This window comes from Triturus cristatus, chromosome 7 (genome assembly GCF_964204655.1).
Source record: "Triturus cristatus chromosome 7, aTriCri1.1, whole genome shotgun sequence".
NCBI classification, from domain to species: Eukaryota; Metazoa; Chordata; class Amphibia; order Caudata; family Salamandridae; genus Triturus; species Triturus cristatus.
In genome coordinates, this window is record NC_140590.1 from 244,169,558 (window position 1) to 244,241,646 (window position 72,089).

Sequence of the window (72,089 nt, forward strand, 5' to 3'; positions counted from 1 at the left end):
TTCTTAAAAAATAGTGTGACTGCACCACCTTGTGGTGGACCTTCATAAATAGGTAAAGGTGCCACGAAATAAGTGCCAGTGCAGAGCACCGGCAAAAACTGCACAAATTAAGCACTGGCACATTGTCCTCTTGGATGTCGCCCATGGTGCCCATTGAGCATAGAATGCAAGTAAACCCCTCTCTGTCACCGTGCACAAAGTACCAGCAAATCGTTTGTGTTCTTATATGAAAACTATTCTAGAACTCTTGTAGAAGTAGAGATTCCATTCAGAGTCTGTATTAAAACATATGGAACTTGCAGAAGGAAGAAGGACTCCTTTTTAGGTAAAGACAAACTTCTATTTGGGGGCCTTACCCTATTGTCCAGCCTTGATAGTTTGTATATAATGAGTAACAAGCATTTGCAATGCAATAGGTGTCGCATTTACGCGGGTTTGAGCTATTGACATTGCAAATAATTATGCCTTTCATTTATGGTTTTGTTTCTAAAACAAAGAAAAGGCATTGTCATGTATAATGCCAATAGCTTAAACTCGCATAAGTGCGAGACCTATTGCATTGCAAATGCTTGTTAGTTTGGTTAGTGAGGTGCCCACAATTTGCGCAACCACACCATGACCAACAGGGTCAGAGGCCTAACTTACTTTTGGCCATAGGGTCTGCCTCTTGTGCCAAATACAGTGCTGCCATGAAGGCTGGCAGACAGCAGAGGCTACAGACAGCTGTCAGAATCGAGAACCACACCCTAAGTTCTCCACTGACAAGTGGCTGAGCTGCTTTAGGGGCAACTGTGGGTTCCGGGAACCTCTCTTGCTCTTAGAGTGGGGGGGGGGGGAGGGTACCACCTCCTGTGGAAGACATCTTTTTTCCTCTCTCCTTTTTGTCAGTGCAGGGTGGCACCCTGCTGTTTGACAGCTGCCTGAATGCTCAGGACTTCCTTGTGGTCAAGTGAAGCCTCACCAGGGCCAATTTTGGGCTTCTCTCTTACTGGGACAGAAGACCCTTGGCTCAGGGGAACTCTTTTTAAGAGTGGCTTACTTTCCTCTTCTTTTTCCCTTTCTTTTCAGACCTCACTCTCCCAACTGTAGGGACTGGCTCCCCAGGATCTTTGCGTTTGGGGGCGCCATTGGTGACCGCCCCTCTTGGGATTAGACCAACCTCTGGGAGGTCATTGCCCAGGATATAATCTAAGGGGAGGCCACCTTTTGCCAATCAGACATACCCTCCCTCTCTAGGGGAACTAAGGCTACAGGTCTGGTTGTGACCTCACCTATGGCTACCATGACTCTTTTTGTCTCTGCTGGCACATACAGGTCTGTTGACAACAACCTGTAACTCAATAGAGTTTGACAAGCACATGTGCCTCTCAAGCCAATGGCAGAGATCCCATTCACCTGAGTGGAGTGGAAGTACTTATTCCCACCCTCCAGGATCAATCAGTCAACCAGTTTACAAACTGGACCTCTCTACCAGCACAATGCTATGAGGACCTCTTCTTTTTTGTGTTGAATTTTTTTTATATGAGGACCTCTTCATCTGATGAGTCATCCTCTATGGCTACACTAGACAGCCCAGTGCTAACCACCTTCTTAGAAACAGGTGGGGTCACTCCTGAAGGGACCCGACTGCTGATAGTCAAAGCACACCCTGCTGTCCAAGTATCCTTTTAGCCCTGGGCCCCCCTGCCTCTGCTTATCAGAGTGGGGGGGGGGATCTACTCTCCTCCTTTTTAGAGTTCTGGGGTACTGAGGGAGTCTCTGTGGTGGGCTTACCAACTTCGTCCTTTGCCTTTTGTGGGCCTAACCTCCCCTTCTTGGAGCCTCCCCCCGGTGCTGATTGAAAACCCAGGTTCTCACACACTCATCAGCTGTCTCCCCCAGTTCCCTGGGACCACACAGCTTAAAGTCTACTAGATACTAACATAAATTCTCTTGTACACAATGACTCAGGTTGTGCTCTTTAAGGAATAAATTGAACAGCCCCTCAGAGGTGCTCACCTGGTTACCTTGAATCCAACCTTCTAGTGCCTTCACTGAGGTGACTACAAAGTCCACCCAGGGCTGTATGTTTACTTTTTGGGTGTACATGAACGTCACCCTGTACTGTTGTGGGGTGTGACCAAATTTCCTGACTAGACATTTTCTCATGTGGGAGTGGCATTCTGCCTCACTGCCCTCTAGGGTCAGGAGCCTATCCCTCCTAGCTACTGGGATCAACTCCCGCAGATCCCGACTCACGGTGTCTCCTAACCGATGTCGGGTTAATTCTGGGCTTCAAGCACCTAGTCCTGCGTTCTGAAGGAGTGAGACGCTTTGGTGCATTGGGATGATTTCCTCATTGAAGAGTTTGGCTCCAACGGCTGTTGGGGTTCTTGGCTACTCGGGGTCGGGTAGCAGCTAGTTCGAGAATCAGTGCTGCCAGAGAAGGTATTTGGTGGTGTGCGCTCTTTGAGACTGCCATATAACTTTTAGTGTGGTTACACGGAGTTAGATTACTAAAAACTCCAGCAAGTTCTATTTTTGTATTTGTTTTTTCTGTTTCCTTTATTCTCTAGGAGCTTCTGAGTTCATTATTTATACACTGAGGAGCTGGAGGTGATTGGAACCTTTACTCAGGACCTTTTGTGCTTGATCATTGAGAATCCTTTGTAAACTAGAATCTGGACTTTGCTCCCTTCTGACTATTTTGGATTGTGGTGTCTAGTCCCGTCATTTATTTTTCTTTCCTTTTTTGTTCATTTCTTACTTTGGAAGGGAAAGTCAAAACACAAGGGTATGTATGTGTAAGGGTGGCAGCTTATAGACGTGAAGGTGGGTTGAACGTGATCTTAACCAATGTATTCTGTGCTGTAGGTTTATCCTCCTCCTGGTGTGAGAAGAATCCTCACTGGGTAGTGAGTTTGAAATTGGAACACCGTTGCTGGTGGAACGTGTTTGAGCTGGTACTAGTCCTCTTAGTGAGACCCTATGAGAGTAGATAGCAAGGTAACCTGTATTAATCATTGTGTGTTTTGTTTTCCGGTATACTTTCTTAGCTGTTCCCTCCCTAATTTCTTTCCCTCACTTGATCACCTCAATACTCTGTACATCTTATGTTAGATTTGGGGATATCAAGAGGTGGACCCCTTTGAGCATCGCCTGTATCCCGAGGAGTTCCTGTGGTCGTGACAGCTTCTCCTTCCCTATAGCTATGGATGCTAGTTGTGCCCTAAGCAGTCTCTCTGCAAGGGACATATCTGGTTCCTCTGTGGGGGAGCCTCCCCTCCCTTTATTAGCTGAACCTAGTACAAGAAGTTAAGAAGTTATGGACACGTTGTCATCATCCTCCTCCTGGAGGTTGTAGGAAGGGCCATCTTCCTCCTCCCCTTTATTCCCTAGAGGTGTCACTGCCTAGGCCTTAAAGGACCAAACCATCTCTGCCTTTCTAATTCAATTAGCAGCTGGTAGCCCCCTAGCTCTACACTGTACCCTAAGATCAGCTACTGCGAGTTTAGTCAGGTTAGCCAGATCAAGCTCCATGGTATCCCTACTTTTGGGTGAGTGAAAAAAAAGTTGGCACCAATTGAACACAAGAACAATTTAGACAAATCAAAAATTGATGTAGCTAAAAAATTTCCTAGGTCAATTTAGCAGACTTTTAAATATCTTCTTTCAAATACTGTATGGTGTGGTTTAAACAGCTATGCTATTCTCACAGCTGATCACCAAAGCTGAGTTATTAGTAGGGGTAAATGGGTACCTACCAGTAGTAATAAGCCACAATCATAATATAAGGCCGGGTCAAGGTCTCAATAAATTATTCCCTTTCTCAACCCTTGCTAGATGGCTAGGAGCAGCAAGGCTTCACTTAGGAGACGGATGTGTAAAGCATTTAAAAATACCAATACATTAAATAAGTAAGACATAACACACAATAAAAATCCAACACCAATTTATAAAAATAGGTTTTATTTGTAAAATGACACCAAAACGAACAAACTCCAATGTAGGGAATCAGAGATATTGATTTTTAAAGATTACAAGTAAAACTAGCGCTTAGAAGCAAATAGTGCTCAAAGGGTTAAAAAAAGTTCACGGTGGACCAGGACAAAGTCAAGAGTCTAGGCCACCTGCGATGCAACAATTTAACAGTTACTTTCAGAAGTGTCTCTTGATGCAGAAAAGTGGTTCACAGCACCAGCTGAGGGTTCAGAAGCTCTAGTTTGCCTCCTTGGACCTGGAGCTACAACTATCACAATGCACCTGGTCAATCCAAGTAAAATCCAGTTGAAGTTTGAAAGAATTGTCCTTGTTGTTCATATTTCAGGTAGCCCTTCCAACACTTTTCTACTTTTTGCTGATCAGGGAGTCTACTCCTTTTCCTTTAAGACAGGCAAAGCCCTTTTGTTGTGAAGCCATATGAGTGCAGCAGGTGCAGTCCTTATGAGTGGAGTCCTCTCTTGTGCAGTCCAAGGGTCCAACAGGACAGTCTAACTTCTCCAGATGTTTCTTTTGGGTCTTTGAGGGTTCACAATTCCAATCCAAGGTTTCAGAATCTCAGAGTTGCTTCTTGGGAAGTTGGGACTACAAGGCTCACAATGCACCTGGCCAAATCAATAAAAGTTCACTGAACGCTGTCCAGCTGGGTTCTTCTTGATGAAGATGATGCAAGTGTAGCTCTCCTAACCTATTGCTTTCAGGCAGTGCACTCCTTCAAATTTCAGAGCAAGGCAAAGTCATTTTGGGCTGATGACCAAAGTGTGAAGCAGGAGCAGTCCTTGTGAGTGCAGTTTTCTCTTGTGCAGTCCAAGGGTCCAGCAGGACCGTCCTTAATCTTGTATTTTCAAGGCAGGGATCTGAGTTGCTGGGCAGCTCTCCCATATTTATCCAGTGTTCTTGGGTGACAAGCAGGGTGGCGCCCCTGACCAATGAGGTGCAGGGTGCCACCCTCAGGTCTGACAACTTCCTCCAAAGTGTTGCGTAAAAGAATGCACTTTTCCTTTAAAATCGAAAGTGGAGAATCTCTTTCCTGGAGGTTAAGGTCTGCTAAGCCAACCCACTGGTGTGGCTAAGATTCCTTAACACTCCCCTTCTAGCCCCTCTGCAAAATTCAATTACTAGGGCTCCTGTCTGGCTGGGTTGCAGGATATGGGGGTGAGCCTGTGTCCTGTCCTAACTCTCATTCCCTCTATCAAGACCAGTTTGGCAACTCCACCCCACCCTGCCTGCCTTTTGCTCTGCAGCTGCAGATCTCCTCCCACCGGATGTCAGTTGTCTCTATGCAGGCCACTTCACCAGAGAAGCTTTGCTCAGCCTGTCAAAGGCTGGCCAATCAGAAGAGGCTGCTGGAAGGCTGGATTTTAGCACTTAATAAAGGCAAGTTCTGTAACTTATTTTCTATGATAGTTATAATAAATAAAACCTTGGCAAGTTGTTGGATTTATTCTATCATTTTAATACTTTGAAGAGCATTTCTAGCTCACTCCTATCAGTAGTTATACTTTATTAAATTACTCCCATGTTTGCCTATGAAGCCATTGTGCTACAATGGGGAAACACAAATTAACAGTTTTCCCCTCATCAGAGCATGTAAAGTATCTTTTATAATGCTCCTGGTTACAGTTACAAGGCACCCTACCCCTGGGGCACCTAGGGGAGATATTGTGGGTGACTTATATGTACAAATAAGTAGTTTAAGACTTTGGAAGTACCTTTAATTCAGAAGTTGAATCTGCATATAATGTACCCTTAAAAGCAGCCCACAATGCAGGGATGCCTTTAAAATGACATCAGATAAGACAATAGTGAACACTTGAGTGCAAGAAATATACTGGGCCTCAAAGTCTACATGCCCTACCATATATTAGGGACTTACAGGTAGGTTGTCAGTATACATTTTAACTACACCCAATTACCATATACTGTTAATCAAAGCACAGGCGCTGGATTTTGTTAACGGAACCCAGGGCACAATCAATGTCAGAAAACCAGCATCTAGTTGTCAAAATGGGGGCAAAAAGTAGGAGGACACTGCAAAAAGTCCTGGTCTCTCACACCATCCCCTTCGTTTGAGCAGTCCAGCTTCATTACCTCACCAGGACTTGCACACTACTTTTCAGAAGGTAAAATAATTATGTAGAGGTTATTCTAAAGAATAAATATTAATGTAAATACAGCACAAAACATAATAACATGGTTGTTAGAAAGGGGGATCTCTAGTTGGCAGAGGTAGGTACCTTTGTCCTAGTAGGGACCCTTCTTACTAGTCAGGGTAAGGGAGTTACACTCCTAAAATAACCCCTGCTAAGGGGCGTAGCTTGGAGCGTCAAGATGGCGGTCACACTCTAAGAGTGCTCCAGACCCCTCCGTCATCCGCTCCAGAATACATCGCCATCGGCGGCCATCCTTTCTCCCTACTTCATTGCCAGCAACTGCAACTAATCTGGGCTATCCGCCAGTGTTGTGATATTGCAGAACCGGGTGAAGTGATTGGCTTTGTGCCCGGGTCTCCCCTCGCAGCCCGGAGGAGGGAGATCTGGCGCGTAGCCTGGAGTGATGCCTCCTCCCCCGACTAGAGCTGGTACGTGGGCTTGGACCTGTAGCCACTGTCCTGGCTTGGTGAACAAGAGGAAGGCTGGGGGATCGGCTGCGATTTCGGGCAGCAGGGACCCTCTGGATGGGTTTCCCCCTCCTCCTGGTGCTGAGGTCCTGTGGGCGAGGGGTGGTCTCCGAGCTTCGGCCGTGGTCACCAGGGATCTGAGCAGAGTGTCCGGTACAACGGTCGCCCTCTGGCCCTGATGAAATCAAGACTCCGGGCCCGGTGACATGGAGGAACACCCGCAGCCTGAGCCTTCTGCGACCTGGTGAGTATTTTAAGTGGTGGTGCGTGGGGGAGAGGAGGCCTACCCCTGTATGGGTTATCCCACTGAAGCCCGGTTGCAGCCAGAGCCTTGAGGGCCTGCAGTTGACTAGATCCCACAGCGGGGAGGGGATTGCAAAGAGGTGGATTGGCTGTCTGGATCGGACAGAGGGGATCCCAGGAGAGATTCCCCCCCGCCCCGCTCCCCCATCAGTAAGGTTCCATCGAGGACACTTCAAATTGCTGCTTTGCCCTACAGCCTGAGGGCCTACTTGGCCTGTGGTGCACCCTGCCCTACGCTGCTACAACCCAGCTAATGGTGGAGGGACTGAAGGAAGTGACCTGAAATGGGCCACCCGGGTCACTCGCGACCACCTCTCTGCCTTCCCAGAAATGAAGAGTCAGGATAACAGTGGAGAATACAATCTAACACCTTTATTAGTAAAATATACTGCAGTGGAGCCCGGTCTGACCAGCCTCATGGGATAGCTGTCGAGGGACTGGCCCTAGAAAACTTGGTAACACAAAATAAGCATTCCAACACCTCTCAAAAACCCCTCCCCTGATGGAAAAATACAGCTTGGGCAGAAAACTGAATAAAGAAGGCTCTCAGAGATGGACTACCACCTGCAGAAGAGGTACACATTATCAGGCTCCCAAGTCCATCTTACTCGGTCTCAGCTCTCTCTAGTGTGGGAGCATAACAATGTCCAGGGATAGGTATGCAAAGCTGAATAAGCTATTCTCTTCATGCCTCTGAGTTCCAACCTTGGGTGAGATAAGGGAGCTTTCTGAACAGCAGCTTCTGTAGGGACAGGCACAGGGAGAGAGCGGGGGCACAGAGGCCAAGTTCTTCTTACAGTGCAACATGGCGACTACAGAAAGGAAAAATGGCGTCTCAGATGCTAACTTTAGCCTGCACAACCTTACTAAAGCTAGACACACACATTTCCAATAGCGATCAATATAAAATATGAATGCTAACACAACACGGCATACATCATGAGCAACGGGGCAATGGGAAATTCGATTGTAACAGGGACGCAGGCACTCCAGACGTCCTTGACCTTGGGCCACGGGCTCTGTTGGGAGGGGGCACTTGGTCAGGCATCTTGGGCAGCCTGGTGCGGCGGAGCCTGAGGGCTGCAGGCGGGGGGATCGGTTGTAGGATCACCCAGTAGTGGACCTTCCGGGACCCCCCTCATGCCCATGGGGCCCCTTGCTTTGATCCACCCACTGGGAGAGTGATCTGCCTCCATCTGCCCTGCGTGCGGCAAGCGGAGCGTGTGCTGATCCCTGGACGAGCTCTTGGGAGAACGGGCCCCGCCGTCCCAACTGGGACATAATCCATCTGCAGTGCAGAGCCCCTGGATCGAAGTGGGACTCGCCTGATTGCTGTTGCAACCCAAGTGGGGGTGTGACACCTGGACCATGCGGGCAGAGGGACTGACTGCGAGGTCGTGCAGTGGCGGGCTTCTGGAACCCCCCTCCCTGCCTGATCGGGCCAGGTGACTCCGAGTGCGAGCTGCTACACTGGGAGGCATGAGTGCCCGCCTCTCATCAGACCAAGACTCGATTATGCCTGGACCGGTACCTAAATGCCTGACGGCCACCAGAAGCACCCGCCCTGGGGGTGAGCATGGAACACTCATTTACCCTGGCCGCATCCCAGCTTGTGTAGCTCATTATCACTTGTAATATCACTAAGTGGCACCCAGTCTCCAGGTGAAACCAGCTGCCGATTGGAGTTGTTTAGCTCTCATCCCAACCGAAACATAGCTGTGCATGCGGAAGACTACCACCTCTACTCACTGCAAATTTACCTGACTGCCGCTGCGACGCTAGTTGCGAAGCAAGCGATGACCCCCCCCCCCTCATCTCCGGATAGTCGCATGTGATCCGGAAAGATACACAAGCCATCCACACAAACCAACCAATACCCTCCCGGTGAAACCGTCTAACACCTGACAGCATTATTGCCTCCCATTTCTCCTCTCTGGACCTCTCGGCCATGGGGAAAGATCGGGGTTCAAAACTGCCCGTGACTCAGACTAAAATGGACCAATACACCATTAACGAGCATGGAACTCGATCCGAGGCTGCAGAAGGGCACACCCCAGCGAGTGGGGACCTCTACACGATTCTACAAGCCATATCCGCCTCACAGACCTCGGTCGAAAATAAGATCGGAGAGGTTCGAGTCGACATGGCCCTGCTCCAGCAAGATCTCCGCAATGCAGCGGCCAGGAACACTGAAACCGAATCCAGCATTTCCTCTGTTGAAGACGATGTCACAAATCTAAAGTAACAAATGACCCACCTGCAAACTCAGGCCAAAGAACTTCACCGGAGGGCAGAGGATGCCGAAAACAGATCCAGGCGCAACAACCTGCATTGGGTGGGATTCCCGGAGGGCACAGAACATGGACCAATGGAGTCATTCATTGAAAACTGGAACAACGCATGGATGCCCAAGGACATGCTCTCTACTTGGTTCGCAGTGGTTCCTGGCTCCAAAACCTCCCCCATGTGCCCCGCACCGACCAATTATAGCAAGAATTCTCAACTTTAGAGCCAGAGACCTGATCCTGCAGCAAGCTCGTATCCGGAAAATCGTAACTTATCAAAATCACACTATCATGATATTTCCAGACTACACCAGGGAAGTTCAATCACAGAGATGATTCTATACCGATGTGAAGCAAAAACTCTGCACCCTCAACCTACAGTACAGGCTACTCTTTCCAGCAAGACTAAGAGCATTTCTTCAACAGTCCCGAGGCGGCCTGGACTTGGCTGATGGAGGAACGTCCCTCCGACTCCGATCTGTGACTTCAACCCCAGGTGCCCAGACTGCAGCTACACACAACCCTGCCCTGTGCGAGAGACGCCCGCGGTCCCGCAGGGGCCGAGGGGTGGACAGGGCCAAATCTGGCTCTCCGATGAATGTGTCCTCGAATTCCTAGAGCCAGGCCCTGACACCGGAGCCCCGCCGGTTGCAGTGCTTCGGTTCCCGAGATCATTCACCCACGGGGAGCACTTCATCCAAAACTCTGGCCATAGACTCCGCGGACTCTGATCTCTCCGGTACCCTGGCGATCCCCAACTGAAGCTCCCACAGAGTGCCACGAACAGAACCCAACACACCAGAAAGCACGCAGTCGAATAATGGCGAAACTCTAAACCAATCAGATACTTCTGCCGATGTACACTCTGATCCTGTAATGAGAGGGGTCCACCACGCTTCATTTACTCTAAACGTTGTAGTTTAGTTCATCTCACCAGTTGTAGGGCAACAGATGCTTCTGTTTTAGAAGTATAGGGTGGGGGTGGGGGAAGGGGAGGGTTTGGGCTGTTGTCCCACATTTCTGGTTATTCAATAGCTCAATGTTCACAGCATCTCAACTCTATGAAAACACAGCATAGCGTCACAAATACATATCCACAGGCAAAACACAGAAGTCATGCATCCCAGCCTCCAGGGCATCTACTGCGTAGCAGACCCCCGCAGCATTACGGGCTTCCCATACTGACCACAATACAATGACATACAATGGGAATTCTCTCTGTATCATGTCGTGTAATGTAAACGGCCTGTTAGACAAGATCAAACAGACTGCGGTCCCGCGACATGCCCAAATACACACTCATGGCATTCTCATGCTCCAGGAGACTCACCTCATGGGCAACCTTTGTCCCTTCCTTGCAAGATACAGATTTGATAGATCCTGGCATTCGGGCTTCACACGGGGATCACGTGGGGTCGCAGTCCTTTTAAAATGCAACCTACCTTTCGTGCCTACCCAAATTACCTGAGACCCCAGTGGCCATTTTTGCAGCCCTCTCCGGAACACTGGGTGAAGACTCCCTCAATGTACTCTCCATTCCTGGTGCCACCCACACATAGACCCCAAGTCGCATAGGTGAGATACTCTCCTCCTTGCCTCCCGGTACAACAGTTTTGGGGGGAGATTTCAACGCGGTCATGCACCCCAGGCTTGAAGCCACAGGGACCCCCTCCTTCTCCCCCACCTCCCATGCCAACTATGGGTATTTGCAACGTATGGTGATCCTGGAAGCCGCGGGAATCCCAGTACACCCACACCTCAGCGGCGCATCACAGCCACTCTCACATTGACATGATGTTCATACCAGCCCCAGAATGTCGTAAAATCAGGGAGCAACATATCCTCCCCGAGGCATCTCAGACCATTCGCCAATGCTCTTGACCGTGGGCGACCCTCCCACTGTTCTCCACCCAATGTGGAGGATGAATGCCTGGTTTCTCCAAGATCGTGAATTTAAATAAACAATTAGAGTGGAAGTCAAACAATACTTCCTCAATAACCAGGGCTCCATCTCATCCCAGGGCACTCTGTGGGAGGCAGGTAAAGCCACGATCTGTGGACTCGCCAAGCGTCACCTCAAAGCCCAAATGACTAACATGAGACAGTAGACTCGCCCTCCTCGAATCTCAAGCGACCCGGCTTGAGAGAGACATGGCTGACACAACAGATGAAACCCAGCTGCGACAGCTGGCACTAGTGTGGGATGAATTAAGATAGCTTTCCCTCGACTCGGCAAAAATCTTATGGAGGTCCTCCATTGCACAAGTGTATGGTTGGGGCGATAAGAATGGGAAAATGCTACAGAGATTAGTGTCCTACCCCTTAGCAAACCGAATAATTCCGGAGATCTGCGACCCAGAACGAAGCACCCATCACTCTCCCAAAGCAATGGCTCAAACTTTCGCAAACTATTACTCGGGCCTGTAATCGGCACAGAAACCAGAAATTTCACTTACAGAGGTGATCGCTCTAGAAGACCTTCATCTCCCCAAACTCACAGTACCAGAGTCAGATGGACTAGAAAGCCAGATCACAAATAAAGAAATACAAGCCGCCCTTTTGCTCGTCGCAGCCAGTAAAACTCCCGGTCCAGACGGCTACCCGCAAGAATACTATTCCACCTCATGACATACTTGTGCCTCACCTTGTGGCCCTCTACGAGGAGGCCATAGAAACAGGCTGTTTCCCTCCAGAAACTGATACAGCCACAATAGCTATTATTCCCAAAACACAACTGCCCTCACCTGCCTGTGCTGACTATCGCCCCATTTCCTTGATTAATACCAAAGTCAAAATATACGCCACGATTCTAGCTCAGCGCCTTAAACTGCACCATAGCAAGTTGATCCACCCTGACCAGTGCAGCTTCATGCTGGCACGGAGCACCAGACATTACCTGAGGCGTCTGCATATGGCCTTGGCCAACCGGAAGGCACTGACTCCATAATTTGTGCTCTTCCTAGTCGACTTCGAGAAAGCATTTGACTCGATCGACTGGGGCTACCTAGAGAATGTCCTGCTGCTTACGGGTATGGGCCCTAAATTCTGCTGTATGGTTCACATCCTTTACTTCAAGCCAACTGCAAGGGTGCTGGTCAATCGAGTGCTCTTGAACACCTTTCCAATCAGAAGAGGGACGAGACAGGGTTGCCCCTTCTCGCCACTCCTCTTCGCCTTAACAATGGAGCCTCTCGCCAATCTCATCCGCTCGGATGACCGGGTTCAAGGCTGGAAGTGGGCGGGATCACAAGACGACAAAATTGCTTTATACGAAGATGATGTCCTGCTCTTTCTCACAGGCCCGGCTCCATCAGGTCCTAGATGCCTGCATATATTACGGTCCTTTAAGCGGACTTAGGGTCTCCGCCTGAATTTGGCCAAGTCTACTTTAGTTCCCTTGCATCTCTCAAGGGAATGTTTTGATTGACAATCCACTATCCCCATCAGACGGCCATCCTTCAAATATTTAGGTATATGGATTGCCCTATTTCCCGACCTAGCTTGGGTACTTAACATGACTCCTCTGGTCGCCAAAGCCAAGCTCGACCTGCAGAAATGGCAAAAACTGCCCCTCAATCCACTGGGGAGAATAGCGCTATTCAAAATGATGATCCTCACACGATTCCTCTATGTCATTCAGAACACTCCATTCCATATTTCCCGAGCATGGTTCAGAGGAATAGACAGTCTAAAAAGGTTTCTCTAGAAAGGCCTACAGCCGCAAATGGCGCTCCCGCTCTGTCGGCTCCTACCCTTTGACGAAGGCATGGGTCTAACGAATTTGTACTTATATTATCCTGCAACCCGCCTTCTGGTAATACACGATTTGTTTAATGGGGGGTGGTCAGATCCTACTTACAGGACCGAACTCAGGGACTTAGGCCTCTCCTGGGTTCAGGCTATGATGTATGGATCTCCCATTCCCAGAGACACACCCAATGGAAGGGCAGAATGACTCAACAGACACCTCTATGGCAGGGCACCTGATTGTAGGAGGTGAGGGGCCTGGAAGGCTTTAGGAGCTGGGACCTCATTGGAATCACACAGCTTGGAGACATGTGGGTGGGTTACCATATCCGCTCCTTTGCAGATCTGCAACTCAGACATTTGCTTCACCCATCCCAGTTTTACAGATACTTACGGCTCCGTCATGCCCTAGATATGCACATACAGCCCGGCACAGCATTGCCCGAACACAGCCCCCTTGAAGCCCAAGTCACGATGGGTAACCTCGGGAGGGAAGGAGTCTAACGTATATACCGCTCCCTAACTAACAATTGTCCGACTTCCCTTGACCCACTGAGAACTACATGGGAGACATGGTTGGGCCCTCTGGAGGAGGAGGATTGGAGGGACGCTCTGATGGCACCCAAGACTATCACAGTCTCAGCTAAACTGCACCTGGTCCAGCTTTACTGCATGCCTCCTACCTTACCCCTGCCCGCCTACACAGAGCAGGCCTAATTTCACACTCATCATGTACAAGATGCGATGCTGAGGCTGCAGATTTCTTTCACATGGTTTGGTCCTGTCCACATGTAGCCTCTTACATGGGGCCCTGGAGACAGAACTCAGAGGAGTGCTGGTGTGGGAGGTCCCGCACAACCCCCTAAACATTTTACTGGGTGTCACAGATGGGTTAGATGGCTCGAGAGCCAATAAAGTGTTTGTAGGGACTGCCCTTGTAGTGGCCAAGTGAGATATCGCAATAGCATGGAGGAATCCCGCCCGCCCACTATAACTAAATGGTGCAGAGGAGTGTACTGGTGCACCGTACAAGAGCTACCACTATATGAGGCCAGGGGTTGTCTGGCAAAACACCAGAGGATCTGAGGTAAATGGTTGGGATTGCAGGACTAACCAACTTCCTTGTCTTCCCACGTCTCATTATATATGTCCCGCGGAAGATGGAGAAGCAACAGTGTAGAATGTCACAAATTATTTTACTTGCCAAATGTCACATGTTGTGGTGCTGCTGATCATGCTGTACTGTTTGTGTTTATGTTTTAATCACCATCTTTTTACAAAATCAATAAAAATTGACTATCAAGAATAACTCCTGCTTACGCCCTTGGTAGCTTGGCAAGAGCAGTCAGGCTTATCTCAGAGGCAGTGTGTAAAGCATTTGCACATAACCAACAGTAATACAGTGAAAGCACTACTAAAGGACACTACACCAGTTTAGAAAAATATCCAATATTTTTATATATCAAATACGAGACCAAAGCGATAAGATTCCAACATGCAGGACTTAAAAATAAATACTTTGCAAGATATCCTTAAAATTGCAGAAATATCTCAAAACAACAGTTCTTCCGAGTCTGTAGCCCTGTCCGGGGCTACTGCGATGCTGAAAACAACAGAGTCTAACTATTCCAGCCAACCTTGTCGGTACGGGGCCAGCTAAAGCGTTGGCAGACTCGTGAACTGTACCTTTTTCGTTGCCGCCAACACGTTGGTGTGAGTCGGTCGGGGCAACCATCGTGGTTGCATTGCACATGGAAGCAGTGCAGGGTGCAGCGTCCTCACGATGCGGTGCAGGCAGCGGTTGGCGACGATCGTCCAGAAGGCATCGGTGACACCAAGGCTTACAGTGCGGATTGAGGCGGTGCTCGATGGGGTGCTGGCAGGTTGTGGTGCAAGCGACAGAGCCGGTAAGCCGGTAAGCGGGAGCTGGCGTCGGTCAGCCCAGACTGTTGTGTGTGATGAGGCGGTGCAGTCGTGAAACTTACGAGCGGTTCCCCCATCCACGATGCGGTCACAGGTGTCAAAGACGACAGGCATCGATGTCGGTAAGACCAGGGCTGCGAAGTTAAGTGAGGCAATGCGATTCAGAGTGCGGTGCCCACAGGTCACGGTGCAAGCAGCGGCTAGGTGGCGGCAGTCGTCGGTGAGACCAAGGTTCCGGTAAGAAATGCAGAGGTGCCCTCTGCGTTGCCTTCAGGACACGGAGCCAGCGACAGAGTCAGTGATAGAGTCGGTTGCTTTTCCCTTCTCTGTGGCAACTGAAACAGCAGTTCCAGAAGCGGTACCCAGAAACTGGTGAAGTCTTTGCAGTGACTGAGACTTCAAAACAGGAGGCAAGCTCTACTTCAAGCTCTTGGAGATACTCAGCACAAATAAAGGCCCAGCTCCCTGACAGGGGTTGGAGGCAGCATTGTTCAAGGAAGACCAGGCCCATTCAGGTGCAAGGAAATCTCCTCCCACTACTCTAAATGCAGCCCAGGTCTATTCAGCCCAGCCCTGATTCATCCAGGAAAGGTAGGACACACCTCAACCTCCACAGTGGCTGTCTGAGGAGAATGCACAGCCCCAGACCCTGTCACTCCAAAGCCAGACAGTCAATCCACAAACCCAACAGAGGCACACAGAATGGCTAAGCAATAAAATGCCTACTTTCTAAAAGTGGTATTTTCAAACACACAATATAAAAATCATCTTTCCTAAAAGATATATTTTTATATTCTGAGTCCAGGCTTACTAAACGTTACCTTCCTTTCTTGTCCCAATAGGAATTTATATTTATAAGATATTATAAATAAACTCCCATTCTATCGTTTGGGTCAGACTGCCTTTCCATAGTGAAAAACAAATTGCACTGTAATTCTCTACCAGGATATGTCACACACACCAGCACATGTCCTACCTTTAACATACACAGCACCCTGCCCATAGGAGTACCTTGGTCCTACTTTAGGGGTGACTCATATGTAAGAAAAGGGATGATTAGGGACTGGCAAGTGGGTGCACTTGCCAAGTCAACATGGCAGTCACAACTGCACGCAGACACGGCAGTAGCAGGTCTGAGTTACCTTTGAAAGGCTGCGTGTGTGTGTGGCGCAATCAGTGCTGCAGGCTCAGTTGTAGCATTTGATTTAAGGCGCTGGGCACACTCAGTGCACTTTACTAGGGGCTTACCAGTAAATCAAATATGCCAATCATGGAAACACCAATCCATAATACCAATTTACAACAGGAGCACTTGCACTTCAACACTGAACAGCAGTGTGAAGTGCGCAGAGACACTAAACCAGCAAAAACAGAGGCAAAACGTGAGGTCAGAAAGCAAAAAGACAGGGGAAACACGCCAAAAAATGCCAGGTCTAACAATGGTGAAAATATTACACTATCGCTAGCAATTCTCCCAGAAAATAATTTTCGTTAAATCTGGCGCTCAAAAGTATTGCACTCGAACAAAACAGTGGCACAGTGTGTTTTTGATGCTTTTGGATAAGAGGGCAAATGGTAAAGATATTTTAAATATCTATAAATGAGCAGTAGAAGTAGGGAAAGGGCTTGGCAGAGATAGGCTAGAAAGTGACAGGGTAAAAAGGAAATAACACAAGGCTGTCTCTATCTGTTCTGACTTGATTGGAGGACTCGCAAGCAGCAATTCACAAATGATAACAGGGACCCTCCTCTCTAGTCCCGCCAAAGTCGAACTCTTCGCCCTTTCATCCTTCGGACGTGTATAAATCAATCGACAAGCTCCCTTATATTGGTTGATACTCAGAGCTGTGTTCTGTAGCGCAAAGAAACGGCAGTAGTGTGATATGAAGCGCTTTGAAAACTAGAGAGTACTATTCTGTCATGTTTTGAAGCGCCTAAGACGAATACAGCAGGTCGCATCTGTGGCTCCCGGCAGCCAGGTTGCAGGACAAGCAGAGAGATGAAGACAGTGGAGCTGGAACGAGAGGTACGCCTTGACATCTCCCCTTCTGATCTCTCCCTCGCACCATCCCTCATCCAGGCTCTGCCTCTCACATCTTCCTCTTCCCCGTCCATGCCTGGCTCCTGCTCTGAATGCAGCGGGCGCCTCCCTGCTCCCCACCAACCATTTCTCAAGGACTCCCTGCTCTGGCTAACTGTAATAACTGTTTTTTCCGAAGTGAATGCAGTGTCTGGGAGATTTATTTATGTTCCTCTGAGTGGTGGCAGTGAGGGTGAGACAGATAAAGAGCACGCCGAGCATTAATTACACCGAGAGCTGGCTGCAAGTAAGCGCGCGCTGTGCTGGAGGGCAGCGCATTCTATATTACACCGCCTTCTGCTGCCCCTCGCCTCCTCCACAACAGTCCCCGAAAGACGTATTAATGTCCTCGACATACTGGAAATGTGCTAATTACTGGTGGAGCTTTCGGTTCAGTCAGTAGGACAAATGCAAGGAAGAGGTGTGCCACGGGAGCCGCGGCCCGCCCAGCAGCACGGGAGGGCAGAGGGCATGTACTAGGAATGTCGTGCTCGATGGCACGAGACTGAGACCCAGGAGAGCAGGGGAAGCCCCTCCCACCACGGAAGGGGCGTGGTAAAGCAGTGAAGAACCAGGGCGGAAGCCCCTCCCAACTCACAGTTGCAGGATGTAGTGGTAAAACCTCTTTCTATAGCTGAACTGTGCGCAGAACGGTGAAAAAAAAGATGGAGGGAAACCCTTCTCACCTCTGAGCTGCGGGGTACAGTGCTAACATTGTGGTAGACTGAAACAAGACCAGGAGATCAACGCTAAAGATGTAGTGGTAAAGCAGTGGTCACAAAAAGCCCCTCCTACATCTGAACTGCAGGGTGCAGTGGCATACAGTGCATTGGAACACAACCAGAAGGCATCCATATTTAAAGATATAGCAGTGAACACAGAAAGCCACTCCTGCCTGTGAACTGCAGGGTGCAGTGGTATAACATCAGCTTTGGGAAGCAGCAGTGAAATAATTAAATATCAGGATAGATATTATAATAATAATAATAATAATAATAATAATAATGTCATTTGTAAAGTGCCTGGCTACACCTACTGGTGTGTCCTAGCTCTATAGAAACAGTTATAGGTGGGAGTCAAACCGGAAAACACGGCTTATAACTGGTAAAGCCAGGTTTTTAGGCCTCTGCGGAAGATGTTCTCATCTCTTTCTGCAGGCAGCAAAAGTGGCAGAGTGTTCCAATGTTTGGCTGCCAGATAGCCAAATGAGCATGCACCCATCCTTGCCCTTCAAGCTCTCCCTTTCACTCTCCTATCTCTCTCATTCACTTTCGTGCACTTTTCTGCTTTATTCCACTCTTTTCGCTGGTGGTCCAGTGGACCGCTGTTTCCTTCTCTCGCTCTACTTTTCCTCTCCGTTTTCACTAGTTTTTCTACCCTCATTTCAAGCTCTCCCTTCACTCTCCTTCTATCTCTTCATCCACTTTTCTTGCACTTTTCTGCTTTTTTCCCCTTCTATTTCACTCCATATCCCTTCTTCAGACCGTTTTTCCCCGCCACTGCTGCACCTGCAGCCCCTCCCCCTAGCACGACCAGCACGACTGGCCCAATCCAGTTCCCCTCCCCGATCCCGCCTCACAGCTGTCCAGCGCTCCCCGACCCCTACTTAACGGCGGCCGCTGCGGGGACAGGCGAGCAAGACCACTAACTCATTGTCAGTGAAATTGCACTCCCACCCCCGCAACTCCACCATTAAGTGAGGCCCTCTTGAGCCCCTGCACTCTCGAGCGTTAGTGTTTGAGGCCCTCCTCCACCCGAAGGTTATACCTGCCCCTCATCCCTGGTGGTCCAGTGGACCTCTGTCTCCTTCTCTCGCTCTGCTTTTCCTCTCCGTTTTTCACTTGTTTTTTTACCCTCACTTCAAGCTCTCCCTTTCACTCTCCTATCTCTTTCATCCACTTTTCTTGCACTTTTCTGCTTTATTGCCCTTTATTCCACTCTTTTCCCTGGTGGTCCAGTGGACCTCTGTTTCCTTCTCTCACTCCGCTTTTCCTCTCAGTTTTTCACTCTTTTTTACCCTCACTTCAAGCTCTCCCTTTCACTCTCCTATCACTTTCATCCATTTTTTGGGTCTCGCCTGACCCAGCGCATGCGCTGATCTGGCAAGACATTTTGTGAGGGCTCCAAAAAGTGCTACCAGGCCAGCCAAGAGCTACAGTGCACGTGCGCGGGTGCGCGCGTCGCGCTTTACCGCGATTATTTTCACTTTAGCGGCCGCGCAGCCGCTTTGATGTTTGATCACGATCGCGATCACTTTCGCTGATCTTCTCCGTGAGGCTTCAATAGATTGCAGCAGTTAAAACAAGCATTGGCATAGCCAATAGGTCTCGCTTTTGGGACCTTATAAGTGTTTAGTTATGCAACTGTTGCATGGCTAAACACTTATAAGGTCCCAAAGGCGAGACTTATTGGCTATGCCAATGCTTGTTTCTTTTCTGCTCTATTGCCCTTTATTCCACTCTTTTCCCTGGTGGTCCAGTGGACTTCTGTCTCCTTCTCTCGTTCCGCTTTTCCTCTCCGTTTTCACACGTTTTTCTACCCTCATTTCAAGCTCTCCCTTCACTCTCCTTCTATCTCTTCATCCACTTTTCTGCTTTTTTCCCCTTCTATTTCACTCCATATCCCTTCTTCAGACCGTTTTTCCCCGCCACTGCTGCACCTGCAGCCCCTCCCCCTAGCACGACCAGCACGACTGGCCCAATCCAGTTCCCCTCCCCGATCCCGCCTCACAGCTTTCCAGCGCTCCCCGACCCCTACTTAACGGTGGCCGCTGCGGGGACAGGCGAGCAAGACCACTAACTCATTGTCAGTGAAATTGCACTCCCACCCCCGCAACTCCACCATTAAGTGAGGCCCTCTTGAGCCCCTGCACTCTCGAGCGTTAGTGTTTGAGGCCCTCCTCCACCCGGAGGTTATACCTGCCCCTCATCCCTGGTGGTCCAGTGGACCTCTGTCTCCTTCTCTCGCTCTGCTTTTCCTCTCCGTTATTCACTTGTTTTTTTACCCTCACTTCAAGCTCTCCCTTTCACTCTCCTATCTCTTTCATCCACTTTTCTTGCACTTTTCTGCTTTATTGCCCTTTATTCCACTCTTTTCCCTGGTGTTCCAGTGGACCTCTGTTTCCTTCTCTCACTCCGCTTTTCCTCTCAGTTTTTCACTCTTTTTTACCCTCACTTCAAGCTCTCCCTTTCACTCTCCTATCACTTTCATCCATTTTTTGGGTCTCGCCTGACCCAGCGCATGCGCTGATCTGGCAAGACATTTTGTGAGGGCTCCAAAAAGTGCTACCAGGCCAGCCAAGAGCTACAGTGCACGTGCGCGGGTGTGCGCGTCGCGCTTTACCGCGATTATTTTCACTTTAGCGGCCGCGCAGCCGCTTTGATGTTTGATCACGATCGCGATCACTTTCGCTGATCTTCTCCGTGAGGCTTCAATAGATTGCAGCAGTTAAAACAAGCATTGGCATAGCCAATAGGTCTCGCTTTTGGGACATTATAAGTGTTTAGTTATGCAACTGTTGCATGGCTAAACACTTATAAGGTCCCAAAGGCGAGACTTATTGGCTATGCCAATGCTTGTTTCTTTTCTGCTCTATTGCCCTTTATTCCACTCTTTTCCCTGGTGGTCCAGTGGACTTCTGTCTCCTTCTCTCGTTCCGCTTTTCATCTCCGTTTTCACACGTTTTTTTACCCTCATTTCAAGCTCTCCCTTCACTCTCCCTCTATCTCTTCATCCACTTTTCTTGCACTTTTCTCCTTTTTTCCCCTTTTATTCCACTCCATTTCCCTGCTGCTGCTCCCGTTGCCCCTTCCCACAAACACGACCAGCGTGCCCGGCCCAATCCAGTTCCCCTCCCCGCTCCCACCTCCCAGCTGTCCTGCCCTCCCTGGTCCCTACTTATTGGCGGCCTCTGCGGGGACAAGCGTGCAAGACCACTGACTCATTGTCAGTGAAACTGCTCTCCTACTCCTACAGCTCCACTATCAAGTGAGGCCCTCCTAAGCCTCTGCACTCTTGAGTGTTGGTGTTCAAGGCCCTCCTCCGCGCGCAGGTTATACCTGCACCTCATCTCTGGTGGTCCAGTGGACCTCTGTCTCTTTCTCTCACTCCGCTTTTCCTCTCCGTTTTTAACTCGTTTTTTTACCCTCACTTCAAGCTCTCCCTTTCACTTTCCTATTTCTTTCATCCACTTTTCTTGCACTTTTCTGCTTTATTCCCCTTTATTCCACTCTTTTTCCTGGTGGTCCAGTGGACCTCCGTCTCCTTCTCTCGCTCCGCTTTAACTCTCCATTTTTACTCGTTTTTTTTCTCTCATTTCAAGCTCTCCCTTCATTCTCCCTCTATCTCTTCATCCAGTTTTATTGCACTTTTCTGCTTTTTATTCCACTCCATTTCCCTTCTTTAGACTGTTTTTCCCCGCCGCTGCTGCCCCCGCGGCCCCTACCCCCCAGCATGACCACCAGGACCGGCCCAATCCAGTTCCGCCTCCCAGCTTTTCAGCCCTCCCCAACCCCTACTTAAAGGCAGCCGCTGTGCGTCTGCGCTGCCGGCGCGCCAAAGGCAAGCCGTCTGCACCCGTCCGTGCCCCCTGCGCCACCAGCGCCAGGAACCCTGGACCTCCGCACCGCCAACACTATGACCCAGCGGCACTCCACGCACTCAACCCAGGCTGCAACAACAACTGCAAGTCCGACACCCACGGACCCTTCAGCTGTCACCACTGCCGGCACACCTGCAGCACAACCACAAACACCGACCCAGCAAAACCCACCCACAAGAACACACCCAACCCGAAGACTCTGCAATGCATCCTCCTCAACGTCAGATCACTCCACAAACATGCCACCAAAATCTGGGACCTCCTCGACAGCACCAACATCCCATCGCATCCACCAACTACACCGTGCTGGGAGACCTCAACTTTCACCTCGACAACCAACTGGACCCCAACACCACATCCCTCCTGGACAACCTCCACAACATTGGACTCCGCCAGATCATGACCGAACCCACGCACTCAGCAGGACACACCCTCGACCCCATCTTCACAATAGGAAACTCCATCACTTTCAGCCACACGACAAAACTCCCATGGACAGACCACCGAAGCGTCCACTTCACCTTCAGAACACCCACCATCCACAGACACCAGCACCTGCTCCCACGAAGAAACTGGACCAAAATCACTGATGACCAGCTCACCTCCTCACTCAACAACTCCACCCCAACCATAGTGGGAGACGAAGACCCCAACACTGCAGCCCTAACTCTGCACAGATGGATCTCCGACAGCGCTAACACCATAGCCCCCCTCAAGAAAAACAACAACACACACACAAAGAAAGCCAGATGGTTATAACCGAACTTCGAGAGTCCTGGAGGAATTCCAAATCCACAGAGGCCCACGACGACTTCAGAGCCACCACTAACGCCCACCACCAACTCATCAGAAAAACGAGAAGAAAATCATCAGCATCATCAAGGAGTTCGCCCAACCCACCAGCGAGTCTACTGACATCCCTCTCTCACAAGACCTCTGCAACAAACTCAGCACCTTCTTTCACCTCAAAATCAAGAAAATTTACGACAACTTTGACGAAGACAACCAATACACTGAACCCTCACTAGCCACCCCGACACCCTGAAGCCAACGATTGACAACTGGACAGCCCTCACCACCAAAGATACACTGAAGACAATGAAGTCAATCCACTCCAGGGCCCCCATGGACCCCTGCCCCCACCACATCTTCAAGACATCGGCCGACACCATCGCATCTATGCTCCGTCACACCATCAACCACTCCCGAACGAACGCCTCGTTCCCCGACGACTGGAAACACCCCAAGATCAACACCCTCCTGAAGAAGCCCTTGGCGGACTCCACCGTCAAGAACTACAGACCCATCTCCCTGCTCCCGTTCCCAGCAAAAGTCATTGAGAAAGCCATCAACAGCCAACTCGCCACCTTCATCGCAGAGCACAACATCCTCGACTCCGCCACATCCGGCTTCAGAAAAAAACACAGCACAGAACCCCCCATCCTCGCCGCAACAGACGACATCCGCTCCCTTCTGGACAGAGGAGAAACAGTAGCCCTCATCCTCCTCGACCTCTCAGTGGCGCTCAACACAGTCTCTCACCGCACCCTCATATGCAGATTCCACAACTCAGGGATCCAGGACAAGGCCCTCGACAGGATCCACTCCTTCCTCTCCGGCTGAACGCAGCGGGTCAGACTCCCCCCTTTCCTCTCAGACCCTACACCAACCACCTGCGGAGTCCCCCAGGGGTCCTCCCTCAACCCCAACTTCTTCACGTCTAAACGGCTCCGCTCGCCCCCATCGTCAGAACCTACGGACTCAACATTGTGTCATATGCAGATGACACCCAACTCATCCTCTCCTTATCCAGTGAACCCAACACCGCCAGACACAACTTTCAAGAAGGCATGGAAGCCATCGCCAAATGGATGAAAAGCATCTGCCTACAACTCAACACCGTCAAAACAGAAGTACTCAACATGGGCCCAAACCCTGATGCCGGGAATGACACTTGGTGACCCCTTGCCCTCGGAAGCCCACCCACCCCCATGGACCACGCACGCAAGCTTGGAATCATCCTGGACTCCGACCTCAAAAAGGACTGCCAGATCAACTCCGTCACATCAACCTGCTTCCACACCCTTCACCTCCTACGTAAGACCTTCAAATGGCTCCACCTATTGCATAGAAAGACCATCACTCACGCCCTCGTCACCAGCAGGCTCGACTACAGCAATGCACTCTATGCCGGAATAAACAAAAATGTCACCCGCAAGCTACAAAACATCCAGGACGCCGGCGCAAGACTGGTCCTTAACCTGCCAAGACACTGACACATCTCCCAGCACCTGTGCACCTCCATTGGATCGAGGCTAGAATCACCTTGAAGATTCTCACCCACGCACAAAAGGCCCTCCACGACACCAGACCATCATATCTGAACAGCCGACTCAAATTCCACACACCCCAAAGGACCCTATGATCAGCCCAGCTCTCCTACGCCGTGGTCCCCACCATCAGAAAGACCAGATCAAGAGGCCGCTCCTTCTACTACCTCGTGGCCAGAGCCTGGAGCGCCCTTCCGCTCCACCTCAGACAGACAACATCGCTCCCCCTCTTCGCAAGAAACCTCAAAACCTGGCTCTTCGACAGACCCCCTCCTTGATGGACTGGAACCTGCACCCCCCCGCCCCAGCGCATTGAGACCCTTACGGGTGAGTAGTCGCTTAACAAACTCCTGATTGATTGATTGGTAATTTGAGCAGATATGCTCCTGTTGATCTCAATTGCTGAGTAGAGTTGTAGGGGGTCAGGAGATCATGCAGGTAGCTGGGACTTTTCCCCTCTAGACTCCGATGACAGAAACACAAAGCTTTAAAGAGAATTCTTTTACTGATTGGCAGCCAGTCAAGGGAGTCTAGGGCTTTCGTTACTGGGGCCGGCCTAGGTAGATTGAGAACTAGGTGGGCCGCCGAATTCTGAATGTGTTGCAGCCGTTGCAGGCTTCCTTTTGATGCTCCCAAATATAGGACAGTCCCATAGTCCAGCTGCGAGGTCACCAGAGTGTGGACTACAGTTTTTGTTGCCGGGACAGGAAGGATGTCCAGGGTTTTTCTTAGCATTTTAAGGGTGCCAAAGCATCTCCCTGCAACCTTCCGAGTGTGGGGCTCGAAGGACAGTTTTGGATCAAGCCACACTCCATGATTTTTTACTTCTGTTTTAGGCGTGGGGACGGGCCCCAACCACTCAGGCCAACAGGCTGAGCACCAAATGGAGGGGGATTTCCCAATGATCATAACCTCCGTCTTACTACCATTCAGCCCTAGGCAGTTATTCGACATCCATGAGGCTAAATCATCAATCAAGAGGAGAACTGCATAGCTGACTCACTGGAGTCTTGTGCTAGGGTCACTACAAGTTGGGTGTCATCCACATATAATACCATGGTGATCTTGTATTTATCCACAATATCTGCCAACAGGCCGATATAAAGATTAAAAAGAGTGGGGCTTAAAATCGAGCCCTGTGGAACCCCTTGTAGGAGTGGCAGAGTTTTTGAGCGATGTAGGTGCTGTACCACCTAGAAGCTACAGTCCTGTCAAAAGGACCGCATCCACTTACGTGCTTCTCCATCCAATCCGCACACTCAGAGACATTGTAAGAGAAGTTTGCGGGATACCGAGTCGAAGGCTGCACTTAGGTCCAACAGGACCAGGGCAGCCATCTGACCAGCATCCACACGTCTCCGTAGAGACTCTGTAGCAAAAAGAAGTGCTGACTCAGTTGAGTATGAGGCTCTAAACCCAGATTGTGTTGGGTGGAGAAGATTATGCTGATTAATATGAGCCACTAATTGTTTGTTCACCACCTTCTCTGCAATTTTTGAGATGTAGGGAAGCAGAGAGATGGGGCGAAGATTTTCCATCAGCTCGGGGTCAGCTGAGGGCTATTTCTTCAAAGGTAGTACAGTAGCGTGCTTCCATGTCCTAGGAACTTCCCCACATTTAAAAGTTAGGTCCATTAGTTGCTGCACTGTGGTAAATAATTTAATTACCGGGACTTAATTTGATACAGAAACATAATAAAAATAGCTCAGTAAATAAGAGGCAGAATCCGTGATATTAGAGGTTCGGAATGGGCTTTATTCCAATGGACGATTCGAATCGGTTGCTCCAAGTTCCATCACCACGAAGGTTCAGGAAGTGAAGTACATACTTTATTGATAATTAATTACTTTTATACAATAGGCATTACAGTGAAGCAAATGCAAGAGGCGTAACAATTGATAGTGTAGATAAAAGATACATACGTAGCAAAAAGTAGGCGTAACTGGGTGTGACTAAAGAACGTCATCAGGTGTGATGTCATAATAGGGTGGTTCCATGAAAGAATTTCGCAATGTCAGCAGAAATACTTGGCAGAAATGCGCGCGCAGCAGCATGACGTGTAATTGACGTGCAACTAGGGGGTGAAGGGGACTTGACATTTAGCTCTACATGTGGCGACAGAAGTCTGGAGAGTCAAGTCAACCTAATCCCAAATCATATCTAACATCCTATGTTTAAAGAACTATGTTATCCAAAAGAGAGGTCTTCTTAGAGTCGAATCTTATTCTATACTGACTATACTGACTATTAGTGCGTGTACAAGCGTCTAAGTGTCTACACTAGATGCGAGGGCAGAAGTCTTCCATAATAATAGGGCTATGAATTACTTGCATAAAGACAGAGAAGCCGGGCCTTTGCTCGGTAGCTGGAAGAATGTTTACTTAAACTACTAGACAGGAATGCATTGGGCAGGGAGCGGAGCAGATAATTTCGAAGGTGAAATACAGTTTTTTGGCAGGCAACAGGCTGATGTCAGGCTTCGTGAGCCGCGCAGGGAATGAGACAAAGTTCATGGTCACAGATGCAGGCTCAGACTGGAGCTTTCAGAGGCAGAAGGCAAGTAAAGCTTGATGACAGAATCAGGGCCTACTTGCCTGGACTGTAAAATGGCATAAGTGAACCATATAAAGCCGGTGGCCTTTCATACTTAGGAATGGAATATCCGGCCTATTCATGGCGGATCTGAAAGAGGACATGTTGACGGTGGACGCACATGTGTTTGCGTCTTCATAACTGGAACTGGAGGGAACATACATGTACTTGTGATTCATACATGAAACCGTTGGGGTCCAAGATAGGGGACATAACTGATCGGAAAAATCCACATTTCCACATTCCCTCCTTGTCCCCTACTTGCCCGTTAAGAGATATCAATCTTCATCAATCCGTTGATCTGTTCATATAGCATCATTTGTTCTTCTTTCTTCTTCCGGGATGAATGAAATCTTGGTGCTGGAATACACGATGTGGCACACAGACCACAGATCGCTGGTCCACATTGTAGACATAAACAGCAACTGAATAGTATGAGAAGGCCAATACCTAGGAAGGATAGGACCTTCCATCCAAAGGTAGATAATACACTCCAAAACCAACTGGACCAAGTCCAGGTGCCTGGATCCTGGTGTATCTGGCTTACAATCTTATGAAGGCGAGTTATGGCTTTATATACAGATGGCGAATTTTCTGGTATGAAAATGCAACAACTTGATCCGATGACCCTACAAGCTCCGCCCCTATCGGCCAGGATGACGTCAAGGACAAGACGATTTTGAAGCACAACAATCCGCATAGCAGACTGCTCTTCTGTTAAATTGCCTAAGGCGGAAATAGTTTCGTTCACTACTGCTTCAAGGGTTCTAGTTAATCTACGTATCAGCTTACTATTAGTAACGGTACCTATATAAGGAAAGAGACCTTTATTGAAATCTGTGTATTTTTCCCATGCTGTTTCAGTGTAATCGACTATTGGGAGATCTCTCCTTTCTCTATTGTGTACTAAATGAGTATTTCTGTGATAGTCAGGAGGAGCTAGGAAAACAGGTGGCAAAAGGAATCCGATGTAGCAGGTACCGTCCCAATCTAGAGGCAAACGTACATATGCCGTCTGACCACATATGAAATAGGAATGGCGGGAAGCTCTAAATGTAGACTTGCCTTGATCACTAAATTCTACTACAATGGTGCATCTACTATGGCCCATATGTATGGAACCATTCTTTCTTACACATAATTCACCCTTTACTGGAAATATTGACATAGCGGGCAAAATTGGAGTAGCTTCGGATTCGACATTTAGGATCATAAGATTAAGCGTAAAATTACCTAATCCATACACTTCATTTTCTAGATCAGTTCCTGTTCTTTTGGATAGTCCCTCCTTGTTAGGGTAACAGACTTTAAGTAAAACTAAGTTCAAATTTCCCCCTACCCAGTTGTCTTGATAAACTGCAGAATTCGAATCTAGGGAATTAATTAAACTAAACCATGCTCCACAGGAACCGTTGTGTGTGAACGGGTATGGAAAGAGAGGTAGAATTCCTTTATAATTCTGATAGGGAGGGAGTCGGCCACATATCCAACAATTTGTAGCATTGCTAACCTGATGGGAATGATGTAACATACTAATAAACGTGTTATTGCGCAGCGCAAATCTATAAGACAACTCAAGCGGAGGTAATTCACTAAAAGAATGTTCAGCAGTAACATTATAAACATGTCTAGAAATAGGATAATATATGTGCAACAATATACTTGCAGTAATTATTAAAAGACTTAAGAAAAACAAAATCAATAACGTCACTATACAATGACTACGCAGTGATTTACAGTACGCATGTTGTTTCAACATTTTTCGGGTTTGTTCTCTATTCAGGTCTAAGGGATACATGTCAGAGACAAATTCAACCGCTTCACCTTGGAGAGGACTTAAACAATCAAATTGCCTGACTGATTAGATCGGAGTTTTAGTTTATATTGTTCGTGATTACTTATTTCAACCAAAGGAAGTTTTGAGTCAATGGGTGAAGACACACGAGGTGTGGTATTTACATCCGATGGTAGTCCATGAAATTTCTTGATATGACTTGAATGTATCCAGCCTTTCCTGCCCTCGATCTTCACGGCTGTCCTTGTGGTGAGCAAGACCAGTTGCGGCGACTTCCACCTAGGATCCAGCTGAGTCTTTCGATCAAAGTTCCTCACTAGGACCAGGTCCCCCGGAACTACGTCATGGGGTTTCACCTCAGTGTTATCGGGAAAAGCTGCAGCTACCTGTGAACGACAAGATTGTAGTGCAGACATCAAGGAAGCCAAGTAATCTGTCAGCATATTACAGTCAATATCAGTTATTTTGCGTGGTATAGGCGTCCCCCACATATTTGGTGGTCTGCCAAAGATCACCTCATACGGGGATAGCCCTGTTCGAGAGTGTGCTACCATTCTTATGTAAAAGAGTGCAACTGGTAATGCTACTACCCAGTCGACACCTTTCTGTCTGCATATTTTGGACAATCTGATTTTCAGGATCTGATTATGTCTTTCTACGAGACCTGCTGCCTCGGGGTGTCGGACACAGTGGAATTTCCACTGATAGCCTAACAAAAGTGAAACGTGTTTCATTAGTTCGGATGAGAACGGCTGGCCGTTATCTGAGTAGACAACACGTGGTAAACCGTATCGTGGGAAGAATTCTCGAACCAACTGTTTGGCAGTAGTCGGGGCAGTGTAATCTGAAACCGGGTATGCCTCTGTCCAACGGGAAAGAGCACAGACAACTACGAGAACATATTTGAATCCTCGACATCGTTCCATCTGGATATAATCCATCTGGAGGACTTCAAAAGGGTGATCAGGAGGCTGAAATCCACCCTGTTCTACGGGAACGCTTTTTCCTGGGTTGAACTGACAACAGATCATACAGGTACGAACTTTTTGTTTGGCTGCTGCTCGTAAATGTTTGTTGAACCAAATGTGTTGAATGCTGTCTAGCATAGCTTTTTCTCCTAGATGCGCTGGACTATGTATAGTGTTAATAATGACTTGGACCATTGAATCAGGAAGGAACCACACAGATTTTTCCTTCGTCATCCATCCTTGATCCGTTTGAATCCCTCCTAATTCAGTCCATTTCTTTATTTCGTCTGGTGTAGCATGTGTCTGTATGTCAATTACGTCAAGAGTAGGATCTTTAATCGTCATACAATGTGTTGGCGTCGGGACTATTGTCTTTGTCATGTCGGATGTTTGAGTTTGAGCAGTCTGTTTAGCTGTTCTGTCAGCTAGATCATTGCCTTGAGAAATGATATCAGTAAGTTTCGTATGAGCTTTACATTTCATAATTGATATTGCAGTGGGTAGATGTATTGCATCTAATAAGGCATGAATGAGGGGTCCGTGCTGAATGTGGGCACCGTGAGAAGTTAAATAACCTCTCTCTCGCCACAGCACGCCGAAGTCATGTACAACTCCGAATGCATAACGTGAATCAGTGTATATGTTGACTTTTTTATTTGTGGCTTGAATACAGGCTTGTGTCAGAGCGATGAGCTCTGCGGCTTGAGCTGACAAGGTATTTATGCAATTTGTTTCAATGATTTCAGTGTCTGTTGTGACTGCGTAAGCGGCCACTAACTCTCCTGTACTTGTTCTCATACATGAACCATCTACATACAACGTCAGGTCTGGGTCTGACAATGGGACATCTGTCAAGTCTTGTCTGGGTTTCGTCGTGATTGTAATAACTTCAATACAATCATGAGCTAGTGGGTCTGTTCCGATTACAGGTAAAAGTGTGGCAGGATTCAATGTGTTACAACGTCTGATTTCTATATGTGGCTGAAACAATGTTAATTCATACCCTGTAAGTCGCGCTATAGTCAAGTGTTGTGTTTGCGTTCGATTCACAAGAACCTCTACTGCATGTGGTACTTGAACTGTCAATGGATGTCCTAACACTATGGCATCGCTTTGTCTGATTGCTAAAGCTGTTGCTGCCACTGATTTTAGGCATGCAGGCAAAGCCTGAGCTACGGGATCTAATGTACTAGAAAAATAAGCACATGGTTTGTGTGATCCTGCTTGTTCCTGTGTGAGTACTGACAAGGCAGTACCTTCGCGCTCCGTAACAAAGAGTGTAAACTGTTTATTGTAACATGGTGTTGCTAAAACAGGTGCTTGGCATAAGGCTTTCTTTAGGCTCTCAAAAGCTTGTGTATGTTCCTGAGTCCAAGGGAGAACAGTCGATGTGGCTGCCTCCTGTGTTGTCAATTGAATGAGTGGTTTTGCTAGAAATGCATACTGAGGGATCCACTGCCTACAATATGAAGTGAGGCCTATGAAAGCCCGCACCTCCTTTTGTGTCTTGGGTATTGGCATGCTAGCTATTAACTGAATGCGGTCGGGTGTAAGCTGCCTTCCCTCCTTGGACAGCGAGTGTCCAAGATAAACAACTCGCTGGACACAGAATTGCAGCTTAGAAGGGGACACCTTGTGCCCCTTTTCGGACAAAAATTGTAAAACCGTCAGTGAGGCTTTTTCACATTCAGGTTCGCTTCTAGCGGTGATCAGCAGATCATCGACATATTGAAGCAAGGCAGTGTTAACTGGCATGTGGATACTGTCGAGTTCTCTTTTCAGTGCTTGGCTATAGATGCTGGGGCTTTCTGTAAATCCTTGAGGCGCGCGTGTGAATTTAAAGCTACGTCCATTTAAACTAAATCCGAACAAGTATTGGCTTTCCGGATCTATTGGGACGCTGAAAAAGGCATTCTTGAGATCAATTACAGTAAAGAATGTTGCTTCGGAGTCAATAGCTGTCAGTAATGACGAGATATCTGGGACCACAGGGAATTGTGGCACAATGCATTTGTTTAATTCGCGCAGATCAATAACCAATCGATATACTGGCGGGGCCTTTGGATCTGTTCGTTTAAGAATCGGAATTATCGGGGAATTACATACATTGGAGTCTGTTTCCGCAACCACTCCTTGGGCAATAAGCTCGTCAATGATTTGCAGTAAAGCCACTACAGCATCTGGTGGTAACTTGTATTGTCGCATTCGTGGTAGTACCACTCCTGCCTTTAGTGTAACTTGATATGGTGTAATATTCATGCAACCAACATCAGTAGGGCCTTGTGCCCATAGATGTGTAGGTAAAGTCTGTAGTCGGGGATCCATGTCTCGAGACACATAATGACCTTTAAAATCACGTAAAAACAATCTTACTCCTTCCGGAGAACAACATATTATAGCTCCTAGAGCTTTCAGTGTTTTTATACCTAACAAGTTTTCTGGACATGATTTAGTAAGCAATAAATCTGTAGTTCGGGTCAAAGGTCCTATCGTAAGTGGAAGAGGCTGTGATACTTCATTAACAATAGGTTTTCCTGAAAAACCAAGGGAAATATTCTGTGAGCCTGAGAGGGGTGCCCCTGGAACTTCACTACGTTTTATGGTTGTTCGACTTGCCCCTGTATCAAGTAAAAATTTTCTATCTTGGCCTAATAATTCACTATGTACATAAGGTCCTTCTTGGTCTACTGGGACCTCGATAAGGGGTAAGTCAACTTCCCTCTCTAGGCTGGTTCATGCGTATCGTTGATAATCAGGATAGTCATACTGTGCGGTCTGGTACAGCTGTCGCGTCGTGGTTTGTGTGGCAGCAACAGGCAGCGCTGGTGCAGCTGGCACAAACTGTATAGACTGTTGTGGAGCTGGCATGGACTGTGCATGCTGCGGGGCTCCTTGTTCATTCTGATCCTGTCTAGGTGGCCGTGGTCTTTCTTTTGTAATACCTGTGGCGATATTACGCTTCAGAACTGGGCAATCGTGTATATAATGACCTGGTTGTTTACAATAGTTGCATGTCCCTTTTACAGGTCTTGCTGAATCACCGGAATGTGTCGTACCCTTTTTATGTCCGTCAGCTGGAACTGTCTGGGAGACTAGCATTTTCATTTTCGTGTCTTTCATGCGTCTTTGTTCATGTTCTTGTTCCTCTCTAATTCTATTGTGATGATACTGTAACATTTGTAACATTTGTGATGGGGTGTTACCTTGCCAGGTACTCTCGAATTTTAATACTCTATTCTTCACTTGGGGCAAGGAATTTTCAACTAATTTTGTCACAAACAGATGTGGGTATGATTCGCTACTTGCTTTTATGCCACTATTTATACCAAAACATTTTTCAAATCGGGCATAGAAATCACTAGTGTCTTCATCTTGCTTTTGTTTACAGGCTGAAATTGTACCCCAGTCTTCCTTTTTCGTAGTTAATAAACGTGGCAGTACCTGTACTAGTAAACCTGGTAGTGCTTTAGTTTTATCCCCAAGCCCTGCTCCTGCAGTTCGGGCCTTTTCTTCTGCTTCTAATGCTGACCAGTCTATCTTTTGGTCTCCCACCTCCCACTCTTTTTCCTTGAGTTTTTCATAAATGCCAGCAGGCATTAATACCTTTAATATTGTCATAATGTCGGGATAGGTATACTCTCCCATGAGTAACATGTCTTTAATTTCTCGGTGGAAACCCGCTGGGTCTTTGTCATGACTGGGTACCACTTTCTTCATTTGTAACAATTCTATTTTCGATATGGGCGTATATACAAATACACGTTTAAACTCATTGTCCTCGCCTTTTATTGGGTGTACCTCTCGTAAGGGATTCTGTCTGTCCATGTAATACGTGGTTCTTTCCTTGATGGGCAATGAGACATGTTCTGGGCATACAAAAAGAATATACTGCTTTCTTGATTCTAGTATTTCTCTAATTAACTTAGTACCTGAACCTCTCCATCTATTCGTGAGTAATTCAGTCAATATATCAGGTAAGGGACCAGGATCTGAATGTTGACTTTTATATAGTATAAGGAGTTGTTGAATCATATAAATCCCAGCTAAACGCTGTTCATCTGGGGTGAGATTCAAAAATGTGTGTGCTACTGTATCATCACCATATTTTCCGGGACTGTCAACCCAATGAACGGCTGACCTGGCTAATTCTTGTTCATCCATAGAATCGAGGAAATGATAACCCCTTCGTTCTTGGAGTAATTTGTCAGCGGCTTGGAACGAATGCTCGGAGGACCTTATATTTATTATAGGTGTTTGGAAACTCCTGTTATTATCTGGACATATCGGACGTATCGGGTCAATAAAACATCTAGTACTATTACAAGATCTTCCTCTACCTACATAGGCTATGGTGTCTGACTGTCCTGTGGGCAGTCCTGATCCTTCCTCCTCGCTTTGTTCGAACTGGTCTACCGCTAATCTCTCTTCGTGTATGCGTTCTATTTCTTTACGGATCTTTCGGCACATGGCTATTATACAATTTTGCTTATCATGTCTCCCTTCTGATATATTCTGGCTCCATCTGGTAAGAGTTTGCATTGCTTCCGGGTCTACCCCCGGTCGGTCTTGATTTCTGATCACACAATTTATGAGGAAACGTAACAGTTCCCCCTGTATCTCCACTTTCTGGTATTCCATAGCTCTGTTAACACATTCAGAATCTCGCCCTGTTTGGACAAAATGGTATATATTATCTAGATGCACAGTCATTCCTGGTAACTTCCCTAAATACACCGCGGCTCGTCTGATACGTAATGATGCCATGATCATTTCGTCCTCTTTGCCGGGCACAGGGTCATATCTACAATCTATAAGAAGTTCCTTAAGCGTGCGGGCATTTATAAGTTTGGGGGTACGTGGATGTGCTGATTCTTGAAAGGTAAGTTTATTTACTCTGGGTGGCGTAGAAAAAATGTTGGTAGCACCTCCAGTAGCCCCATCTGGGGTATCGGGCGTGAAAGGATTCGTTGAACGTGATACAGCAACTATAGGTGTGGACACAGCTATAGAAGTAGCTGTAGGAACAGATGTGGAAACAGATGTGCTTGCCGGAACTTGTGTCAGGATTTGTTGCTGTAGAGATACAGGATCTTGGCGTTGAACCTCCCTGGCGGGCGGTCTATGTGGGGCGGGGTTAGCATACTCGGGAGCTGCGTCATCTAAATATGAGGAAAGAAAAACATCTTCTGCTGTTCTAGGATGCCCTTTAGAATGCATTTTTATTGGAAACAATGGGGGTGGCAAGTCTTTTGGTATCTCCGGAGTAGCCTTAGGTAATCCCTCGGCCAGGAGGGGATACATACCATTCATAAGGGCATTTCTTTGTCTGTCTATTTGTTCTGATTTCACTCGTGTACCTTCTTCAATTAATAGATTTTCTCGGACTTTATTTGAATTCTCCTTATTTTTCTCTTCCTGTCGGAGTGCTTTTTCTGTACGTCTATGAGATTCTTTACGCCATAACTCAACGGCGTCTTTCTGTGACTGTCTGACTTTCCTTTTCCATAACTCTTCTTCTACTTTCATGATGCACTCTGCATCCCAGGTCCCAGCTGCGGGCCACCTCTGCCTTTCTGGTAATTCCTTGGTGTAGTCTACCCATAAATCAAGAAATAATATAGCGTCTAAGCCGTGTTTATGATACATGAAGTACCCTGGAGTGTCCCTAGGAGGAATGGGAACAGCTTCTTCGAGTACCCCTTTTCTAGTTGTGATCTGTCTTAATTTCGAAAAGAGCGGCATATTGAGAACTGATCTGATACTTGATTTTGAACAAACTTAATACAATAAACACAACAATGAACAGTCATTCATACCACAATATGCAGAACGTATTTAAAACATTTAACATTTAACATTTAACTGAGCAACTATGATGATGACGATCTAAGGAAAACTTAATCACTAAACATAATACTCGGCATTAACTGAATTATTCTGAATTTATATACTTGATATACTAGATATACTGCTAAACAGTACAGATACACTGCTAAAACAGTGCAGACCGGATTTGTGTACCCAAACCCGTCTTGACCGGCACAACCTATGTGCACGTCAGAACGCCTCCCCAGTAATGGTACTCACCGGGTAGCTCGGAACGGAAGGCCTCGGAACGGAACTGAACTGGACCGGACTGGACTCGACTCGAAAACTTCGGACACTTCGGAACTTCGGAAACCTGGTGGGCCTCTGTATACCTCGGATCTTGCTCTCTCAGCTAGGCTCTGGTCGGGATACTTCGCACTTCTCACCGCCTCGTCTGGGTGTTGATCGCAGCCTCAGTCGCCCCCGCTTGACCGGAGGGAGATACAGGAAATCCTGCTGGTACGCGTTGTTGTCCGTCCAGCTGTGGCAGGAGACCGGGCCTGCAACGCACCGCCGGCGCGTGAGATGAGAAAGTGTCCCTATTCGGGCGCCATTCATGTGGTAAATAATTTAATTACCGGGACTTAATTTGATACAGAAACATAATAAAAATAGCTCAATAAATAAGAGGCAGAATCCGTGATATTAGAGGTTCGGAATGGGCTTTATTCCAATGGACGATTCGAATCGGTTGCTCCAAGTTCCATCACCACGAAGGTTCAGGAAGTGAAGTACATACTTTATTGATAATTAATTACTTTTATACAATAGGCATTACAGTGAAGCAAATGCAAGAGGCGTAACAATTGATAGTGTAGATAAAAGATACATACGTAGCAAAAAGTAGGCGTAACTGGGTGTGACTAAAGAACGTCATCAGGTGTGATGTCATAATAGGGTGGTTCCATGAAAGAATTTCGCAATGTCAGCAGAAATACTTGGCAGAAATGCGCGCGCAGCAGCATGACGTGTAATTGACGTGCAACTAGGGGGTGAAGGGGACTTGACATTTAGCTCTACATGTGGCGACAGAAGTCTGGAGAGTCAAGTCAACCTAATCCCAAATCATATCTAACATCCTATGTTTAAAGAACTATGTTATCCAAAAGAGAGGTCTTCTTAGAGTCGAATCTTATTCTATACTGACTATACTGACTATTAGTGCGTGTACAAGCGTCTAAGTGTCTACACTAGATGCGAGGGCAGAAGTCTTCCATAATAATAGGGCTATGAATTACTTGCATAAAGACAGAGAAGCCGGGCCTTTGCTCGGTAGCTGGAAGAATGTTTACTTAAACTACTAGACAGGAATGCATTGGGCAGGGAGCGGAGCAGATAATTTCGAAGGTGAAATACAGTTTTTTGGCAGGCAACAGGCTGATGTCAGGCTTCGTGAGCCGCGCAGGGAATGAGACAAAGTTCATGGTCACAGATGCAGGCTCAGACTGGAGCTTTCAGAGGCAGAAGGCAAGTAAAGCTTGATGACAGAATCAGGGCCTACTTGCCTGGACTGTAAAATGGCATAAGTGAACCATATAAAGCCGGTGGCCTTTCATACTTAGGAATGGAATATCCGGCCTATTCATGGCGGATCTGAAAGAGGACATGTTGACGGTGGACGCACATGTGTTTGCGTCTTCATAACTGGAACTGGAGGGAACATACATGTACTTGTGATTCATACATGAAACCGTTGGGGTCCAAGATAGGGGACATAACTGATCGGAAAAATCCACATTTCCACAGCACGTAGGGTAATATCAGGTCTCTGCCCTCCTTTATTCTGCTCTGTGCGGCTGGGTCAGTAGATGAGCAAGATTTAATACTTAGAGCCACCCCCTTGAGATCTATCACTGGGGGGTAAAGGAATTCCCGGAGAGGATTGAACCCCAGTTCAGTAGATTTCTCCAGCTGTGAGGCAGGGCCATTACGGGCTTCCTCGGGGAAGGTATTGTATATACTAGAAATTTTCAGTCGGCAATCTGATAACATCACTCCACTGAGTTCGTAGATGTGATCAGAGTCCTTTCTAGGGAGGAGATCTCTTTAAGGGTCGCAAATTTTTCCTTAGAGGAATTTTCTGCCATTTCCATTTTCTCCTTATAGTACGCAATACGCCTATTTTTCAACAGAGAGTGGTTCTTTTTTGTGCTGTCTTATATGCCTCCTAGGTTTCTTGGTTTCTTTAGAGAAATCTGTCCTCCATTTACACTCAAGGCGTTTACTGACTTGTTTAGCGGTTCTCAGCACTTCATTATACCAAGGAGCTGATTTAGACCCTCTCTGTAAAACCTCCTTTTAATTAATTTTACTTTACGTGTTTTGCACTGGCTGATGTTATTTAGCACAATATAACGAGGCTTACTGCACATACGGCTCCTTACGGTGCTGACTCTACTCCTACCACATCTTACATGCTGCCGGCATTAGTCGCTCCTGACCCATTCCTCTCACTCGCTTACGCTACCGGGGGACGCTATATCAGGCAGCTGGACGCCCAGCCGCACAGCGGGCACGCCGGTGGTGCGCCGATGGCACGCCGAAGGCAAGCCCGTATGCTCCCATGGGCACCCAGCGCCAGAACCCCTGCACCTTTTGGTACAAAATACACTAGGAATGAGCTGATCGTCCTCAACACCGGTGAGTGCCTTCCCCCTACTGAACGGATAATCAGCGATAATTATAAACTAAATGGGTGTCCCCTGGAATTTCTTGACCATCCGGTTAGCGGCTATCAGCGGTTTGAGGAACGGACTACAGTGGGACTTGTGGGGAATTTGCTCAATAACAATTGTGTTAGCAGAGGTTTTCAAGGACAGTACACTAATCCGGAAGCACCTTCCCAGCATTCCCCAGCCCACAATAGAAATTCTTCGTTTCCAAGTGGTGAGGCAATAAGGGGTATCCTATTAAACACGAGATCTATGTGCAAACATAAATATGAACTAGAATGTTTGATTCAAACAGTAAATCCGGACCTGGTGTTCCTTACTGAAACGTGGGCCAACGAGACCTCTGAGCCAGATTGGAACGTAGCGGTCCCCTCAGGCTACTCAGTAGTACATGTGGACAGGGCTGAGACCTAAGGAGGAGGGATTGTTATTATACATCGATCCTGTTTCTCTGTCCGGAAGCTGCAGCAACCCTCGGTACAGGCTGAGGCTCTATCCTTTAGTATTAAGTATAAAAATATGGAACTTTTCCATGGGCTATTAATATATCGGCCACCGGGGCGAAGAGCTTCGTTTATAAGTTCACTTCAGTCATTTCTAGAATCATGTTTGGATACTCCCACCTTTACTGTTTTGAGAGATTTCAATTTTTACTTAGAGGCTAACAACAACTCTGATACATCCAACTTGTTGGATAATTTGGCAAGCTATGGCCTGAGACAACTTGTAGTAGAGCCAACACATATAGCCGGCCATATATTGGACGGCATTTTTACTAACAATGAACAGCTCCAGATTAACCCACCTTACGGTCAGACCACTCCACAATACATTTTAGCATAAAGTTTCCACTAATAACGAGAGGGCGTAGCCTCAGGTCAGATCTATCTAAATCTCGCTCTTGGAAAGCGATTAAGAAGAGTGATCTGATAAAAACCTTGGAGACTGAGCCCCCTAAGGTGACTTCTGATATTAACACCTCAGCCTCAAATTTTGAAGGCTGGTTGAGATCAGCAGTTAGTTAATTTGCACGTCCCGGAAATTTTAAAACCTCTTCACAATAAACGGGTTAGCTCACCTTGGTACACGCTGGAGCTGCGGCAAATAAAAACAATTTGTAGATGCAAGGAGCGTATCTGGAGGTCAGATTATAGTGCCGAGCATAAAAAAGGGTATAACAGTGCATTGGAAGACTATAAGGCAGCTATAAAATGGGCTAAATCTGTCTATTTTACCACGAAGATTCTGGAGGCAACAAACTCCTCTTATTCAAGACAGTAGCAGCGTTAGCAAAATGTCCGGGCAATGATGGATTTCAGCCGGATCACATTTTTGTGGAACAAATGTCCCTGTTTTTCCAGAATAAAGTTTGTATGGTATATAACACGCTAATTACTACCGCAGGTGTCCAACAACTCAATACTCCGGTACCCCCGGATCACCGGGCAACCCCACATAGGCTGTCCCGCTTCTCGATTCTGGAGGAGAATCAAGTGGTCAACCTGTTGCTGCAAACTAAGTCGGGCTCCCCACTGGATCCATGTCCGCCTTATATATTACATCTAATACCCCGTGAGATTAGTTCTACTCTGACACCTCTAATGAGCGCTATTATTGCTTCTGGGGATTTTCCCACGCTGTGGATAAAAGCATGTATCAGGCCCATCTTGAAGAAGCCCTCCTTAGATCCTTCGGACTTAAAACACTACCGTCCAATCTCCTGTCTTCCATTACCATCTCAGATCCTGGAAAAACCCATGAACTTACAATTGACAGATTATTTGGACAGCAGTAACTTGTTGGACTCCACACAACATGGTTTCCGATCATGTCACTCCACCGAATCAGCGCTAATTATGGCCACAGAACAGATTCAGAAGGTGATGGACGGGGGAGGCAGAGCCACACTTATCCTATTAGATCTGACCGTGGCCTTCGACACCATAAATCATGCGGTATTGGTGCAGCGGCTGAAGGATGCGGGTATTGAAGACGTGGCCCTGACCTTACTCACTTCCTTTCTGACATTTCGTGAACAACTGATTAACTGGAATGGACTACAATCTGGACTATTCCATCTCCCTTGTGGAGTCCCTCAGGGCTCATCACTGTCTCCTACTATCTTCAATTTATATGTTAGACCTTTGGTAGAGGTAATCAAAGATCATGGCATAATGCTGGTGTCTTACGCCGATGACACTCCATTAGTGGTCTCTTTGTCCCAAAGTGTCGGGTTAACAGCCGAGCGGTTCCGCAACTGCCTAACGGATGTAATGGCTTGGATGACTAGGAACTTTCTAAAGATAAACACGGAAAAGACTGAGGTCCTAGAGTTTGGTCAGCTCCCCTCAATCTGGAGCCAAAAATGGTGTTCCCCAGAGGCAGGCACCTGTTCAGTTCCTGTAACTAGGGCTAGGAACCTGGGAGTTGTGCTTGATAAAGATCTTAAATATGCCTCCCAAGTCAACCAAGTTACCTCAGCCTTCTGCTTCACATTGAAGATCCTGAGGAAGATGTTACCCTTTATTCCGCTGTCACTCCGGAAAACAGTGGTCGGAGCCCTTGTTTATCCAAAATTGATTATTGTAATGCTCTCCATCTTGGAATATGTAAGGGACAGATCAAAAAACTGCAATCTCTCCAGAATGCGGCTGCCCGTATACTCTATGACTTACCTAAACACCACCCGACGTCGGCAGTGATTAAAGAACTGCATTGGCTTCCAGTTCGTCAGAGAGTGAATTTTAAAGCCCTCTGCCTACTGCACAAGGCAATTCATGGAGGTGGAGCCTTGGTTATTCAAACCCTGTTTCCCGTGTACCAGCCCCGACGTGTGCTTAGGTCTGCTAACACAGGGCTGGTATGTGTCCCCAGAATTAAAAGAGTCAGACGGGGAGGAACCGGTTTCACTTATCAAGCTTCTACTTTATGGAACTCCCTCCCTGAGACAATCAGGCTAGAACCAAACAGGGCCCTATTCAGGAAAAAGATAAAGACCTGGCTTTTTCCAAGGTTTTAAGATCCGTTGTTGTCTGCTTCAATTCATCCAGCACCAAGACGCCACGGCATAAGTGAGCTTTATAAATGTCTCAGTCAGTCAGTCAGTCTGTGAAATCTTTGTGGTCCATTGTGCCACCACATCCAGTGCTTCCGAAATCCACTTTGCCACTGATGAATAGGCCATGTTAATCTTGTTACTCAGTTGAGGTGGATTTTTCTGTAATGCACAGGAACAACTCTCATGATTAAAGCTGGCCCATTTACTTTGTGGAAGAGCAGAGCTCGATTTATTTTTGTGGGTCGGGGTTTAATTAGAGGAATGTGGAAGACTATGAGATGGTGGTTGGACCATGGGATGGGGATCGGGGACTCAACCACCAACCCAGGGTGATTCGAGAAGATACGGTAAAGCAGATATCCAGCTCGATGTGTTGGTGCCATGGATTTGAGTTCTAACTGTAAGGTAGCTAGCTCTTTGCGTAGGGGCTTGATCCTCCATCTTCAAGTGATCCTCTCTATGTAAATGTAGGTCCCCTAGTACCATGAAGTTGTTGTAGTGCAGTGCTAATCGCACCACTATTTCAGCAAGGTTAGGTATGAAGTCAGTAGCCAGCCCTGTATATTAGAAGACCCCTCAAAGCAAAATCACTACCCCTTTTTAGAGTGAAATGCGCTGCTTCTGTGTTTTCTACTTGGATTTTATCCGAGGTACAATTTATGGACAGGTGGAAAATGATGGCTATCCCACCTCTGTGCCTGATAGGGTGGTTTTGTCTGTGAATGTCATGGCCTTTTGGGAGTGCTTCTAGTATGTCAGGGGCAGAGTCCTCACTCAGCCAGGTTTCTGTAAGAAACATGGCATCCGGCTGGTTGTCTGAATTAAATCGCAGATTTCTATTTTATGTTTAGTAAGAGACTTACAAGAGCAAGCTTCATGTTATCTTGCCGGAGTAATGATTTATCTGGGTCAGATGTAAAGGAGCATTTGGTACAGGGTAGAGCCTCTGTATTGACCTGCAGTGAGTGATAGCACAGACCCCGTGGGGGCCTCTCCAGCTCCTTTAAGGCATTCCCTGAATACCGTACGGGCTGGTTGGGCTTCAACCGGGCATAGTGGGTGGTTCCTGGCCCCGTCCGGACGTGTGATGCAGGATGCAGCACTTAATTCAAGCACTTGGATAAGCTAGCCTCACCTCTACAGTGTAAGGTGCAGTGGTAAAGGAGTGAGTTATAACAAGGGAAGTCTTTTCCCCTCAGAACTGTATGGTGCGGTAGTACACACACAAAAGATGATGGGATGAATGCTTACAAATGGCGTTGCAACCCATCCTTTTTTTTTTGCTTTCCTCATATCACCACGCGACCTATGCAGTCCGAGACTGTACCGCCTCCACTCCCATTCCTGGTGTGACCATTTGCTGAATGTCTCTCTGCCCTCCACAGTAACAAAAGAGAGATAAGACCAACTTTGTTCTCAGCAAGAGGCTCTATGGTGTAATCATTGGACACTCAGGGGCAGATTTACAAGCCCCTTGCGCCTCTTTGCGCCGCCATTGCGTCACTTTTTTTGACTCAACGGCGGCGCAAACAATGCGCCCTATTTACAACGTGACACATCTAGGGAGATGCGTCACGTTGTAAAGCCCTGCGTCACATTATACCTGCGGCAGGTATAATGTATGCAGGGGGGCGTTCCTACGCAGGAAAGCCTCGTAAAAGTGATGCAGTGAAATCTACAAGATTTCACCGTGTCACTTTTAGGACACCACTGAGTCAAAACCTTAGGCCTGCTTGAAGCAGGTGTAAGGAGTGACGCAGTGTAGTAGGAATAGGCAACAAAATGCATTGCTGGAGTTGCGTCGTGCTTGCGACACCACTCCAGCAATGCGTGACTTTTTCCCCAACAGATGCGTCAGAATTTCTGACGCATCTGTCAATTCTTCCACCATGGTGCGCCGTATTTACAATATGGCGCATCCATTGTGGTGCAAGCATTTTTCCGGGTGGTGCAAGGAAAGTTACGCATCTCTAGAGATGCGTCACTTTCTTGTAAATCTGCCCCTCAGCATTTAGCTCGCCAGGACAGATAAGGGCTCTGTCTTTTTTCAACCGGGGCCAATTTACGACATACCTATAATCCACAGATATAATTAAGAGATCTAAGCCATTCCTCTACATTTTGGTGAAACTGTAGTTACCCACCTTTTTGAAAATAAATTTCTCCCCTTGCTAATAAGATCAGGAAAAATATCAGTGAGGCATGTTCATTATGAAGCTGGGGATAAAGACATCTATCCAATCCAAATAATATCAAACACACCTTACCTTAATTTCCTGACCTACGATTGCTGTAAGTATCTGATTTGCATTCCTCCCAGAAGGAACTTAATACCGGGCAATCAGCAAACATGTGTCTATCATTCGCGCGACAGCCACTCCTTAGTTCCTGCATGACTGCTACCTGGGCGTAGATTTGGCGAGCTTGCCTGGCAGCCAGTAAGCACTGTAGAGGGTATACAGATGATTCCATTTAAGTGATGTAGCCTTGATAGTTGATTAAAGTAAACTCAAAGATACTCGCCATAGTTGCTCATTGATTAATCCTGGTAAGTCGTTTTCCTAGTGTTAATACGGAAGTCCCATCTTTCCTTTTATTACAGTGATGGTTGGCCAGTACCACCAGGAGCGCCTAGGGAACTATGTGCCGGGACATATCCTCCGGTCGTCCGAAGCAGGCCTACTGGCCTGTCCTCAGATCAAAACAACATCCAAAGGCGGCAGAGCCTTTTCTGTACTGATCCCTCAAATATGGAATCGGCTACCTGAGACCCTACGCCAGGAACACGCACTCCTCCCATTCAGGAAAAGACTTAAGACTATTCTGTTCATGGAGGCTCTGGGCACAGTATAAGCCTCTCTGAGTGTTGTACATATGACTGTTGGTGGGGTTTAGCCACTCTCTCGCAGCGCTAAGAGACCTGGCGGTGATTACGTGCTTTATAAACTTCAGTTAACATAACATAACACTGTGAGATTTCTTTCTTGAGTTTTGCTTAGCCCCGATTCAAGTAAAGAAGGCCTCCTGGTCTGGAACTCCTGCTTCCGCTAGATTCTTTGATGTCCACCTGGAAGTCAAGTTCAGGTATTTCAATTTGGAGAATCTCCCTTTTGTTAGGTTGGAAAACTCATGCCGTGAGTCTCCTATACTAAAATCATCTAAGTTAAGACAATTCACCCCTTAAAGAGTGTAGCTCAGTTTATCCTTAAGCCAGTCAGGTGTGTCTGGAGAGTCCCAAATTGATGCATGATCTGAATAATAATGATTGCCCAGGGATTTCCTCATGTATACTCAGACCCTAGAGTGGCCAAAAGCACCTTCAACCTGACCTGTTATATGTGTACCCAAATTTAAACAGAAAATTGGCCAGACCTATGTGGTGCAACATGGCTTAAAATAGGTAACCCATGTATTCACCAGCCAGGAGCCAAAAGTACTTAAATTGGAAGGTGTAATAATAAACTATTAAGTCCGGGAGTTCCAATCCTCCTTGCTTCACCTCCCTCCTTAGTTTCTTCAAGGCAATTCTACATCCCTTAGAAGCCCATATAAATCCTCTGACCTTTCCTTGCAGCTTTTGTAGGGCTTTAATTGGAAAGGATATCCATATTGTATTAAACAAGAATGTTAATTTGTGGAGAGCCAGCATTTTAACAACGTTGACCCTCCCATATATCCCAAACGGGAGATTATCTAATTTTCCTAAGGCGTGACTCGATCTTGCCACCTGGCTAAGTTAGCTGTTTGCAGTGCCTCAAGAGACTTTGAGATCATAATACCTAGGTACCTAATTTGGGTTTTGACCTGGTTTTGGGCAAGTGGATCCCTTACATCCTTGGCCCATGACATCACCTCTCTCGTTCCCCTATTAACCAAATACCCCAGCCTCAAATGCTTTGTTTGCTGTGTATAGAAGTATATAATCTGCATATAATGCTAACTTGGCTGATAACCCTGCAACTTTAAAGGGAGTGATAGCATAGTCTTGGTGAATCTGTTGAGCAAAGGGCTCAATACGTAGATCATAGAGAATAGGTTAAGCGGGCACACCTGCCTAGTACCCCTGGATATCTGAAAATGCTCTGTATGTACCCCACTCACCAAGATTTTAGCTATTGGGCCTTATATAGGGTTTTTAGGGTGCTAATCATGCTGTTAGATCCCATAAGGGTGTAGTACCTCCCAAAGGTACACCCAATTAACCCTGTCAAGTGCCTTAGCTGCATCAATCATCACAATTGTCAGGGGGAGGTTGAATTCTTCTCACATATCAAATGTGCGTATTAAGCGTTCTGTTAGTTCATTTAGTTGTCTCCCAGGGACAAACGCATTCTGATGAGGGTGAATTAAAGCTCAAATGACCTATGAAAGCCTTTTGGCTAGAATTCCAATGAAGATTTTATAATCACAGGTGTGCAGAGATATATTCCTGCAAGAATTTGCTGACTTAGATTCTTTGCCTGACTTGAGAATCAATACCACTGTAGCTTTGTACCATGAAGGCGGGATTGCATGCATTATTATATAAAACTCATTAAACAAATACTTCCAGAGGGGAATCAAAGCCTTTATAGTTTTTTAAATAAAATTCAGCTGGTATTCTGTCTGGGCAAGCTGCCTTTCAGTTAGCTAAGCTCCTCACACAGTGTTTAATTTGTGAAAAAATAAGTGTTGGGGCTCTCATCAGAAGGCCACTGCAGCTTGCACCACACATTGCCCCTGCTAGCACTGGCAATGATAGTAACAAAACAACTACTAACCATCGCACTACTACAAGTGTAGCAATTCAGAGTATTTCAGGCCCCCAAAGCTGGGTTGAGCAGCAGGTAATAGTAATTTTTAAAGTATAATGGATTATAATTAACTGTTGTTGTGTTCGCTTCTCATTTAGTCAGACAGTGCATCCTTGTGACAGACTTTCACAAGCACCGGTGTTGACAATTAAGGGCCGGTGCCGAGCACCGGAAACCACTGGCTAAAATTAAGCATTGTCTTTACATGATCTATTATCTCCTCCTCTGTAAATTCAGCCACAAGACCAGTTATCTGCTGTTCCATAAGATGTGGGAGATTTTTATCTCCCAACCAATCTCTTATATTTAAGGGATCAGGGTCAAGATCTTCCTTGTAAACTACTCTCAGACTGCGGAAGCGTAGAGCTCAAGACCCTGCTTGTCCCTGACTGGACAATTCCCTCTATGTTGTTTCTTTCTAGATTTTCTCTGGTTTTCCAGGCTAATAATGCCCCACAGTTCTCCATGCTGAAGCTTACTAGCCTTTTATTTGTCTTTCAGCCTATTGTCCAGGTAGATCTTAAACTCTTGCTGCAGCTGCTGTAATTTCTCCCCCAGCGAGGAGTTGGGCTCAGAACTCTGCCGTGCATCCTCATAGAGTGGTGCTTCCTTCTGGGCAACCCCCCTCATCGACTTCCTCTGGAAGTCACAATCTTTTCTGACCTGCATCTTCACTGGGATGCTCCTGATATAGGCCTTATTTGCTTTACATATCATTACAGCGTTAGCCGTGCCCTGGTTGTTCTCAAAGTATTCTGTTGTTTGTTCAATCAAAGCTTCAATGGCTTCCCACATCTGAAAATAAGTCCAATTTCTGTACCCATCTCATGGGGGGCTCACGGATGGTAGCTCCAAAACTAACTCTACTGCTTAATGTCAGCCCATCATTTTTAGACCATTGTTCCACCTAAAGTAGTGACCCACTGTGACAAACTGATTTGTTGGTAAAAGAGAATATGAGCCCTTTTCAAGCAGCAGCCACAGTCCTTGTCAGGGTGAACTTCAAAAAGCCACTACATTACCCTGTTCGTAACCCCCTAGTAGCTTGGCACAAAAGCAATTAGGCTTTCCTTAGATTCTGTTCTGGAACGAATTTATGCAGCACTTAGCAGTAATAAAGTGAAAGCACAACACAAGAAAAATCCCACACCAATTTAGAAACATAGAGTGCATTTTAATAAATCATTTGACACCAAAATGACAAAAACACAACCAGTTTAACCAGCGGTATAGATTTAAAAAAATGTAAAATGAAAAATAGCTCCAAAACAATCAAACTGTCAACCACGGACATCTAGTTATTCGAGACAAGGGCAAAGTTGAAAGTTATGGCTGACTGCAATTGAGCATGATTTGGATACACAAAGGGGATTGGCCCAGTCTCCACTTACCTTTGGTCTTAGAAGAAATTTTGTAGTGAACATGTCTGAGGATGTAAAGTTCAGTGAATCAAGGCAGCCAGCAATGTTTGACGAGGAGGCGCAACATAAGGGAGCCGCTGGGCAAAGATGGTGTGAAGATTTCCATGTTCAGATTTAGGGCCTTATTAAAAGTTTGGCTGTCCAATGGATTGCCGAACCTGTGATGGCAGTCTGCGGACTGCCAGAGTAGCGGACTGCCCGCCGCATTAGGACTGTGGTGTTTGGACCGCCACAGGACTGCTGCTGCCACCAGGGATCCCTGCGGCACCTAAAATGCTGGTGGTGCAGCTGCGGCACCTCCAAGCATATTAGGAGTTTACTCACTGCTGCACTTTTCATGGTGGTGCGACTGCCTACATTGTCCCTTTGTGCCTCTGTACCATGGGGGTGCATGTGGGGGGCACATGGTGTGCCCCCTTGCCAGCATTCACCCCCATGTTCCTGCCTGTGCTTTGACATTCCCGTCGCGGTTCCCAATTTAAAGGGACTGCCGTTGGAACATGAAAGAACTGCATGCCAGCAACTTAACAGGTCGTAATCTGATGGGCGGTCTGTTTTGGCTTTGGCAGTGTGGGAGCGAGCAGCAGCGCCACGGCCTCCCTCCCACACCGCCAAAGTCATAATAAGACACTTAGTCTCTGTTGGAAAATGGCCCTCTCTGAAGGGTCACCCCAACTTTCTCCCTTCCTCTCCCTATTTTTCTTACCATGTTTTTGTTGGCTTTAGGACTCTGTGCACTCAACCACTGCTGACCAGTGCTAAAGTGCATGTGCTCCCTCTCCTCTGGTATAACTGGTTTACACCTCTTTGGCATATCTTATTTACTTGTAGATGCCTTCTAAAGTGGTATATCATATTCCCAAGGCCTGTATTTCAAAGGCTGCTAATGGGCCCGCAGCACTTATTGTGCCACCCACAGAAGTAGCATTTCAAACTTGTCTCAGGCCAGTCACTGCAGGGCCTCTGTGTGCAGTTTACAGCCACTTCAACGTGACATTTAAAACTACTTGCCATGCATTAAACTCCCCTTTTATGGCCTGCCTTAGGGGCGACATATATGTAAGTCTTCCCTAAGGCAGGCCATAGGTAGTCCTGGTTGTGACAACCAGCCTATTTCATTTTTCACTACTGTGAGGACTACTCATAGGTCAACATTGTTAATTACCTAAATGCACTTTTAAGCTGCAATTCCTGATCAGAGGGGGAGTAGCTTTTTCATGTTTCATATGTTTGGAATGGTATTGACCAAATCCTCCTTACTGGTAAAGTTGGATTTAACGTTACTGTTTTAGAAATGCCCCTTTTAGAAAGTGTTGTATATCAATGGGGTAACCCGATAGACCACTAGACTCGGGTAAATAGTGGTACACAAAAGAATAGTCACAGTGGAAATGATTTGCAAAGTATCAGAAAACACAAATTTAATCAATAGACATAAATTGATATCACACAAAAAATCAATTGCGATGAATCACTATGATTTAATCAATTAGACCAAGGTTGTCAGAAGATCAACGGTTCAAAGGACAGACTGAATGTCACAATCACAATGTTTGGTCAAACGGGTGCACACAAGGTGATAAGTGAGGAATTGGGGGTCAGTGCAGGTGATGTGCAAGGGGAAGGTAGTGCATCTATATACATCCACATTAAATTTCTGAAACCTATCCAGCCAGATTTCGGGCAAATACAATCAATGCAACAACATAAACAACAGATGCAGTTATAATATCACTGTCATCCAGGTTTGCCAATTCTAACAGATGCCAATCCGAGCCTTCACCCACCAACTCCCACTCTGCATAAAAAGTATTTTTCTGATAACTCATGTTTAACATGCCATAAAGCAAAAGAACTCTTTATGCCGAAACCTAGCTCTGAGCTGGGAAACATACGGAACGTATCCCGGGACCCTAATACAGAGATCCCAGGATCATGTAGTATTTACCCTGAATGCTTACATACCAGTACCACTTTAAGTAACCCGAGTAGGAGCACAACGATAGCCTAAGGAACAACCATTTGAGACCCAAAACTGATGTTTTGAGCTTGTCCCCGGCAACTTGTCCATATGTACTAGTTTTGGCCGGTGTCCCTACCCTTACAGGGGCCAGAGGGAGTCTTGGGTTGACTTACGTAATAAGAGTGTGGATTGGCTAAAAAATCATAAAAGGTTTTACCCATCCGACATGAATGAGATCCTTATGGCCCAAGGAGTTGGGTGGGTTGGTCCATCCTCTAAGAATATAGACGGTGACTGTATTGTGAATAACTTTCGTAAGCCCCACATGGTACGTTGCCTCTTGAGACTATGTGAGCAAACATCTCACCAAAGCACTAGCATCTGTGTGCTACCTATGGGTTATTTTTACAAACCAATACTTAGGCCTATCGTGAATGAGTTTTCCCTCCCCTCTATATCCAATAGGTTTCAGGCCCTTTCGGACTAACAACCAACTCCATTGGAACACCAATCAGACCCTCTGGATAACTTCCAGGTCTCTGTATTTCCCCCCTCGTTGAAAAGGCAGACGATCAGCAAGTACTAACTAAGGCCCAGGCCGACACAGAGTTGAGTATTCTGAGTTAGAATGTAGCAGACCTTCAGTCAAGGCTGGAGGGGGTCCAAACTGGCTATGCCTAGTAAATGAACAGGACATAGTCATGTTCCAAGAGACCTGGGCTTCCCAGGAACTACACTTCAATGGGTTCCAATGTTATAACATTGTTGCTCCTACCCCTAAATGTGGTTGCCCTTCGGGGGGCCTATCTATTTGGATCAATATAGCCGCTGGATGCAGTATTAAGATTCTACAAAGTTGTAACTTTCAAGCCTTACTTTATAAAAGGATAGTTTCTTTTTACTTAATTAATTTGCATAATAATGACTTTCATTCAATTCCCAATGGGAATTTTATTAAGCTTTTTTATTTTATTTCTAACTTAGACTGTCAGCAAGAATCAGCTAAAACTATTGGTATCTTTTTGGGGTGTGATTTTAATGTGAAACTAATAGACACACCACATAGCATAGGACTCCGTAATTCCCGCCCAACTTGTCGTAGGGGTGCAGAACTGGCTGCATTTTTGAACACACACAACCTCACCAATGTCATGGAAACTGTGGGAGTAACACACACCAACAAACACCCTGAGCCAACATTCAGAGGGAGGGGATACTCATCCACCATCGATTTTGTCTTCACTTCCCCCATTCTTGCAGACTATTTATTAAAAGCAGAAGTCATTGCAACGAGTCATGGGGACCATAATCCAATTAAAACAGCGTTGAGATTAGCCCCCCGGCCCACGTTCATCTCTGAATGTGGGGTCAGGAATTTGATGCCATCCACCGATAATTTAAGATTGACTTGGCGGGGTATCATCAATAATGAATTGTTTCAGACATTGGCAAAGGTCAATATGCACTTCATAAAATCATGCTTATCAGCCCAGGATCCACATCATGAGGCTGTTCATGACTTTACCAAACTTTGCCTAGCAATTAAAACACTACTATCAAAGCCTATTCCCCTTGTGAAACGTGGACCTAGATGGTTTGACCACGAGTGCTCTGAGGCAAATAGACAATTGCGCAGAGCCTTGTGTAACTTAGAGGTGAAATTGTCCAGGCAGAGGTACAAAACTGTGACTACTAGCAGGAAAGGGGAAATCCTAAAAGATCGTTGGGAAGCACTATCCAAAGCCACCAGCATAAAAAGGGTAATACATTTTGGACAGCTGTGAAGGACTTGAGAGCCATAGGGCAGCTACTAACTTCCATTAGCTGCACCATCACAAGCGAGTCATGGTAAAACCACTTTGCAAAGATTTATGCTGCCCCCCATAAGAGGCTGATTATTTTGAGCTTGGGTCACTAACTAGAATACAGATAACTGTCTGAGCTAAAGGAAGCCATTCAACAGAGCGTGGTCTGTTATGAAATGTAAACCAGACTTCTGGGCGCCCCTTATTTTAAATGTTTTGTAACAATCTAATGCACGCCCCGCTGCCTAATACTTGGTCCACAAGTATCATTGTTCCAATTTTTAAAAAGGGGATCGCTCCCAACCCAATTGCTATAGGTCTATCTCCTTAATAGACAACACTATAAAAGTCTTGGGCAGAGTCCTATACAATAAGATATTAGAGTGGACTGAGGAAAGCGGTATTTTAGAGCCCTATCAATTGGGCTTCTGAAGTAAAGTAGGCACCAACGAACAAAGACTAAATCTTAACTTAATCATGGGCAAACATACCATAGCGCAGGCTTCAGCAATCTATTTGGCCTTTATGGATTTGACCTCTGCCTTTGACCTTGTCAATAGTTCAAAGCTTTGGTCTATCCTTCTGGCCTATGGATTGGATGAGCCTTTGGTCCACGTTTTAGCGCACCTCCACAAAGATCTTAAGGCCTGGGTCAGGATTAGCAGCGGGGTGAGGTCCCCCAGGCAATTAAAGTAGGTAGGGGGGTAGACAGGGTTGTATTCGAGCTCCCTTCCTCTTTATTATCTAAATCAACGGACTGCATAAAACACTTAAATTATTGATCTATGAGGGCCCCAAAATAAATGGCAAAACACTTCCTGAACTACTTTATGCGTATGAAGCGGTCCTTATGGGCCGCACTCCTAATTCTCTAAGTTCACCCCTGCGCAGAGATATCCCTTCGGAGGTCGATTCTGGTGCTTAACATATAAAATAAATAAATAAGCATTCTAGTGCAGGGTTTTGTTGACCATATGGATAGCCTGGATCTAAGAACAAATTAAAAAAAATCTTTTATAATGTCGTGTGGACCTAGGAAACGCCATCTTAATTTTAGATCTGTGGGAGACCAGAAACTGATAAGTACTAGTACTTTTCCATACCTTGGGTTGGTCTTTGCTGCGAACGGCTCCAGGACTGACAATATGGTTCACTCCAGGAGCAAGTTCTCAAAGGCCTCTAACTCGATTCTCAGTCTCCCACGCCCTAAGAGAACAGGTGTTATTTTAGCAATTTAAATCACAGTTTGTACCAACAGCCGCGTATGGTGCTGAGGTCTGGGGTATTGCCAAGAGCCACTGTATCCAACAAAAAGAGAATAGATTCTGCAGGAAGCTATTAGGCGTACCAATTTCCACAGCTCAATACATGTGCCACAAAGAACTTAATTTAAATTTCATAGAGGATTTTATCAGGGCTCGCCCTGCCCTTTTCTGGCTCTCCCTATGGAAAAATGCGGCTGTATCTCTAACAAGAGAGATTATAGGTGACTGTATTGGGTGTGAGAAAGGGAAGGATATCCCATGGCTGTCAGGAGTGTACCGAAGCTTATGTAGTGTTAACAAAGGAAGTCTTTTTTAAAATCCAAGCACAGCTGAGACCCTGCATAAAAATGTCCTTAGGAACGCACTTTATTCACTTTACAGCACGGAAAGGATTGAAAGGGAATCTAAGAAATCCTACGTTCTCAGTTATATGACCATCGAACAGACCGTGCATCCCCTGGCCATCTATCTTACCCGGCCTATGAATCATTGGGAGAGGAGTCTCCTCTTTCGCCTTAGGGCAGGTACTGTAAAATTTGCATTGTGCTTTCCCCTTGGCCATCAGTCACGCAAATCTTGACCACTTACCTTGCCCGTGCGATTACCAGAGTGGCCAAACTATTTTACATTTTTTGTATTTTTGTAAATATTATTTAAAGTACACCAAGTGGTTTTTAACTCTGTTCTTTAAAAAATGTACGCCCATTAGTCTGGAAAACGCTTATTTGAAGTTACTTACCCTGGCTGACGGAGTGCTGGTTTTCCGCAGAGGCACTTTTTTGAGAATCGCCGTGCGGGCACACCTGATGATGTCTAATCCCTGAGATCTTATAATATCTATACATGAGTTTTTGTACAAACCTGCCATATTTTTAGGTCTCGCCTTGTCAGGGCATGCGCTGCATGCGCTGTCTCAGCGAGACATAAAGTAATCTATATGTTGAGTGAAATTCCGCCTATTGGCGGCTAATAAGTGCTGCTGCTCGCCATTTGTTTAACATTGTATTGCTCGTTCTTATCTTGCTTATGGTTGGTTGGCAATGCAAAACGTCACTTCCGTTGTGCTTCCGTTTTGCAGGAAGCAGCATCGACCAACTACTGTTTAGTTACGCTGCTGGGCTGTTATTAGTCTACTTAGGGACTACTTTTTCTCAGCGCGGCTCACATTTTTACGGCCGCCGTTTGCTTATACTTGCTTACAGATGTTTCGCCATCCCCTAGCCCCAGTCAAGCTCCTCTGTTCGCTACGACTGGCACGCTCACGGCTCCCATTTCACGGCCACTGTTTATATATACTTGTTTTTGTATTTTTGCTGCCTTCCTGCTGCTGCGGCACAGACAAGGATGCACGCTTCACACTTTGTGACTTGCGGACTCTTGCTGATGGCGCTGCTGTGTTTGGAATCATAGGGGAAGTCCCTGCCCCAGTCCCAGCAAAGGGTAAGCCCGTTTGCTGTGTGTGATCGTGTGCACAATAGAAAAGTTTGAATTGATTGTGGGGGTGGGGGGTTATAGTGATCCGTGGCAGCCGCTCTTGACCTAATGGTGGAGCCAAGTCACGAGCTATCTCTTTACCGCACAGATGGTCTGCTGCCCTCGGGACTCTGGTTTGCCATTATTTCAGTTTAGGACTTGGAGTCTAGTCGGTGCTTTGAATTGCATATGGCTTCAGCTGGAAGCCTTTACTTTGAATAGCCAGATCGGATCCTTTCCCTTTGTTCTGCCCCCTCACCCGGATCGGAAGGGACCTGGGCGCCATGAACGGTAGTTAAAAATCAATTTTCCTGCTTCCGTAGCAATGCTGTGCCCACATCAGCCTTCTTATTCCCTCTCAGCGCAGCACTCAGCATGCCAGTGTAGAGAGGGGAAATTAACTTTCAGTGGCAAGCGGCTCTCAGAGAACGATGTAGACTACTCCATTCCAAGGCTGCAAGGGAAAAAGTGTGGTTCATGTACTAAAATTAATCCACACTGGTCAGCAAAGGTACCATTGGACTAGAGCATGTGAAGTCTTAATAAAAAATAAAATTACTTCTCTCATAATACACGTGCGTTGCCAGCCCGTGCTCGGAAATAGAACAGAGTGGGTTCCAAGGTACTGTGTTAAAATGCAGACTCTGATGCAGGTAATTTTAAAAAGACCATTTTGTTTATTCATAAAATGAAATAAAAAATCACTTTAGCAGCTCCCTCATGAAATACACACCCTTCCATCAAAATGAACATATCTGTCGCTCCTGAAAACAGAGAGCAACATTAAAATCATCTTCAGTAAAAGGTTAGCAAGCACTAAGGGAAGGGTGGCTACAGGTGGCCTTCCCACTCGCCCAGTCTGTGTCTTTCAGGCTCATTTTCCATCGGGGACATGGACATGGGAAGAAAGATGTGTCTAATGAAATGCTTTTTCTGGCTTCTACTGGCCACGCGCTTTGTGTAGGGCGTGCCTCACTGACAGCTGACAAAAATCCACTTTAAAGTTTGAGTGCACCCCTTCTTCACACCACCTTCATAATAATTTAGCATTTGCAGCAGCAACTTCCCACGCACGAACAAAAAAAAAAGAAAGCTTGCAAACATTTATTTTTAAAAACACAGTGTTTTTTTTTATTGAACTTTGTATACTACTCGTGCAGGGCCAATTTTCACAGCAAACAAGAAACAGAATGAGCAGACGCCTTTTATTGTAAATAAGGGAGCCCTTGCAGCACTCCTGGCGTCTTGTGGTGATGCACCTCTAGGCGCTTAGCTAGACCCAGCCAGGGCTAGAGAGAGTGACACTGCGCGGCAGGTGCTGAACCCATTCAGCTATCTTGTTTGTGCACCCTGGTTAGCGTTGCAGTAGGACCCTGTACAAAGGTGACACCCAAGAGAGGTTTGTCTCTGCTCAGACACTGGCCACATTATGAACAAGAAGCAGAGCCGTCCCTCGGATCTACTGTGTGTCGTACCAAACCCTGCACACGAGGTGACATGCAGACATCTCTCTGTGCATCATAACCTGCACACATTTGTGTACCCCACCTGCACATGAGCACCTTTCTGAACCCCTTCTGTGTGTGCCACAAACACCTACGTGTTCATTTGCTATTACAAAGCAGTTTCAAGTGACACCGAGGCAACAGGTTGGCGCTATGTAGAAAACCATCACGCAATATGTTTTCGAAAGGATCTGCATGCTTCCTTTTTAGTTTCCTTGTTATTGTTTGCAAAAAGGACGATGCAACAGTTCAAATGACAGTAACACAGTTGCAGTGACACTCATTGAGTTTAACTGCATTTTTGTCTGAATCAACAAGCATTCGCAAAGCCAGTATACCTCGCCTTTGAGACTGTTGGTTCTGCCATTGATTTTCTTTTCCTTTCATTTTAACGATTAGCGTTTGAGATGCACAGTGAGCAATCTGCATGTTATTGTGTCTGCTGGGTAGGGTATCGAGCTTTGAGGGGAAGTGAATGATCTAGACAAGTCAGTACGTGCAAGGCCCTAGCAGTCTGCAACTATCAGCGGCTGTACACAGTCATGGTCGTACAGTAAACAGAGGGGGCGGTGTCCACTCACTGGAGATCTGTGGCGCATTATCCTGCTGAGACTAAAATACTAAATACATCACCAGTGCGCACCTACACACAGATGAGACTTTTTATCTGAGGGAAATGACGTGCTACTGGCATGGGCCGTCTTGGAGAGGTACCGTTTCTGTGATGCCGGGCTGAGTGACCATTGATATTCAGGGGTGACAGGGTGCGGAGGCATGTTTCACATTTGTTTATTGAAAGTCAGCAGTGGTACCTTTCTGACCTCTTCGGCACAGACATGACCTCATAGCTTCAGTCTCCTGGAATACAATAGGTTAATTTCCATAATAGTCATAGGTGGAAGCAGGGCTTTAAGTGTGTCGGGTCCTACCGGTGCTCAGCACCAGCATTTCTAAAAAGCAGTTGCTGAGACGGGTTCCCCAGACTACACCCCACTGGATTAGTGCTGTAACAGAGGTAGACTAATTCTGCTGCTGAGGACGTTTGAGATCCTCAATGGCTGTGACCGAAAGTGTTTTAAAGGTATTCAAAGTGCAAGGGGGCCCCTTGGTCCACCTGACAAACACTTCTATTTCCGGTTACACTGAAACCTTTCCTCCCACCTACCACGAGGGTGAACTACTCGATAGGTGGCACACTACTATAAACCTTTACCTTGGTGAGAGTGAAGGTACATTAGGTGGAAATTGGAACTGGGGCATCTAAGCAGACTACTGTTCCATCTAGAGAGAGTCCTGCCCACATTATGTGCAACCAATAGGATAGGGGCACGGGCAGGTTTATTACAGACATGTCAATTGAGTCACGTGCTTCCCGTTTGAAAGCATGTCAAATTAAAAATGTTGTGCATTTTTCCTAAACCCATCGATGAGAATGGCCTTACATTATACTATATTTGACCATTCCTTACCATCTTTCTGGAGGTCTACGCTCTGCACCAGCAAACTTGAAACTTGAAGCATCAGCTGGACTATTAGTTCTTCATAAAATTAGTAAATGCAGAGGTGTAGGTAGGTCTTTTTCTTAAGCAACGGCCAGGCCATAAAACTCTTCCCTTTTTTGTTGAATCTTACTTCAGGTTACAAGTCTGTCACTAAATCTTTTTCTAAATTTCTTTTTGTTGTTTAAGAAACATGCTTTACTCTTTTTCTGTACTGTTTTTGGTGGGCTTCGTGGGATGGTAACCATGAAGACATTAGTGTGCTTTGTAAAATATAAAACATAAACAAGCATTTGTAATGCAAAGCTGGCAGCAAGTGCACCTCTTTCACTGCCAACCTTGCTTCACGTAAGCAAGGACTACAAGTACAAAGTGTGTTTAACACCGGCTGCTGGTTTTTAAAACACATAAATAAATAGCATTGTCATTTAGAATCCCAATAGCTCAAACTCTCACAAATGCGAGACCTATTGCGTTGCAAATGCTTCTTATTATGTGTATTTATGTATATTACCCATGGGTTTTATTGTGATTTCCTTTTTGTGTATCTTAAAACTGTTCTGCTTGTTGTACTTTTATGAATATGACGGTATCCAAATAAAGTGTTTTGAACTTGACTGCCTGCAGATTATGCATTTACCCCGATTTCTGTTAGAAAGGAGTTAGAATAGTAAATTTTACCTTTTACAATGTATTTCCTTACCCCAATTTTTATTAGACTGCAGTTTGAATAGAAAAATGTAACACCTTCCAATTATGTATTTTCCTAATGTTTGTGGACTGGAGGTAGAATAAAGTGTTTACTTTCATCCCAAACTTTGGTGTTTAATAATGCATGTGCTGAAATGTTTTCTTATATTTTAATTCTATATGTGAAGTTTCTATTTATTTTGAAAGGAAAAAAGTTATTTGATCATAAACAGATGGATTATTTAAAACAATGAATATAACAAAAACACAAACTGATTTTAAAAATCTTTATTACATGTATTTGTATAGTTCAATATATATGTATTTTAAATATTTATGTATGATTCTATCTGTACATTAAAAATATGAATAACATTTATTAGAAAACGAAGACAGAACAGTGCATATACTTGCAAGGGTTCAATATCTGTCACAGACAGTGGGTGTTTATGTTCTCTCGGATTTCAACTTGTTTGTTACCTGTTATAGCATAGACCCATAGCACTGGTTTGCATTATACTTCATATGCTATGAGTCGGTACGCTTAATTATATATAGCTTGAATAAAAGGAAGCCATGTACTTTAGTAACAGTTTCCTAGTTGAGGAGTTAGTGTAGATTAGACTATTTTTCATTGGACAGAAATGCATCTTGATACCTTATTTTGAGTTCACCATTATGTGAACTTAAAATTGAATACCACTCCTTTAACATAGCTGGGTCTTCTGAGTGCAAATTTGTTTGGTTTGTATACTATTTTACTCTGGGAATTAGAATGAACAAAGCTTCCTTGCAAGGCAAAATCCTTATTTCTTGAAAACATTTCTCAATAGGACTTGGGAAATGTGAACACTTCTTAAGAACTCTTGTATTTTGTATATACTTGGTACTCCAGTTGTATTAATGCCTGTTAAAGTGACACGTGATTTAATACTTCAACAGAATATTCCACATAATGCCACATTATTTGCCTTTTCTTGTCACATTACTCAACCCTGCAGTGTAATTTGGCAATGTCAGCTAGTTTTCTGCTATGTGCAATATATGTGTTATCATGTCATATACTTTAGCCAACCCAGCCACATTATTGGGAAATTATATGTGAACTACCTATCATAATTACTATGAAATGTTTAGTTCCAGTCAAAGATATGTGTAGGGTATGCATTTATGATTTAACCTTTCCAGGGACGAGAACCTAGATAATGTCTATGACCAGTGTAATGTTGCTCTTTAAATCATTTAAAGTTATTACACGTTTGCAGTGGAACAAGTGTCAGTTGCAACTGTACTTTGGACGAATCTGGAGGTATCTAGGGTTGGAGGTGATAAACTACATTCAAGAATTATGGAGTGGACTTCTTTATTACAAAAATGGAAACAAACATGGTCACAGCCACAAAAAGTGCACCAAAACCCACAATGTGTGCAGTTTAGTGGAAGCTATTTCATCCTAAAATGATTAGGAGATTGTAATCATTATTATAGTTATTGGAAAGATATCCTGTGCATTTGAGAGCACACTGCAGGAGAAAGGTAGCATTTATGTTACATAAGCTTAATTGAGCTAGCTTGTGCATTGACGAAAGACATCTCTTCTTAATTAGCCTTGAGTTTATAACGCTCTCCCCAACATATTTTGGTTGTGACCCTTTGGTCTGTACAAGGGATAAACAGTGCTGCATTTCTGCATGTGAGCTGCATTTGAGCACAAGCGGTGAGCAAAGTTGCGGTCTTGCTTGTGAATAGCAACTCATCTCAAAAAGTGAACCTGCGCATGATTGTAAGACAGAATGAGCAGTGAACAGAACTGCACAGTCCGAGTTTAAAGTCAACATTTTGCGACATCACTAATCGAATGCCAGGTAAAGTATACCTGACATTGCACCATGCCAATTTGCCCTGCACAGGGTGTACTATGTCCAATGCCAATCCTGGAGTAGTTTGAAAATGCAAACTTGAGGTATGCTTCCCTTAGGTCACTGATTCTTAGGACTTCTGACCTTTCACTCTCAGTGTAGTCTTTGTGAATCTAACTTGCCTCTTATGAAACAGATTTGCCATATTACCTTAAAGTATAATTCTTCGAGAATAGATGTAAAATAGAGTCTTTGCATTCAGCAATTCTGCACCCAATATTTTGTCAGGTTGTCAGAAATTGGGATATTAATTTGGAAGTGGCAGGCCCCATCAACTTAATCTGGTTAGGTAAATAAGTCTGTGAGAATGGTGAGTGGACAGAAAATTGATGCAAAGATATCGAGTTGCACAAATATCCAGGTAAAAATATTGTGGGTCAGAAATATCGTCTGACAAATTAATGCAGTCAAGAATATCGATTTTAGGTAAGTAATATCGATATTTAAAATATCAACGTTTTTAATATCATTTTCAAAAATATAGTTGTAATAAATATCGATTTTTTTATCAATGTTATGTTAAAAGGTAGCGGCAGTTGATAACCTTTCGAGTATTGCCCGGCGGTAATCGTCTCTCATACCTTTCGATAATTAACCAACAAAGAGGCAGGCGCCGGAGACTGGAAGGCAGGAAACCAAGGTTTATTCTCTCCGGAGGAGAACACATCAGATCAGACAGCAAGGTATCGTCACGAGGTGCTCTAACCACATCTCTGAGGCCTGGCCTCTTATACACAGGTTTATGACTTTATTGCAGGTTTATCATACATGGCACATTCTTGAGATCGCTTTGATACATGAAAGAACATCCTCAGAATCCCCACTTCAAGCTCGTTCCCACACATATCTACAGTGGAAGTCCCCACCCCACCCACAGTAGGAGATGGCTATCACACAGCTGGACATTCCGCCAATTCCTGGGGGTGTGTGCGACCGGTTGGGTCTCAGGGGGTGGGGGGCCTTAATCTACTGTAATCCCTTTGATGTGGGGTGTTTCCCTTACAGTAGGGGCAATAAACTGCATCCGCAGGGCTAGGTGATGGCCTGGGATCGGTTCGGACAATTGGGCGCAGAGGAAGGGGGTTATCAAAGAGATGCATGACCATGTATGGGATGTCGGTCAGGCGTGGGATGTGGTTCCATGGCAGGGTCGCGTAGAAGGAGAGGGTTTATGGCCCGTGTATGAGAGAGCGGGGGTGGCCTGGCGCGCGGGGGAATGCTCGCAGCGCCAGGGGGACGTGCTGGCGATCGGCAATGAGCAGGGAGAGAGACCAGGGTGCCTAAAAGGGCTGCCGTGCGCTTTCCTGTGTGTCGCGCTGGGGAGAGACAAGATGGCGCAGATAATGTTCAGTTACGAACTAAATTTCCACAGTCCTCCCTTTTAACATATCTCGCCAGCTTGTATAGTTCGGATCTATCCCCATAATGCCACGAGCTTCTACCTTGTATAAAGCTTTCATATGTTCCGCTTCAAAGTTCCGAGTTTTAGGGCGGACAGGAATAACCTGACACATTTGTACATAATTACATGTAGTTGATGGGATAGGCGAGGAGGCAGTGCATACAAAATTACATCAGCTGCGTCACATGTCAGACCCGGAGATAGGAGGAGGGAAGCTTGCTTGAGCACAAACATGATACCGTAAAGTAAAAATGTTTCTGGCAAAACAAGGAATATTTCGTATATTACTTAAGGCCCAGACTTCGTGTGGATCAAAAATAGTCAGCATAGTCATGTGCACGGCTGGTGTTATACAAGTGTCATTATACAAAGTTAGAGTTTCTTAACTATAAGTGTACAGTTGGAAGTGACTGATGCAATATCACGAAAACTCGATTGGAAGATAGTCAATATGAAAGCGGTTGGGAGAGGAATTCAACTTAACATGAGTTACAGTCAGGGAAGGGAGTTCTTCTTTCCAGTGTCCTATTATAACGAGCCATCACTGGTAAGCTCTTATTGTTCTTCTTCTTTTGTTGGCACTGTTGAGCACCGGCGGTGGAGCTAAGGTCCAGCTCAAATCCAAGTTTTCACGTAGCAGGGTGTGACCATTCGTTGTTCTCGGATCACAGTCCTGTTCCCTAACTCATCTTATCATAGGTACCTTGAGACGGGGTACCCGCATTTTGTTCTTCTGTTGTCAAGTCAAATTCAAAATCCCATATAAAAGAGAGGGGGGGTGGGGCGTGCTTTGGGATGCCGAGGGAAGAGGGGGTGGAGTGGGATCGGATCAAAAAGCGGACCAAGGAGAGCAGAATCTTTCAGCACTGGGCCCATCAATCGGGCCCGACGGGTTGGGACTTCAGGCACGCTGGTCAGCGAGCAGGGGGCCTCGAGATAGCCCTTCGTTCTATCGCTTTTCATGCTGATAATGGTGCCTCGTCTCACGCCCTTTTGCTTCGTGGCTCCCCCTTGGTCGATGCCATAGATGTTCCATGGTCCGCAGCCAGGCTGTGCGTCACGTCCGACCCCTCTCTTCCGATGACCGCATGTTATCTTTGAATGGGCATAAGAAAAACAAAATCTTAGAGAGTTGGTAGGGAAGACATTTACACACTTCGTTCTCTCTCCCAACCACCGAGTAGTCGGGGAAATGCTTTTATCGGTCGCTGTATGATTGATGTCTATTAACTCTTATGTCGGTGTGTGTTACTAATTTATTAATCATTGCTGTGGTGCAGGTTTCTGTGGGTGTTCCTGTAAATTTCCATCGTCTGGCCTGCTAGGTGTCGATTCCTGTACCCTATAATCGTGGCAGGAAGCCTGACATCTGTCAACTTTCTAGTCTATCAAAATTCGAACCGGCTTCTCCGGCAGAGACTCGTTCTTCTTAACACAAGTTCTGTTAATACACATTTTCCTCCGAGGACTGCTAAGTTTATGAAAAAGTGCGAGGTGCTACTGTCATGGATTCACAGGTATCTATTTTGGGGAGGGATACAAGCTAAACATTTTTCTTGCTGGAGACAATAGGTAACCCTCATCAGCTTAGGCGATGTACCTTTAGAAAATAAAGTCATCAGCTGTTTTGTTCGAAATACTCTGGGACGGCTAGTACAGAGCTGGGGTGATTCTGGGAGGACGGGGTGCTTAGATATTCTAGTTCAGAGCAATTGGGCGGGGGCAATTCTGGGCGGTGGAGATGGTGTCGTTAAAGCTCTAAAAACGAAAACCACTGACATATAGTCCCCGTGATGAGGGCCAGATTGGGAGACATCAGTCGTCTTACCTGTCCTTTCTTTCCCAGCCAATTAAATTCAACATTTTTGCAGAAAGGAGAGGTAGTAACGTGGTAAACTACGGTCGTTTTTGTTTCTGTCAATTTGTTCGAACACCGCCGTGTTTTAGGCCAATTATACACATTCTGAGGAGGTATAGGGTCGTTAATTTATTCAAAAAGAGGGCAAGAGAGCCTTCAGCGAGGGGGGGGAGAGAGAGAGAGAGTGAGAGAGAGAGAGAGAGAGAGAGAGAGAGAGAGAGAGAGAGAGAGTGCATCAAGTAGGCTATTTGGTATACGTACGACATGAAACGAGAGAGAGAGAGAGAGACATGTGTACGATAATAGGCTACTTGGTGCACACACAACATGGAGTAGCACGGGTCAGTTCTATGTAAGAAAACACAAGCGGGGGAAAGACATAAATTCGGTGATCACGTACACACAAATACCGGATAGGGCGTAACAGTACATACATCAAGCGCAGAAACTTAAGACGGAGACACAGGGCTACGTTGAGTATGGGGACCTCTCCTTTCCTGTCCTCTTTCCTATGCACGCCGCGTATTTTCAGTATTTTTTCATAATTTATTTTGGGGGGGGTGTCGGACCTTTTACTCCCCTCCCTTTGATCGATAGACAAGCACTTCAATCATACGATGACGTTCTCTTCAAGCGACCCAAGCATATGAAATGCATACACATTCATACCGTATAATTGTCGCACACACGCACAGTCATACCATACAGTTTTTCACGTTCCCAATGGTCTGCACTTCGCGCACTATCCCACAACGTTTGTCTATGTTTTTCCCTATATTGAGCACGGTGCGGTCCATGTCCACTCCATTCTTCAGTCGGAACTCCGTTGTGACCTATAGAGAGGAAAAAGAGGGGGGGGGGGGGATGTGCAGCATTCAAAGTACGTTAGCGCGCGTAGACACGAAAAAGTTCTACTTACCATGTACCAGGCTATTTGCAGGGGCGGGTAATACCACAGACCTACTATATCCTTCCCTTCGACTATACAAGACGCTCCATTTTATTCGTCTCCTAAATTCGGGTTCCCTTGTCGTGCATTTGTTTCTCAATTGGTCGCATATTATAAGGTAAGGTACCGTACCTTGCATTCGGCAGATACCTTAAGCTATAGTAAACCATTTTCTAACAAGTCTGAAAAAAAGACAGGCGTGATGGGTACAAATTTCATTAATTCAAAATTCAGGCAAAAAGAAAAAAGGGTCTGCATTATCTGCCTTCTATTGCTTGGGAGTAACAATCATTTATTCAAAACCTTTACCAACCTAGATGATCAGTTATGATGCTAATTCTGTAATTCCTTCAAAGAGCCTTTTATTTAAAACAATATCAGTATACAAATACGGGCCTACAACCGTTACAGGCCAGCCACGGTGTGAGAGGCGTTGAGTATCATGAGCAACACTACCTTAACATGAAAAAAATAAAAATGACAATAAAAATGGAAATGCCAGCATTAATAAGGTTGTTTGAATGCTCGATCAGTACCCTCCCCGTCCCTCCGCCCATCATGTGTGAAAACATCGCGTTCATATCCTTTTAACATAAATGTCAAATAACTGAAACGCCATAAGGAGTTGTAGGCCCTCCCTACATCGGCGCCATTTTGGGGCGAGGTCGGGCGGGTCCAGCGTACAGTCTAAGTCCTTCCACTAACTAGCTGCCAGACCAGAATCCCTTTCGGCAGTTCGAGAACTTTCGTTAGAGCCAACGGAAAGAACAGACAGCATGAATCGTGATTCGGGGGTGGGGAAGCACAGTTTTTGTTCCTACCGGGTCATGTTGAGGTTCCACCGGAACTGATCCGAGCGGCTAGGCTACAGTGTCTCTTGATAATTCAAACAGAAGCTTGCGTCAGCATGGCGTCACCACGGTCTCGCAGCAATGCCATGATCCATTCTCAGGGCGGGACAGCAGGCGGGTCTCGCTGCCGACGCCTTGAATCAGTCTCTCTCAGGGCACCAAAGGGACGTAAGATGGCTGCCGCCCGGGGCAAAGACAAGTTAATGTGGAATGATCGAGCAATAGCGGAGGTTGCCCCCACCGGAAGTCCACGGGAGTCGAAGGCCAATGACTCCCGCAGAATCTGCAAAGCTGAGAGGGCGTTTTCAAGGGTGTGGCCCATGCCCGAGCAGGCAAGCTTCCGAGTTCCGAGGCAGCCCAGAGCCATCTTTTAGTGGACCAGGCCTGAATCTGAAGAGCCGACCGCCATTTCGAGAGTCCAGTGGCAGCAGCAGCAGCAGCTCTTCGTTACAGCCACCCGGGTGGGTCCCCGATCACTCGGCTGCGGGGGCCCACTTCTTGCGTCAAACGCTAATGGCAATCTTGGTGAACCCGCGCCTGAGTGGTTGTCCGGCAGGCAAGACGTAAATGGCGGTCCTGCTGCAGCTGGCCGGTGAGTGAAACAGCAGGGGCGCCTACTCAGCTGGAAGACGAGTGAAACGGCAGGGGTGCCTTCTCGGCTGGTGAGCCTCCACCTGGGGAGGCGGGGTTGGCCCGTTCGCATCACCTCCCCCCGCCAGGGCACCCTTCGCTGTCGATCAAAGCAGAGAATGGGAAGACCAGTACAACGTGGTGGACTCCACCTCGGCGCTGCCAGGGCCTCGGCGCTGCGTGTAGCCTCCGGCCTATTCGCACAAACGTCCGCCACTGATGTCGATGGATTTTGCATGGCTTTTATAGCCCAAAGCCGACTAAAAGGACCGCCCAAAACAAGCCAATGTTGCTACTTTGAGGAAGGAGGGCGAGGACTGTGTCACGCGGACGTGAATGCTTTGGGATGGAGGTTGCGGCAGGCTGTCATGTAAATAGTTGTTTAAAAACGTGTTTTAACGTGTTCACCCTGTCGGAATGTTGTTATACCTATAAGTTATTAAAATGTTTTAATCATACTACTTTGTTGGAGTGTTGTACATATTTGCAATCTGGCAACGAGCACAAGGATGTTACTGTGCAATCGGAAAATGACATAGCCCAATTGTGCGTGATCTAGCCCAGTTCGGTGATGTCGATGGTGGGTATCAGCAGGCTTCCGGTTGTGCAGGATTTTGTCGTGTTTACTGGGCGGGGTGGGTGGTAGGGCAGACATGTTTAGGCAGCGAGAGCGATGGAGCTGAGCTACCTCGTGGCTAACTCGACCGTGAGCTTGGCTCCTTCCCCTAGTTTCATATTTTTCGCAAAGGGCTATTTCCTAGTGTTTCTTAAAAGAAAAAGGATCCCATCAGTGGTCTACTGGTTTTCGGAGTCCTTCTTTGTATATTTATGCCATAGTTTGCTATAAGCTATAGCGACTAGTCCATATTTAGTGAACATGTCCTTATTAGGGGTGCCTTCCAGTGGAGCCGGATGGTTCACCTCTAATAAGCGGTCCGGGCAGAACCAACTACCAATCAGTGGGGAGAAGACAGGCATGACGGGTTACAACGGGGACAAAAGTCTGCACTACCTATCTTTTCACTGCTTGCAAAGACTAGACAGAATATCTCTGTTCCACGTTATTTGTAAGCAGAGAATACCTCCAAAGAACCAATATCGAACAACCAGTGTTCGGACAATCAATCAGTGGGGAGATGAAAATAGGCACGACGGGTTACAATGGGGACAAAAGTCTGTGTTGCCTACCCTTCACTATTTGCAAAGACTAGACAGAATATTTCTATTCTACGTTATTTGCAAACAGAGAATATCTCAAAGAGCACTATTCTTCAAAACAATCAATGTTCGGACAATCAATCAGTGGGGAGATGAAAATAGGCACGACGGGTTACAATGGGGACAAAAGTCTGCGTTACCTACCCTTCACTATCTGCAAAGGAAGAGAGAGTATTTCTACTCCTCCCCGTTTGTAGACAGCGAATATCTCAAAGAGAACAATCAATAAGCAATACTAGTATTTTCGATCAATCAATCAATCGTTTCGCAATTTGTCGTGTTTCACGACTTTACCCGGACCGCATGGACAGTTTCTCGTCTTCCGCCTCCAGCGCCTGATCGTCCTCTACTCTCCGTTATTGCCGCGGCACTCCTGATGGTTCCCAGTCAGGACCGTAGATCACTCGAGAGAGGTCTGCTCGGAACCAGTGAAGTTCGGATGATCGGCTGCCAGACGAGGGTCTATCGGGCAGGAGCTCTTTCCGATTGTTGCAGTCGTTCACTCTGTCGTCGGGACCTCTCCCACTGGATCCACGTGTCGCTGATGGGCCCCACGCTTGGGACGCCAATTGTTAAAAGGTAGCGGCAGTTGATAACCTTTCGAGTATTGCCCGGCGGTAATCGTCTCTCATACCTTTCGATAATTAACCAACAAAGTGGAGGCGCCGGAGACTGGAAGGCAGGAAACCAAGGTTTATTCTCTCCGGAGGAGAACACATCAGATCAGACAGCAAGGTATCGTCACAAGGTGCTCTAACCACATCTCTGAGGCCTGGCCTCTTATACACAGGTTTATGACTTTATTGCAGGTTTATCATACATGGCACATTCTTGAGATCGCTTTGATACATGAAAGAACATCCTCAGAATCCCCACTTCAAGCTCGTTCCCACACATATCTACAGTGGAAGTCCCCACCCCACCCACAGTAGGAGATGGCTATCACACAGCTGGACATTCCGCCAATTCCCGGGGGTGTATGCGACCGGTCGGGTCTCAGGGGGTGGGGGGCCTTGATCTACTGTAATCCCTTTGATGTGGGGTGTTTCCCTTACAGTAGGGGCAATAAACTGCATCCGCAGGGCTAGGTGATGGCCTGGGATCGTTTCGGACAATTGGGCGCAGAGGAAGGGGGTTATCAAAGAGATGCATGACCATGTATGGTATGTCGGTCAGGCGTGGGATGTGGTTCCATGGCAGGGTCGCGCAGAAGGAGAGGGTTTATGGCCCGTGTATGAGAGAGTGGGGGTGGCCTGGCGCGCGGGGGAATGCTCGCAGCGCCAGGGGGACGTGCTGGCGATCGGCAATGAGCAGGGAGAGAGACCAAGGTGCCTAAAATGGCTGCCGTGCGCTTTCCTGTGTGTCGCGCTGGGGAGAGACAAGATGGCGCAGATAATGTTCAGTTACGAACTAAATTTCCACAGTTATGTATTTTAGTATATATTTTATATATATGGAATGTATGTTTTTTGTAGACGAATTGTTTGTATTTTTATCATATGTGTTAACATTTTAACAGTTATTAACTTCTTTTAATTTGAATTTTGCGTTTTTAGTTCTGTAGCGGGTTGTGGGTGTATATGGGAATAAGGTATGGAGTAATTTCATTTTATAAAATGTATAGATTATTTTTAGTTGTTATCAATATTTTTTTATTTGAATTTTATTTAACATTTTTAGTTACGTAGTGGGTTAGCTGTTTATAGGGGAGTAGGGTGGGAAGTAATTTAATTATATTAAGGTGCCGATTCTGATCCTGTAAAACCCGGGTACAAATGGTCGTATGGAGAGTTTTCTCCGTATGACTCGTACCCGGGAATTCCACCGTACAAACCAGCAAGTACGATTCGTACAGAAATACCATTTCCGTACGAATCGTAAAAAACACCGTACGGCTAAAAAATACATACAATTCCGATCCTGGACAGCGCGTACGCGACGTCCGCACGGAGTCAGGCAGGGTGTTACGGACCAGCAAGTACGATTCGTACCCACAGCACTCCGCACGGCTATATTTTTATGGGAGCCAAAAATTGCCGGAAAAGCTAAGTACGCCACGATGCACGAGGAAAAGGGGGCCTGCTACGTGACGTTCACACCATCACCCACATCGTACGTGTCATCATGTATGGTGCGTACCCCAACATTGCATATGTACGGACCGTACCCCCCACCCCCGTATGTATAGACCGTACCCTTCACCCCCCGTATGTACAGACCGTACCCCCCACCCCCGTATGTATGGACTGTACCCCCACCCGCATATGTATGCACCGTACCCCAGGCGTACCCCCACCCGCGTATGTAGGTACCGTACCCCAGGCGTACCCCCCACCCGCATATGTACGCACCGTACCCCAGGCGTACCCAAATCCTCGTGTATGTACGGTCCGTACATACGCGAGGATTGTATTTATATATTTAGTTATATTTAGTTAAAATATATATTAAATTGACAGCATTTTGTTACAAATAATAATATTAATATTTAGGGGTCGATTCCGATCCTGGATTTTTTTTCCCGTATGACTCGTATCCGTATTTTTTTACGTACTAATCGTACAAGTCCCGTACAAACGGCGAAGTACGATCCGTACGTGGAAAATACATACGAATCGCCTCGGGAAAAGTTTACTTACAACTCGTAAAACTGAAGTCTGAGCGCGCAAGTACGATCCGTACCGCCCGTCCGAAAACACAAGCGCATGGAAAAGGCCCCGTACGGAGCGAACTCTGTACAGCCCCTACCCCGAGTACACTTGTGCCCGGGGTACGAGCCGTACAGCCCCCCCAGCCTCCCACCCCTCCCGCGTACTTCTGCACTGTACCCCCCACCCCCATATGTACGGCCCGTACTCCCCACCCGCGTATGTCCGCACCGTTCCCCAGGCGTACCTCTCACCCATGTATGTCCGCACCGTACCCGAGGCGTACCCCCCAACCGCGTATGTCCACACCGTACCCCAGGTGTACCAACCACCCGCGTATGTCCGCACCGTACCCCAGGCGTACCCAATCCTCGCGCATGTACGGACCGTACATACGCGAGGATTGGGGTACGCCTGGGGTACGGTACGGACATATGCGGGTGGGGGTACACCTGGGGTACGGTGCGGACATACGCAGGTGGGAGTATGCCTGGGGTATGGTGTGGACATACGGGGGGTGGGGGGTTTAGGCCGTACATACGAGGGTGGGGGGAACGGGCCGTACATATGGGGGGTGGGAGGTATGGTCCGTACATACGGGGGGTGGGGGGTACGGGCCGTACATACGGGGTGGGGGGTACGGGCCGTACTTACGGAGGGTGGGGGGTACAGTCCGTACATACGGGGGTGGGGGGTACGGGCCGTACATACGGGGGATGGGAGTACGGACCGTACATACGGTGGGTGGGGTCTACGGTCCGTACATACGGGGGTGGGGGGTACAGTCCGTACATACGGGGGTGGGGGTACGGGCCGTACATATGCAATGTTGGGGTACGCACCGTACATGATGACACGTACGATGTGGGTGATGGCGTGCACGTCGCGTAGCGGGCCCCCTTTTCCTCGTGCATCGCATCGTACTTAGCTTTTCTGGCACTTTTTGGCTCCCGTAAAAATATAGCCATGCGGAGTGCTGTAGGTACGAATCGTACTTGCTGGTCCGTAAAACGCTGCCTGACTCCATGCGGACATCGCGTACGCACTGTCCAGGATCGGAATTGTATGTATTTTTTAGCCGTACGGTGTTTTTTACAATTCGTACGGAAATAGTATTTCAGTACGAATCGTACTTGCTGGTTTGTACGGTGGAATTCCCGGGTACGAGTCGTACGGAGAAAACGCTCTGTATGACCATTTGTACCCGGGTTTTACAGGATAGGAATCGGCACCTTAATATAGTTAATGTATTTTATTTTATATATACATATATATATATATATATATATGTATATATATATATATATATATATTCACTGAAAAAACCATAGGTTTCAGGGGTGTTATAGTTAGCTGGACTTTTCACTTGTACAAAACCATTGAAATTCCCCCGTTATAGTTAGTTCAGCTAACTATAACTCGCGCGCCCGCAATGCACTGCTGATGACGTCACATATTACATCACTCATGACATGGTCAGTGACATCACTCATGACATCACTGATGACATCTCAAATGACATCACTGATGACATCACTGATGACATCATCCAGTGAATGTGTGTTTTTCTGAAAATTAAATATGTTTTATATATGTATATCTCAAGGTCGATGGAAGAATAAATGGGTATATAAGTGTCTAAATGGATGATTTGTTTTTGAAAAATTGATTGTGTAACTGACTGATTAAGTGTATCATAGTGAATACATGGCTTAGTGAGTAATGTTTAAATATGTAAATATCTGTATCAGTCTCTCACTTTGTGTATAAGTGGCTGCATGGGTTGGTGAGTAGCTACATGGGTGTCTATATAGGTTATTAGTTGGTTTTTTGAGTATCAGTCTGAGTGTCTGCATGGTTCGGTGGGGGGTATTACGTAGTGCATAGGTGCATGAATGAGTGACTCACTGTTTGTATGTGTTGAACACAGCATGTGTGCAGGACTGTATGGGTGGATGAGTGTGTGTATGGGTGTGTTAGTGAGTGAATGACTGTCTCAATAGTGTCTTTATGAGTAACTACATATGTTTTAAACTAGTATATGTGACTATTGGTGTATATATGTGAGTATATGTGAGAGTGAGAGATTGAAAGAGTTCCTGTATGAATAAGTATGTGTTTCTATAAGTGATTGTTTAAAAGACTAAGTATGTGTAAGTTTCCGTAGAAGTAAGTATGGTGGTGTGTGTATAACTGTATATGCAAGTAAATGTATGTTTGATTCTTTATTAGCATGAGTGACTATGTGTGTGAGTAACTCTATGGATGAGTGGCATTGTGTAACAGGATGTATAGGTGTATGAGTACATATGATGAGTGAGTACATGTATGAGTGACTGTATAGGACTGTTGGTGAATGAGTGGATGTGTATGTGGATCTTAGAATTACTGAAGAGGTTGCTGTAACTGGTATTGGTATGTCCATTGTTTTGAAAATTTTAGTCTCTATTTTTGAATGTGTGTATCAAAGGTTATATTAGGGTGAGAGGAGGTCTGCCACTCTATCACAAGGATGATGTCATCAGTGATGTCATCAGTGATGTCATTTGAGATGTCATCAGTGATGTCATGAGTGATGTCACTGACCATGTCATGAGTGATGTAATATGTGACGTCATCAGCAGTGCATTGCGGGCGCGCGAGTTATAGTTAGCTGAACTAACTATAACGGGGGAATTTCAATGGTTTTGTACAAGTGAAAAGTCCAGCTAACTATAACACCCCTGAAACCTATGGTTTTTTCAGTGAATTTCTGAGGTTTTTTAAATGCTAATTCCTAACTATAACGTGCCTGAAACCTATGGTTTTTTCTGTGAATTTCAAAGGTTTTTTAAATGCTAATTTCTAACTATGCCTACAGAGATAGGACATGTGAAGAAAGAAGAAAAAATGCACAGAAAGAAACAAAAGAAGTGCAGAAAGAAGCAACAGAAGTCCTCAAATACGAAGATAAGTGCAGGAAGAAGGATAACGTGCAGAAAGAACAAAAAGAAGAGCAGAAAGAAGCCTTGTTGCAAAATCATCCTGTACCCTCAACTTTTTCAGACGGATACTGGTGGTAACTGAGACTGACTAACCAGTCCTAGAGCCAGTGCTATGTTAAAAGACACTTAGAATACAGTGAAAACACCTACATACACTAGGGAACATTATGCGTTGGGGTCCCCCTGTGATTAGCATGACCTCCTCTGTAAGCCCCTAGTGTATAATAGGGCATGGGGATTAAAACTACCTCTTAAAACAGGCCACAGGGCGTTTTTGCACACGTTAACTCAGGCCCCGTCCCCTCCCTTCACCACTGTGTAAACACGCCCTGTGTCCATTTTTAGTTGGGAGATTAAGTTCATTTGAATCCTGAGGGTCCCTAGGGTCCAACTAGCC